Source organism: Schistocerca americana, chromosome 2 (assembly GCF_021461395.2).
Source record: "Schistocerca americana isolate TAMUIC-IGC-003095 chromosome 2, iqSchAmer2.1, whole genome shotgun sequence".
NCBI classification, from domain to species: domain Eukaryota; kingdom Metazoa; phylum Arthropoda; class Insecta; order Orthoptera; family Acrididae; genus Schistocerca; species Schistocerca americana.
The window spans coordinates 9,287,798-9,359,886 of record NC_060120.1 but is presented as its reverse complement, the minus strand read 5'-3'; positions in this window follow the sequence as shown (position 1 = coordinate 9,359,886).

The following is a 72,089-nucleotide window of genomic DNA, read 5'->3' as shown; positions in this document are numbered from 1 at the left end:
ACAAAATAACATGCTGGGCAAGAGGTAAGTCGCTTTTACTTCAGGGCAGATCTCACGCATTCTTGACCAAACAGTGTGTAATCTCCGTAGATCCACATTTGAAATGGAGAACAGTGGGACGTCAGCCGGTATAAATTTATATTAAAAATGAAGAAAATCCTCCAGCTGTATTTAAGGTGTCGAGTTTATTTTGGCAACTAGTTTCAACGTTATTACAACGTCATCTGCGTGCGGCTGATACTAGATGTCAGTGGTGAGAAGGGACGTCTTCCGTGTGGAAGGTGGTTAGTAACTAGTTACTAGTTGTCAACAAGTGTATAGGCCTGAAGATGACGCTGTTACAACGTTGAAACTAGTTGCCAAAATAAAATCGACACGTTAAATACAGCTGGAGGAATTTCTTCATTTTTAATATAAATAGTGAGTAGTTCGGATTGTCAGGTATCGAAACAGAATAATATTCAGTGAACAGAATCAGTAATTTCATACATTTCCTTTCTTCCAGTGGAACAATAATTTATTTTTATGGATATTTTAAGTCAAACGTTGCAGCTTATATCACGCAATGGTCAGAATGCACTTCGGTAATGAACTTTAGTTATGTAGTTTTCACTGAACGCACGATTAGTTACTTTTGGCATTTAATTGGGTTCATTTCATTTTACTTCAAATTTTGCCTTTCATGAACGTTAAAGTTTCATTTGACGACACTGTTCACGTGTGAAACACAGGGCCAACCAACAATCTATTTTGCTCAGGAATTAAACACGATATCTAAAGTACACGTTGTTGTTGTTGTGGTCTTCAGTTCTGAGATTAGTTTGATGCAGTTCTCCATGCTATTCTATCCTGTGGAAGCTTCTTCATCTCCCAGTACCTACTGCAACCTACATCCTTCTGAATCTGCTTAGTGTATTCATCCCTTGGTCTCGCTCTACGATTTTTACTCTCCACGCTGCCCTCCAATACTAAATTGGCCATCCGTTGATGCCACAGAACATGTCCTACCAACCGATCCCTTCTTCCAGTCAAGTTGGGCCACAAACGCCTCATGAAAGGTTCAAATGGCTGTGAGCACTATGGGACTTAACAGCTGAGGTCATCAGTCCCGTAGAACGTAGAACTACTTAAACCTAACTAACCTAAGGACATCACACACATCCATACCCGAGGCAGGAATCGAACCTGCTACCGTAGCGGTCGCGTGGTTCCAGACTGAAGTGCCTATAACCGCTCGGCCACTGCGACCGGCACACAATCGCCTCCCCAATTCTATTCAGTACCTCCTCATTAGTTATGTGATCTACCCATCTGATCTTCGGCATTATTGTGTAGCACCACATTTTGAAACCTTCTGTTCTCTTCTTGTCTAAACTATTTATCGTCCACGTGTCACTTCCATACATGGCTACACTCTATACAAATACTTTCAGAAACGACTTCCTGACGCTTATATATCTATACTCGATGCTAACAAATTTATCTTCTTCAGAAATGCTTTCGTCGCCATTGCCAGTCTACATTTTATGTCTTTTCTACTTCGACTATCATCAGTTATTTTGCCGCCCCCAAATAGCGAACCTTCTTTGCTACTTTAAGTGTCTCATTTCCTGATCTAATTCCCTCAGCATCACCCGACTTAAATCGACGACATTTCATTATCCTCGTTTTGCTTTTGTTGATGTTCAAAGTACACTTTATATGAGGAGAAAATTTTCTTTGATATCAGTATATTCAGTTTCTCACACACAGGCAATTTTTTATAGAAAGATTACAAAACGAATGCCGAAATGTACCGGTTATTCGGAAGTAAAATACCGGTATCGGTTTTAACCGGTCTGTTTTTCCCACCCCTACTCCAGCAGGTGCCGCAGGAGTGCAGCAGGGTGCGCGAGAGGCCGTCGCCGCGAGCGCGCCACGGCACGCCGTCGCGAACGTGAAGTGCCCACCAGGTCAGTCCGCCGCCCGCTCTCACGACGCACATAAATCACGGCCGGGTAATTACACTTCCGTTCACCTGCTCGCATTCAGTCGGCTATCGCGCGCGGCCATTAGTCCCCAGCGCATTAACGCCCCTATGTCGCAGGCCGTCCATTGTTTTTCGCGCGCGCTGACGCATGAAATATGGACCTCTCAGCGGCATTAAAATGTGGCTGGCTGTGTAAAGCCAATCCGTTTCGCGGTCGTCCCGGGCTCTTGCGAGAAGACTGTAGCCACCGCTGTCATGTCGGCCTGCCACTCGTCGCGGAGTTCCCTTAAAGGGAAAGTTGCCGGTCCGCAACATCCCCGTCCGTCGCCGTCTCCCACGTTATTCGCGGGGGTTCATTAAGACGGCAAACGTCGAATGCGTCCGGCGGGCACGTTCTGGGCTCCGGCGTGGTTCGTTACCAGTCGGAATAAAGAGCAGTCCGCGTCGGGCACGCGCGACCATAAAGCCTGCTTAAAGACTCTGCGGGCTTCCTGGTGTCCCGCTGCCCGCTCACACGGGCACGAATCCACGGCGGCGAAGACGGTAGCGCAACCTGTTACCTCAGCCCGGCGCATTCCCACAGTGGCCGGCGCAGCAGACGGGGAAATTCAAATGGTCTGTAACATCGCTTCTCCTTTTATAGTACTTCGAATGGCTGGCTGACGGCGTCCGTAACCGAATGCTTCAATGCGGAACGACCTGGTTTCCAATCTCGGTAGCTCTTCACACTTTTCTGATCTAGGGATGTCGCGAAGGGAGCCGATTCTGTCTGGTAGGGCCAAATGAGGATCTACGTGAATGGATAAGGAGCGTCGTAATCAGAATTCGCTTACTGGCAGTAACTGCTGGAAGGACTGACGACAGGCCACTTACATATCGCACGATCACATATCGCTTCTCGTACAGCCTTGAAGGCTGCAGTCGGAACAGGCCTAAGGCCGTCGGCACGCGGGATGATTTAGCCAACGTTGACGATGTGGTCTGCGAGTTTTGTGACAACACTTCCTGCTTTAATCTTCGTTAATCCATTATGGATCGTGGGACGACTGCTGGCACGAACTTCTCGATGCAATAATTTACCAACAGTCGTATGCATTGTAGAAATTTATTTTATTTTATGAACTTCTATGTGCTACCAGCTCCGGCATTACATTGATGCCATCTTCAGGCCCCATTCGTCATACTTGGCCACCAAGAGCTGTTGCAGGACGATTTGATTCACGGATCCAGTTATATGGCTCCTTCCGTGCATAGCGATTTTACGACTATGACGAGTGGGGCCTGAAGATACCATCAATGTAATGCCGAAACTGGCAGCACATAGAAGTTCATAAAGTAAAATAAATTTCTACAATACATACGGCTGTTGGTAAACTATTGCATCAAGAAACACTTCCTGCTGTTTCACAAAAAAAAAAAAAAAGGATCAATTTGCTCTAAGCGCTGTGGGACTCAACATCTGAGGTCATCAGTCCCCTAGAACTTGGAACTACTCAAACCTAACTAACCTAAGGACATCACACACAGCCATGCTCGAGGCTGGATTCGAACCTGCGACCGTAGCAGCAGCGTGGTTCCGGACTGAAAAGCCTAAAATGACTCGGCCATAGCGGCCGGCCATTTCTGTCACGTTGAACGATTCTCTCCAGTCATCGTTGGTCCCGTTCTTCCAGGATCCTTTTCCGGCCGCATCGATGTCGGAGATTCGATGTTTTATCGAATTATGGTCGTACGGGAAAATACCCCCTTCATCGCTCCCTCGGAGCTGCTGTGTCCCATCGCTCGTGCGCCGGCTGTAAGACCACGTTCAAACTCACTTAAACCTTGATAACCAGCCATTGTAGCAGCAGTAACCGATCAATAAACTGCGCCACTCACATATTGTCTTATATAGGCGTAGCCGACCGCAGCACCCTATTCTGCCTGTTTCCATATCTCTGTATTTGAATACGCATGCCTTTACTAGTTTCTTTGGCGCTCCAGTGTAAAACGCTATACAGAATATCTCGTGTTCAGTAGACGCCCATATTCTACGGGGCTTATATTATACTTTGCACCCTATGAATATAACCTGTTTCTAAGCTCCAGCACATAGAATGCTCCGAGAAAGAATCGTTATTGGTGCTATTTGATGTAATAAAATGACGGGAAACATCATTTGGTCGTTGTTGTTTTCGTTCTTAGTCGTTCTCGCAATATAGAAACATGAAAAAAGGTTTTGCATCACCTCGCTTCCGAGAGTTCCGAAACCTATACAGAAAATTGGAATAGAGATCAACATAAACACCATTTCCGCCCTTTTTGTTGCTCATGAAAACCACACATTGCATGTTATACCATCATACAGGGAGACCTTCAGAGGTGGTGGTCCAGATTTCTGTACACACCGGCACCTCTCATACTCAGCAGCACGTCCTCTTGCATTGATGCATGCCTGTATTCGCCGTGGCATATTATACACAAGTTCATCAAGGCACTGTTGGTCTAGATTGTCCCACTCCTCAACGGCGATTCGGCGTAGGTCCATCAAAGTGGTTGTTGTGCCACCTCCTCCATAAACAGCCCTTCTCAATCTATCCCATGCATGTTCGGTAGGGTTTATGCCTGGAAAACATGCTGGCCACTCTAATCGAGCGATATCGTTATCCTGAAGGAAGTCATTCACAAGATGTGCACGATGTGGGCGCGAATTGTCGTCCATGAAGATGAATGCCTCGCCAACATGCTGGCGATATGGTTGCACTATCGGTCGGAGGATGCCATTCACGTATCGTACAGCCGTTACGGCGCCTTCCATGACCACCAGCGGCGTACTTCAGCCCCACATAAAGCCACCCCAAAACAGCAGGGTAACCCCACGTGGCTGCACTCGATGGACAGCCTTAAAGGGTTGCCTCCAAATACGTCTCCAACGATTGTGTGATTGCTACACTCATCGGTGAAGAGAACGGGATGCCAATCCTGAGAGGTGCATTTGGCATGTTGCTGGGCCCATCTGTACCGCGCTGCAAGGGGTCGTGCATGCAAAGATGGACCTCGCCATGGACGTCGGGAGTGAAGTTGCGCATCATGCAGCCTATTGCGCACAGTTTGAGTTGTAACACGACGTCCTGTGGCTGCACAAAATGCATTGTTCAACGTGGTGGCGTTGCTGTCAGGGTTCCTCCGACCCATAATCCATAGGTACCGCTTATCCACTGCAGTTGAAGCCCTTGAGTGGTCTGAGCGATGCATGTTATCGACAGTTCCTATCTCTCTATATCTCTTCCATGTCCGAACAGCATCACTTTGGTTCAAACCGAGACGCCTGGACACCTCCCTTGTTCAGAGCAACAAAGCGGACGCGATCGAACCGCGGTATTGACCGTCTAGGCAGTTGAAGAACAGACAATACGAGCCGTGTACCTCCTTCCTGTGGAATGACTGGAAATGATCGGCTCTCGGACCCCATGCGTGTAATAGGCGATTCTCATGCATGGTTGTTTACATGTTTTGGGCGAGTTTAGTGGCATCTCTGAACAGTCAAAGGGACTGTGTCTGTGATACAATATCCACAGTCAATCTTCAGGAGTTCTGGGAACCGGGGTGAAGCAAGACTTTTTTTGATGTGTGTACGTCGCGTGATATGATAGTATGCTGTTTTGAGGCAATGATCCACTGAAGATTCATGAAAACGTGTTGTTCTCAATTAAATGTCAATTAATGACATTTCGGCTGTTACTGTATTTTGAAGAGTGTAATATAAAATACGAGACCCGTAGTGCCGAAATTTCAGCTTAGCGTAGTTGGTTGAGGCGCCATGTCAATAAGTTTACGAATGATCGGTAGATACTTCGCATCCTGCAGTTTTTTTTTTTTTATTTTGGTCACCTTTGCGTTTTCAAAAACGTTGTCGGAATTTCCTATGACATTAATGGATATAATTTCTGTAATATTTGATGTTATGGAAATATGGATGTTGACGTCCTTATTGAGCGAACGTGTATCTTTGATTTTTGTCTTATTCCACGTTCACAGATACTGAAGTTTTTGTTTGTGTACACTACAGAGAGAACATGACTAGCATATGATCAAGAAAGGAATTTTTTCTATAATAGAGCTAATTTAGAAATTCTAGTGGCGCCCTTTTCCGTGAACATGCTGTATTGTTTGCGAGCCAAATAAAGCCGACAAATGCCTCTGGAGAGAGGTGGGAAAGCGCAGTATCACGTTAACAAGCCCGTGCCGTGGGACGCCGTGAGGCGCTGTGTGTTGTGGTGTTGGATATCCCGACTGCGTTCACGTCCGTGTTAGTTGCCTCGTCCCGTGTGAGGACGGCTTAAGGCCCAACCCGTGAGTCGCGATGAGCAGCTGGTTCTCTTCAAATGAGTACACCGTAGGACTACGACGCTCAAGTATCCTCTTCCTTTATATAACGGGATTTGCTACGCAATAAAACGAATTTTAATATAAGACTTAGGACTAAATTCCTGGAAATCTGTTCGTTGATGACTAACTCCTAGAACTGAACGGAACTTGGCTTGAACTGAAGGAGTAGGTGAATCTACTCGATTCCAACTTTCACTCTCCGTCAAAAAGGAGTGCCCTCGTCTGTAAAAGTATTACCGTACTGCGCACAAAGAAAAAGTGCCACAACGTATAGAAAAGCTACCCTCCTGTTTGTTATCCATACAACGCAATAATAGTTCTCAAAAGTTGGGCCACCAAAAAGGCAAATATCATAATTTGAAATATTAATAATGGCAGCCCATTATCTTAAAACACTATCGGACGTGTTTTCACTGCGACAATTTAGGTATTTGCAGTGAGTAATTTCTGCTTAAATTTGCAAGCTTAATTTAATGCTCTAAACTACGAGGGCTATTCGGAATGTAAGGTCCAATTGGTTGCGAAATGGAAACCACAGTGAAAATCAAAAATTTTTATTTGCAACAATTAGCTACACCTTCCAGGTACTTCTACACTCAGTCGCCTCTCCGATAACAACATTCGTCTTAACGCTGTAGCAACTTTTCAATATCTCGTCATAGAAGACAGGCACTTGTGCTTTCTGCCAATTCAGTAGGCTGATCTTCACCATGTTTTTGTGACAAAATGTTGCCTTCGTAGCCAGCGGTTCATGTGAGCGCATGTAAACATCAGAGGGAGCCACGTCCGGGCTGTATTGCTGGTGATCAAGCACTTCCCATCGAAAACGCTGTATTAACTTCCTCATTGCCCCTGCAGTGTACATCTGACAATAGTTGTCAAGAAGAAGGAAATGTATGGCAGCTACGTTGCGTGTTCTCCATGAAAGCCGGCGAAATCTCGCACTTGGCAGAAGACACTGTTTTCTAGGTATCTTTACGTGCTCACTGTGACCTCATAAAAGAGTGACGTGACGCGATCGACGGGCATCCAGGAAAGACTGCCCAACGCATCTACGCAAGGCTTCGTCTGGTTTTCGCTGTGGTTTCCATTTCGCAATCGATCGGACCTTTCTTTCAGAATAGTTCTCCTACTTTGTGTTTCGACGTTCATTTACGAACAGCGGACATTAATTCCACCCTACTTAAAGCTAATAAGACCTTTGATGTTTGCTCTTATTTTTGTAGATACTCCATTCTTCATGTTTCTGCAACTACGAAATTCAAGTCAGAATACCTAATATACACAGAAAATATGAATAATTAGGGAAAACATAACGTTTCCTATTTGCTTTGAGCTGTGAAACTATATGTGAACTTCCGGTATATATGGCAACAATTGAGACTATTGAAGAGTTCAAAAAAGTAAGATTGTTTTAGCGCCCCATTAACAGCCAAGATATTAGTTGGATGAATATCGCAAGACCACTTTGGACAAAGCTAGGGAACGAAATGGTTTGTATGTTTTTTAAACACCAGCGTCCCGGCAATCGCCTTAACAGACTAAAGGAATTATAATTACACTGCCTATTCATTCCACCTAAGAATGTTAATTTCATATGGTTACCAGTGTCAGCTAAATGTTCACTCTACGACTGTTCTATTCATTAATGTCAATCGACTTCGTCCATAGATTCATCGGTGATGAATATAGGTGTCTGAAGGTGAATATATATCTGCAAGCGGTAACAGCATAAAATATAGGTTGTGTGGTGCACTGGATGAATGAATGAAGATTGTATTACAGTAATTTTTATGAATCTTTTCTGATTCAAGGACGCTGATCCAATGCCTTTCCCACTCTATCAACCCATTCGTCCAAACTGTAAGATATAAATAGTTGAGTCTGTTCGGTGCCAACCCTTCCTAAGAAATAGGTGTCACAGTTATGATGTCTATCAATAGCTTACAAAAAATTCTGTTGTTTAGTTATAAATACATGTACTACAATAATGGCAGAGTCACATATATTTCAATTAAGAGTATCGCATTGTTCAATTGATTCACTGCCTTACAAGTTGGCGATCAATTCAAAAATTAGAAGATAGACGAAAACAAAGGTTGAGGGTGAGATTTTCACTCTGCAGCGGAGTGTGCGCTGTTATGAAACTTCCTGGCAGATTAAAACTGTGTGCCGGACCGAGACTCGAACTCGGGACCTTTGCCTTTCGCGGGAAAGTGCTCTACCAACTTTTTTTTTTAATCTCATTTCGTTCGTTTTTGCTGCTCTGGGCGGACGTCGAAAGACACCCGTTTCAGTTTGTTGTTGATCCATTATCTCAGTTTTTTTATTACAGAGGGCAGCTAGTCCTCTGACCGAACACGTTTTTTTTCCATTTTGTTCGGTATTGTTCATTGCGTATGTTCTGGGCGGACGTCACAAGACATCCATTCAAGTTGATCGTTCATTCCTTAACTCAGTTTTTTATTACAGAGAACACACAGCTCTATGACCGAACACACTAAGCTACCGTGCCGGCTTACCAACTGAGCTACCCAAGCACAACTCACGCCCCGTCCTCACAGCTTTACTTCTGCCTTCCAAACTGGCAGAAAATCCTAATAAATTTTGGTCGTATGTCAAAGCGGTAGGTGGATCAAAACAAAATGTCCAGACACTCTGTGACCAAAATAGTACTGAAACAGAGGATGACAGACTAAAGGCCGAAATACTAAATGTCTTTTTCCAAAGCTGTTTCACAGAGGAAGACTGCGCTGTAGTTCGTTCTCTAGATTGTCGCACAGATGACAAAATGGTAGATATCGAAATAGACGACAGAGGGATAGAGAAACAATTAAAATCACTCAACAAACGAAAGGCCGCTGGACCTGATGGGATACCAGTTCGATTTTACACAGAGTACGTGAAGGAAGTTTCCCCCTTCTTGCAGCGGTGTACCGTAGGTCTCTAGAAGAGCGTAGCGTTCCAAAGGATTGGAAAATGTCACAGGTCATCCCCGTTTTCAAGAAGGGACGTCGAACAGATGTGCAGAACTATAGACCTATATCTCTAACGTCGATCAGTTGTAGAATTTTGGAACACGTACTATGTTCGAGTATAATGACTTTTCAGGAAACTAGAAATCTACTCTGTAGGAATCAGCATGGGTTTCGGAAAAGACGATCGTGTGAAACCCAGCTTGCGCTATTCGTCCACGAGACTCAGAGGGCCATAGACACGGGCTCACAGGTAGATGCCGTGTTTCTTGACTTCCGCAAGGCATTTTATACAGTTCCCCACAGCCGTTTAATGAACAAAGAAAGAGCACATGGATTATCAGACCAGTTATGTGATTGGATTGAAGAGTTCCTAGATAACAGAACGCAGCATGTCATTCTCAATGGAGAGTAGTCTTCCGAAGTAAGAGTGATTTCAGGTGTGCCACAGGGGAGTGTCGTAGGACCGTTGCTATTCACAGTATACATAAATGACCTTGTGGATGACATCGGAAGTTCACTAAGGGTTTTTGCGGATGATGCTGTGGTACATCGAGAGGTAGTAACAATGGAAAATTGTACTGAAATGCAGGAGGATCTGCAGCGAATTGACGCATGGTGCAGGGAATGGCAATTGAATCTCAATGTAGGCAAGTGTAATGTGCTGCGAATACATAGAAAGATAGATCCCATATCATTTAGCTACAATATAGCAGGTCAGCAACTGGAAGCAGTTAATTCCATACCTGGGAGTACGCATTAGGAGTGATTTAAAATGGAATGATCATATTAAGTTGATCGTCGGTGAAGTAGATACCAGACTGAGATTCATTGGAAGGATACTAAGGAAATGCAATCCGAAGACAAAGGAAGTAGATTACAGTACGCTTGTTCGCCCACTGCTTGAGTACTGCTCAGCAGTGTGGGATCCGTACCAGACAGGGTTGATAGAAAAGAGAGAGAAGATCCAACGGAGAGCAGAGCGCTTCGTTACAGGATGATTTAGTAATCGCGAAAGCGTTACGGAGATGATAGATAAACTCCAGTGGAAGACTCTGCAGGAGAGACGCTCAGTAGCTCGGTACGGGCTTTTGTTGAAGTTTCGAGAACATACCTTCACCGAGAAGTCAAGCAGTATATTGTTCCCTCCTACGTATATCTCGCGAAGAGACCATGGGGATAGAATCAGAGAGATTAGAGCCCATACAGAGGCATACAGACAATCCTTCTTTCCACGAAGAATACGAGACTGGAATAGAAGGGGGAACCGACAGAGGTACTCAAGGTACCCTCCACCACACACCGTCAGGTGGCTTGCGGAGTATGGATGTAGATGTAGATGTAGATGTACTGTTTATGTGGTACCTCAATATGCACACACGTCAGTCTGTTGGTCGTTTCTTCTCTGCGTCGAACAGTCTTCCCACAAACACGTCACATAATTAACTACTTAATTTCTTCTGCACTGTCGTAACTGCACCACTAAGTGGAATATACGTGTCAGTGTTATAGGCTAGCCGTTTTGCGTCTACATGTCCATACTTTAACACGTGACCTACTACCCAGAGGAAGATAAGCATTAATGACTTTGCTCTTGCCACATATACTTCGAGGTACAAATCAACCCACAAACATACTACTCCTAACAGCTCTAATTATTTGTCTGCAAATGATGTAGATAATTATACAATGTTGTTCAGTACACTGTTCTCTGTCATCACTAATAACATCTGCATCTATACCAGTTATAAAATGTATTTGTTCTCAAATAAATCTGACATGACTGCATTTGGAAAGAACGTTTGTGGAGTCACATCGAGCTTTACAATCGACTAGGATATGTTTGGTGTCCTTCCCTTCACTATATGCTAGAAGTGGAGGTGTTTGAAGCTGTGGCGTGGAATTATTCTTTACCTCGATCCTTCAATGTCAGTCATTGTCGACCAGTGACGCAAGCGTAGGGAAGGAAGTATTTGTAATTAAAATTCTTACCTCTGGCTCTAGACGACTCCTCGCATCTTTCGTTCCACAGTTCCCAAATGAAGTTGTAGCTATTTGTAGGATATCGGTAGCTGCGATTAATTCACGATTACTTTGACCACGTCGTTTCTGTTGGTATCGTAATTTATTAGGTGTTGTGAAACTACATGCGTCTACGTCACAGTGAGAAATGAGAATGAACCACAAAGGTTCAATAACAATATTATGAAGGTACTAAATAACGAGAGTGCACTGCATAGCCAATCTAAATGAAGTCTAAATGAGGTCAACAAAGAAAGATTGAATTGAAAACAAGAGTAAAGACTGTTATGGGATAAGCGTTCAGTGAAAGCAAGATCTTGAAAGTAAGATCTTAACTGCTGTGTTGTCAAATCACCAAAAAAGTTTTGGTCTTACGTAAAATCAATCAATGTGTAGCCAAATACTGATTGACCGTTATGGTATAGAAATAGAAATGCCAAATTCCCTCTTCCTGAACTTTTTCACTGAAAGAGATTAAATCGTCTTTCCAATGTTCGACCATCACACGGATGCGAAACTGACGAATACAGCAAAAAATAGAGAGATGAATTCAAAAACTTGAAACCGCTCAATAGCAGAAAGGCCACAGAAGCTGCCGAAGTGCTTGTTAGATTCTGTAGTGACTATGTCTCTCTCCTGTCATGAGTTTACAGAAGGTCGACTAGACAACGGTGGGTGCCACATAACTGCCAGTCCGTTTTGCGATTTCAACAAAACCGAATTGCAAAACTATAGACGCGTCTCCCAGACTTGGATTTCTTACGGAATTGTGGGTCGTGTTAGTTAATAACATATTTACTTGCATGTTTGAATGATTCTTTTGTTTAGATGATGTGGAACTAGTCAGTTTATGGTACAGGTATAAATGACACAGAACTAGTGTTAACATCAATCAAAACACAGTTTTTTTAGTCTTACACGCACCACTATACTTAAAAACGGACATTTTTTTGCAGGTTACCGATTTTTGAATAAAAATGGAATAGATGGAGTTGTCCAGGAGATATGAACTTAGGTGCGATTATAACTTTTTGGATATCTGTCTGACATTATATTGCATTGGATAAATAATAAAGAAAAGTTATTGCTGCATATTGAATTCCTTTCTGAGCCACTGATAGGTTTAATGTTGTGTAATAAACGTCGTTTCCATCCTCTAGTGTTTTACTTATTGACATTATAATTCTTCTCAAACTGTGATATATTATTTACGACTAATTTCAGAAGACTTAGACAAAGCTTTTGTCAACGGTGACTGGAACACTCTCTTTCAAATTATAAAGGTGGCAAGGGTAAAATATAGGGAACGAAAGGCTATTTACAATTTGTACAGAAATCAGATGGCAGTTATAAGAGTCGCGGGACATGAAAGGTAAGCAGTGGTTGGGAAGGGAGTGAGACAGGGTTGTAGCCTCTACCTGATGTTATTCAATGTGTATATTGAACAAGCAGTAAACGAAACAAAAGAAATATTCAGAGTAGGTATTAAAATCCATGGAGAAGAAATAAACACTTTGATGTTCGCCAATGGCATTGTAATTCTGTCAGAGGCAGCAAAGGAATTGGAAGAGCAATTGAGCGGAATGGACAGTGACTTGAAAGGAGGATATAAGATGAACATCAACAAAAGCAAAACGAGGATAATGGAATGTAGTCGAATTAAGTCGGGTGATGCTGAGGGAATTAGATTAGGAAATGAGACACTTAAAGTAGTGAAGGAGTTTTGCTATTTGGGGAGCAAAATAACTGATGATGGTCGAAGTAGAGAGGATATAAAATATAGACTGGCAATGGCAAGGAAAGCGTTTCTGAAGAAGAGAAATTTGTTAACATCGAGTCTAGATTTAAGTGTCAGGAAGTCGTTTCTGAAAGTATTTGTATGGAGTGTAGCCATGTATGGAAGTGAAACATGGACGATAAATAGTTTGGACAAGAAGAGAATAGAAGCTTTAGAAATGTGGTGCTACAGAAGAACGCTGAAGATTAGGTGGGTAGATCTCATAACTATTGAGGAGGTACTGAATAGAATTGGGCAGAAGAGGTGTTTGTGGCACAAGTTGACTAGAAGAAGGGATCGGTTGGTAGGACATGTTGTGAGGCATCAAGGGATCACCAGTTTAGTATTGGAGGGCAGCGTGGAGGGTAAAAATCGTGGAGGGAGACCAAGAGATGAATACACTAAGCAAATTCAGAAGGATGTAGGTTGCAATAGGTACTGGGAGATGAAGAAGCTTGCACAGGATAGGGTAGCATGGAGAGCTGCATCAAACCAGTCTCAAGACTGAAGACCACAACAATAACAACAATTTCGTAAGTGAATATATGCACTGTGATGTGCAGTTATAATACTCAACTTCTTGGAGAGGTACGTGCATGACAACCACGGGTGAACAACACATATTATTCTACTGGATCATTTATGTGCAATCACTACTTTCTTTCAGATATGTTACCCCATAAAATTATTCCTTAAGACATTATGAGTCAAAATATGCCAAATTTCTCAGGTGGTTGACACGTTTGTATTCAAGGATAGCAATTGTACTAAGAGCAAAGGTAGTTGAACCTAATTTAGAGAGATCCACTTCATTTGTACAACTGAAGCAGAACTCTCTAAATTATCATACTTCTCAGTTGCACCTGTCTTAGCACCAAATCTTGTAGCTGAATTTAATTGTTTGATAAATTCAGTAATTTTCTTCTTCCAGTTCAACATTTCTTCAGTATGTACACCCAAAAGTTTGGAACATTGTACCTCATTTGCTGCAAGCTCTTCTTGAGTTACTTCAATCGTTGGTACGAGTGTACTTTTTGTACTGAGCGTTATATAGTGTATTTTCTCGAAATATGTGGATAGTTCATTTTCAAAGATTAACTTGGTAATTCTTTATGAAACATAATTAACAATCTCTTCCACTGCTTTCTCTCTGACGGAATTTATTATGACACTAACGTCGTCTGCATAAAGTACCAGTTCTGTCTGTTGATTCGCACATACAGTGCGTCCCTCCTAAGAATCGTCACGCGAATTCTTCTGATGTTTGGTAGATATTTGCAATTTAGTTTTTGCAATGTGTACCTGGAGCCAGCACAAACAAATACCGCTCACTACGTCCTTCATACGATTCCCAGTGTCGATGGAAAGCACCGGTTTGTTGCCTCATACAAACAAAATGAATTTTAAAGAGACATCTTACGAGTCCATTCGATGAAGGTACTCCACATTAGTGTATTACCATACTCGTTTTATTGTTATATACCAAAAAGGACAGCAAAACAGAAAGAATAGGCAGTACTCAAGTAGCGACTGACCAGTGCTGCTGCATGGTGGTACCAGTAATCGAGTGCAACAATGCTGCTTTCACTAACGGAGAACAGGTTACTGCTCATGTTACACTGTCCCTGTTAATACATATCGACGTAAAGAATATCACTCCAGTCTAATTTTGGTCCTCTTTATCGGACGGGTACGTAAAATTCAGCTTTAAAAATAATTTTTCTGTAATGGTAGACAGACTAATGCTTTCCGTGGACTCTCGGCGTCGCATGAAACACATGACAAGCAATATTGTTTAGGTTCATTCCTGTTACACATTGCAAAAACGAAATTACAAATATGTGACGAAACATCAGAGAAAATGCGCCTGGCGCCTCGCAGTGGAGACAACCGGTGTAAGGAAGACGAGTGGACCCAAAATTGAACCCTATGGCACTCTGTTTGTGATTTATCCCCAGTCACTAAAATTTTGTACCTAATTCTAACATTGTCCGAATTACTTCGAAATTAATTCGCTGACTGCAAATTCCTTGACATCAACTGTATTAGGTATAGATTTACTACCCAGTAGCGGAATACGAAAATTTGTGCTCTACCGGGAGTCGAAGCAGGATTTCCTGGTTGTCGCGAGCGGTCACCTTATCCACTTCGACTATCTGAGCACGCTTCTCAGATCTATCCAAGCTTTCATATATTACACTGTCTACATCCTCATATCGTAATTCACTAAATTTTAACACCTAATGTTCGCAACGTTTGTTGCATTCCCGCCACAGGCAGAATGAGACCTCGGAATCGAGACCAAAAATATTATCGCCGTGTGCCTGCCTTGGTTTGTAATATTTATATCTATGTCTGAAAGTACAAACATTGTTGACGATCCACAGCCGTACGAAATTCTTCGAACTTTATTCGCTTCTTGCGAATTCCTTGGCTTGGTTCAACAGGGAAGCAGATCTGTACCTAATACAGCTGATTTCAAGGAATTAAGAGTCAAGGAATAAATTTCGAAGTATTTCGTTCAGCTGCGGATCGGCAACAATGTCTGTTCATTCAGATGTGCGTATTAAGTATTGGTTGAATTACTCAGCATAACTTTGAAATCATGACTGTTACGATCACTCATGAAATCCAGACGACAATACATACAATTCTGCACCGCCATATCCAAGATAAAATACACTACTGGCCATTAAAATTGAGACACCAAGAAGAAATGCAGATGGTGAACGGGTATTCATTGGACAAATATATTATACTAGAACTTACATGTCATTACATTTTCGCGCAATTTGGGTGCATAGATCCTGATAAATCAGTACCCAGAACAACCACCTCTGGCCGTAATAACGACCTTGATACGCCTGGGCATTGATTCAAACAGAGCTTGGATGGGGTGTACAGGTTCAGCTGCCCATGCAGCTTCAACACGATACCACAGTTCATCAAGAGTAGTGACGGCGTATTGTGACGAGTCATTTGCTCGGCCAACATTGACCAGACGTTTGCAATTGCAGATATGCTGACTAGGGCAGCAGTAGAACATTTTCTGCATCGAGAAAGGCCCGTACAGGACCTGCAACATGCAGTCGAGCATTATCCTGCTGAAATGTAGGGTTTCGCAGGGATCGAATGAAGGATAGAGCCACGGGTCGTAACACATCTGAAATGTAACGTCCACTGTTCAAAGTGCCGTCAATGCGAACGAGAGGTGACCGAGACGTTCTCACGCCGGGTGATACGCCAGTATGGCGATGACGAATAGAAACTTCCAATTTGCGTTCACCGCGATGTCGCCAAACACGGATGCGACCATCATGATGCTGTAAACAGAACCTGGATTCATCCGAAAAAATGATGTTTTCCCATTCGTGCACCCAGGTTCGTCGTTGAGTACACCATCGCAGGCGATGCTGTCTGTGATGCAGCGTCAAGGGTAACCGCAGCCATGGTCTCCTAGCTGATAGTCCGTGCTGCTGCAATCGTCGTCGAACTGTTTGTGCAGATGGTTGTTGCCTCGTAAACGTCCCCATCTGCTGACTCAGAGATCGAGACGTGACTGCACGATGCGTTACAGCCATGCGGATAAGATGCCTGTAATCTCGACTGCTAGTGATCCGAGGCCGTTGAGATCCAGCACGGTATTCCTTATTACACCCCTGAAACCACCGATTGCATATTCTGCTAACAGTCATTGTATCTCGACCAACGCGAGCAACAATGTCGCGATACGATAAACCGCAATCACGATAGGCTAGGATCCGACCTTTATCAAAGTCGGAAACGTGATGGTACGCATTTCTCCTCCTTACACGAGGCATCACAACAACGGTTCACAAGGCAACGCTGGTCAGCTGCTGTTTGTGTGTGAGAAATCGGTTGGAAACTTTCCTCATGTCAGCACGTTGTAGGTGTCACCACCGGCGCCAACCTTGTGTGAATGCTCTGAAAAGCTAATCATTTGCATATCACAGCGTCTTCTTCCTGTCGGTTAAATTTCGAGTCTGTAGCACGTCATCTTCGAGGAGTAGCAGTTTTAATGGGCAGTAGTGTAGATATGGCGTCTCAGATTATACGTGAAACAAACATTCGCAGACTAACAGGCAAAACTGATCGAGATTCTCGATGGCCTTAATTGATGACTGTTTGTATACATAATTAAATTTGTATAGAATGCTCAGTGAGCGAGTCCTACCCACACCTGGCCAATTTTAAGTGTGACATCTGCAACAATATTCTTCATACGATCTTCATCATCCGTTTCAGTGCTAGACTACAGATATTCAGAAGCGTGTTATCTCGAATAGAAGAGTTTGGCGCCAGATGCTTACACAGTTGTCCAGGAACGCATTCCCGAAACTTACACGTTCTGAGACCGTACCTACGGGTTCCTGCGTGCCTCCCGTCAACGTGAAGCCAGGTATTTGAGATCAGGTCTTTGGCCTCGCGGACGCCTGACATTCACATAAACATTTGAGCCAGGGCGAATGCTCGCCGCGCGACCACGGCCGAGCCACGTCTACATGCCGGGAGTCGGGAGCGCAATTAACTGTGGCAGTCTGTCGGCCGTTTTTGCAGCGTCTGCATTCCGGCGCGGTTTTCTCGCTTAGAAATCGGAGCCATAGAACAGGACGGTAGCTGCTCACAAGCGCTTCACGTTTCACCGAGGACGCGAAAATGCCAGGCCTCTTAAGCGAAGAGTTACGTCTTCTTGTGATCCACTGCGAGCTTCTGGCGTCTGCAGATGACTTTGTTAACGGGTCTGCCTTAACGCCGAGAGCTCCGGACCTGCTTGCTTTAGAACGAACATTGTTACGTTCTCCCGATATGCTTCAGTTTACGAATTCCCAACATATACATTTTTGAGATGTCATTCTTTGAAACTGTGTCTATAAAAATAACAATACACTTCTGCTGAAAATCAGTAAGTTCTGTGATACATAGCAGACACATGAGAACACACGAAAGCATCACAAAATTCTCGCTATCTCACCCTGTGTATGTATGTGTGTGTGTTCCAGAGTTGACTTCCTCCCTCCCTCCTTTCTCTCTCTCTCTCTCTCTCTCTCTCTCTCTCTCTCTCTCTCTCTCTCTCACACACACACACACACACACACACACACACACACACACACACACACACAGAGAGAAAGAGAGAGAGAGAGAGAGAGAGAGAGAGAGAGGCAGAATTTCATGATGCTTTCGTGTTTTTTAAAATGGTTCAAATGGCTCTGAGCACTATGGGACTTAACATCTGAGGTCGTCAGTCCCCTAGAACTTAGAACTACTTAAACCTAACTACCCTAAAGATATCACACACATCCATGCCCGAGGCAGGATTCGAACTTGCCACCGTAGCAGTCGCGCGGTTCCGGACTGAAGCGCCTAGAAACGCTCGGCCACCGCGGCTGGCACATGTTTTTTTAGACGTATGTTAACAGTCTAGGTTAATATGAACCGTTTCAAGATCTTAAATATTATTTTACAACACTTATAGCTGTTCAAGATAATTCTCACTTATTGTTCTGACTCAAGTGCACTTTGTAATTAGGTTACATGTTGCGAACATTCGGGATCGTCTGGAAACCTAAGGGGCGGCCTCAGCGACCCGTCTTGTCTACGCAGAACCACGTATCAGAGTACTGCAATCTGATTTGTGGCTCTGAGTAGACAAGACGGGTAGTTGACGCAACTACTTAAATCTCAAGACGATCTTGAGTGATCGCAACATGTAATCTCATTATAATGTGGAACTGAGACGGAACAGTAAATGAGAATTATCTCAAATATCAACGTCTTTCTCGAATCTCTCAAGACGTATATTTCGGCTATAGTTACTTATCTGTTCCCTGATTTGGTCCGGTTACTGCCTGCTAGATACTGACGCGATATTTTGTAAACAAACAGGAAAATCCGGAAATGTAAGGGACACAGGTCGAGAATATAATGACATCAGCTTTACTTAAAATTTGCTTTAACAACTGGTTTTCATCGCCAGTAGGACAAACATATAGAGTAACTTTTTGCAGAGTTTTACTTCATAACATTGTTGAACAGAAGTAAGTTTTCGTTGATAAGAGGCAATTTTGAGCTAAGCGTAGTACGACAGATATATATAGCTAGTGAAATGTATTGTGAGCTCAAAAACTGTAATTGTATCTTACGAAGGTATTTCTATACATAATTTTGTTCTCAAACGTATCCGTCCATCATTATTGTGTTCCGTAGACCCATTTTCCTACGTTTTCCTTCCCTTAGTTGTTCTTACCTTCCGTACCTCCTCATTGATGGCTGATTTTTCTTTCATCTCTTTTTCTTTTTAGGGAGAACACCGGCATCCATTCTTCACCTCTCGTGAAGACTATGGTAATAGTCGAGATCTAGAGAGATCAATGGGCTGAATACCGTAAGAACTGGAAGTTTGTACGGTGAGGTGAGGAGAGAATCTATGTTTCTGAAATCCCTGAAGACGAGACAGAGAGAGAACTGCACGTTCATGACCTCACTGTGCCAATTGTAAGGTAACTGCATGAAAATGAAAGCGTCTTACAGTAGGGGAACTCCATTGGCATTTCCACAGTGCACCGCCTCGTGCACACATCATCTCCACTAGGGAATGAAGACAGTCAGATTTGATAAGTAGTTACATTTGGAACACGGAAAAAGTGAGTACATTTGTTTAATACACTCCATTTTTGAATTTTGTTACTTTGTTTGCTTCAGATTACATAAAAGTTTTTACTTACTCCACTTAAAAACTGAAAACGGGTAGAAAATAGGACCCAGGAATCATCGAAACAGTGATGTAAGCAAACCTGATTGTTCTGCTGACAAAAATTTTTTAAACTATTTCAGTAGTATGTATTATTTTCTATTTATTTTTTAGGACAGATTGAATTAAAATCAGGAGAAATGTCTGTTACACGGTAAGAATTGGTTAAAAAGTCCGACTGAAGTCAACAAGAAAATTAAATACAATATTGCAGACACTAAAGGAATCTCAGACTTATTAGTAAGGCTTGAACGATGAACGGCAGTCTGATAAAGGGGCAGAAGAACTTCCAAGCAATATGCAGATATCGATAGATGACTATGTATGTCACTACAAAGTGATAATACTGGACTTCAATTTAAAAAAAAAGTCTACATTAAATAAAAAACGTTATGCTGGAGACTTTATGTTTGATACCAGAAGTGATGGAGTTCATATAGTATTAAAATCCCTTTTGTGATGGACAGATCAAGTAGTCTTCTTGGGGTTTTTCTGCTTGGTCACTTGTCCAGTTGTGAATTTTCTGCCTGTCTGGTACATCAGACTGTGTTATTTCTAGTACCTTCAGGCCTTCTTTTACTGTCCTCATATATGTTGGCATACTTTTTCGTTCCTGTTTTTGGCCTTAGCCTGTACATTCTTTCTGCAGTACAATTTTAACATAAAATTTTGTTTGTTAGTTTTCATTCTCTCTTTTGAATTTCTCAGGTGTACGTCTTTCTGTTTAAAATGAGCGTTTCAGCCCAGCAAAGACACTCTGGTATAATGACCAAACTGCGTGCCTACGGAGTATCGCCTCAGTTGTGCGACTGGATTCGTGATTTCCTGTCATAAAGGTCACAGTTCGTAGTAATGGACGCAAAGTCATCGAGTAAAACAGAAGTAATATCCGGCGTTCCCCAGGGAAGTATTATAGGCCCTCTATTGTTCCTGATCTATATTAACGACATAGGAGACAATCTGAGTAGCCGTCTTAGATTGTTTGCAGGTGATGCTGTCATTTGCCGTCTTGTAAAGTCATCAGATGGTTAAAACGACTTGCAAAATAATTTAGATAGGCTATCTATATGGTGCGATAAGTGGCAATTGACCCCGAATAAAGAAATGTGCGAAGTTATTCACATGAGTGCTAAAAGAAATCAGCTAAATTTCGATTACGCGATAAGTGACACAGATCTGAGAGCTGTAAATTCGACTAAATACTTAGGCATTACAATTACAAATAACCTTAATTGGAACAACCGCATAGATAATATTGTGGGTAGTGCAAACCAAAGACTGCAATTCATTGGCAGAACACTTAGAAGGTGCAACAGGTCTACCAAAGAGACTGCTTACACTACGCTTGTCCGCCCTATTCTGGAGTATTGCTGTGCCGTGTGGGATCCGCATCAGATGGGACTGACGGATGACATCGAAAAAGTACAAAGACGGGCAGCTCGTTTTGTATTATCGCGAAATAGGGGAGATAGTGTCACAGACATGATACGTGAATTGGAGTGGCAATCACTAAAACAAAGGCGTTTTTCGTTGCGACGGGATCTTCTCATGAAATTTCAATCAACAGTTTTTTTCTCCGATTGCGAAAACATTCCGTTGGCACCCACCTACTTATTGAGAAATGATCATCACGATAAAATAAGAGAAATCAGGGCTCGCACAGAAAAATTTAAGATCTCGTTTTTCCCGCATGCCGTTCAAGAGTGGAACGGTAGAGAGACAGCATGAAGATGGTTCATTGAACCCTCTGCCAGGCACTTAATTGTGAATAGCAGCGTAATCACGCAGATATAGATGTAGATGTAAATGTAGATGTTGTACTGCCTCATGTCTGTGTATTCTGATAGGCAATTTTCATTATAGTATTCTTTTCTAAGCATGACAGCTGTTCTCATTTCGTGACAACAAATTTCGTAACCACCTTTTCAGAACAGTTCCCTCTGTCGCATCCCCTAAACATTTGAACAGAAAAATTCCTGAGTTTGCCGTATTTTGTTTTCTAAATTTTGGATGACGGGCTGTTGGTAGACATGTACTGTACGTTCTTTCGAATGATACATAGAGACGTTCTGTGTCAGCTGTTCCTTTGTGAATTTACCTTTGTTTTTGAACTCTTTTTGTGCCCTCTACCAGGTACTTAAGTGTGACAGCAGAGTAAACATGTAGGTGTAGAAATAGAATCAGCAGGTCGTCAGCATAAGTTAAGCAGTTTATCCTAGTACTGATTTTTGCTTCTCTGATTGATTCGTCAGTTTCAGCCTCCGATATTAGCTCTGGACAGTTTTGGATTACTTTTTCTAAGACACTGATGAAAAGCAATGGAGAGTTCCGTCACCTTGTCCCATTTAAAAATCTTCCGAAAACTGTCCTATAAATTTTACGTCAGTTTTTGCATCATCAAATGTGTTACCAATAACTGTGGTAGCTTTGGCATCAGACCTTGTACTTCAGAGAGACTTACGATCCACTGAGTAGTACTGTTTTTTTTTTTTTTTTAAATTACATAGTTTGGTTTGTGGCCCTATACGGATGTGAAACTTGGACATTTGGAAGAGAAGAGAGAAGACGTCTAGAGGCCCTGGATATGTGGTGCTATAGAAGGATGATGAAGATCAGCTGGAGAGACAAAGTAACAAATGAAGAGGTGCTTAGAACAGTACAGGAAACCAGATCTCTGTGGAGGGACATCCAAACAAGAAGAGACAAACTTGTAGGGCACATCCTACGACACAACAACATCACTGGAACAATAGCAGAAGGAGCTACTGAGGGAAGGAATCGGCGGGGGCGACCAAGGATATCATACATGCAACAAATCATGAATGACATTGGATGTAAGACATACGTGGAAATGAAGAGGAAGGCAGACAGAAGAGAGGAATAGCGCTCTGCTGCAAACCAACCTCTGGGTTGAATACTAAAAGAAGATATAGGTACAAAGTACTTTCCTATTACAAACTTTTTCATTTGAGAATTAGTTACAGAATTAAAATTTGTTCTGTGAAAGTTCTAATTGTCTGAAACCTTGATATTCGCCGTTTTTGAATTCAACTTGTAGTCCATGATCCGGAGGACACTGGCATAGAGTTTAATTTATTTTAATTGATTATATGTTATTGAAACATTAGGGAAATTGTAAAAAGATGTGTCGGTTGTGTAACCTCCCCACCGTAATTTAAAAGGAAATGACTGACAATACTTAATACAAATGGGAGCCGAGTATAACCTTGCCACCGAAATTTTAAAGTAATGACAATATTATTTAATAGAAATGGGACCCAAACGTAACCTCTCTAGCAATTAAATTTAATGACAATAAAACTGATAATCGCAATCTGACTCAAATATAAATTCTTCACAAAAAATTAAAGTCCATTCAGTGATAAGAAAATTCAATTAAACCGAAATATCGGTCTTTGGCCCTGTGCAAAAATCAAAATTAAATTCTTACCTCATTGCAACACCTAGTCAAATTTCTGCTCTTGTTGTTGCGCACCGCTTGGAGGAACTGCATTGCAAATAATAATATTCTTTTTTTTTTGTGATTTTAGTGAAATTTTTCTTCAAAAGAAGTGGAATGAAATGGGAAGTGCAACGAAATCTTTAGTTCAATAAAATTAAATTTTTGAGAAAATGCTTTTGAAATAAAAATTATTATTGGGGCACTTGTTGGAGAATAATTACAATAAATAAAATTTTTCATTATCTAATGATTATATTAATTAACAGTATACCTCATTCAGCATCTTGACCAGTGTTGCCGACCGCCTACATCACACAACCGCACTGGGCTGCTACTACTGACCGACCGCTCTGCATGACGACCACTGACTGAGTACTGCTCTGCAACTAAACAGAGCTACAGACTCGCAACGACTACTGACAGAGTACTGCTCTGCATAGCGACAACTAGCGAACTGCACGCGACGACTACTGACAGAGTACTGCTGTCAACTAGACAGAGCTACAGACTCGCAACGACTAACTGACAGACTGAGAACCGCTCGCAACACTCGCGCGGTCAAGCGCATACTCTCTGGTCACAGATGCTACAATGCCTCGCCATCGCTGCTATGTTACATACGTGTTTCATAACCCTCCACTGGGGGGGCAAAAATTTGGCAGCGATGGTGAGTCATTTGGACTTGCCAAGCGCGGCAAAATTTTTCTTTAACTAACAAAATTCTACAACTTACAGAATATTTAAATGTTGTGCACACGCACTAAGTACAAAATATATCAGGCAAAGACAAAATGTGAGTACAAAATATAGTAGCAAATCAGAAAAATGTATATACAAATTATCTGAGAGATAACAAAGTGCACAGGCACTGAAAATTTTTTTTTAGCATATTCAGAACAAATAAACAGACTGGCAAAATATTATGTTGACAAGTGACATGAGTGCACATGCACTGCAGTTGAGAACATATCAGTAATTGATGAAATGTATGTACAATTAGTAACAAATGACATAAGTGCATACGCATTAAAGTATTGAATATACAGAATAGTAGAAATCATATTGAAAAATGAGAAAAGTGCACAGGCACTGAAGTTCAATAGAAAACATATTAACACCTAACATAAGTGCACATGTACTGTAGTTCAGAACATATCATAAAAATAAAAATGTATATACAATATAAAAGACAAGAGTGCATATATACTGTACTTCAGAACAAATCAAAAAAATGTCTTTAGCATTTTGGCAATAAATAAACATAATAGCAAAAAAAATCATGTCGACCAGTGACATAAGTGTACTCGCACTGGAGTTTAGCGAATTGAAAAAATGTATAGCCATGAACATAAATAAAAATAATAAATCCCGAGTTCGAGTCTCGGTCGGGCACACAGTTTTAATCTGCCAGGAAGTTTCATATCAGCGCACACTCCACTGCAGAGTGAAAATCTCATTCTGGAAACATAAATAATGTTGGCAAAAATGATTTTCACTATGTGACAAGAATTAGGATAGGAAAGGGAAGGATTGCATCATGGTTGTAGCACTTTAGATTGCACACAGCTGTTTTGAAAGTCCATATCTTTCCACAGAAGTACAACACCAAGTGACACAACTTGAAGTTCTTTTCCCCTCAGAATTTATCAATGTAGCCAAGACACTGAACTGTCGTATTAATGTTTCATGTTTTCATTTTGGCAGTACATTAGGTACACCAAACAGTGGGACCATAATAACGTCTTCATTGCTCACGGTGGTGGACAGCATGTCATGTCAACACCACGCTCTTACAAGGCACACCAACGTAGAATTAGTGCAAAACTAAAGATAGTGCTCCATGATCACTGGGATAAACAGGACAAAATGGACATTGCAGTAATTCAGGGTAGTCAGCTTATGAGGTGAAGGACATCAAGTCACATAATATTGACAATTACAGACTTAATTAGCAGTTTGTGGCATTCATAGCCCAGTTATTGAACATTTCTGTACCAAGTATGTAGTATTACAGAAAAATGTTCATTAATTGTTTTACATAGAATCAGTAGTCTTCTTTTCCTAGTTACAAAATGTAGCATGGTTAATTAATCATTTGTCATTCCAATATAGTAAGAATCATTAGCCTTCTCCTGATTACAAAGCATTATGAAACAATCACATTCTTTTCCAGTTACAGAGTATAATTAAGAATCATTAACCTTCTCCTAATTACAGTTAATTAATCATTTGTCATTCCAATAATAATCATTAGCCTTTTCCTAATTACAGTTAATTAATCATTTGTCATTCCAATAATAATCATTAGCCTTTTCCTAATTACAGTTAATTAATCATTTGTCATTCCAATAATAATCATTAGCCTTTTCCTAATTACAGTTAATTAATCATTTGTCGTTAATTAATCATTTGTCATTCCAATAGTAAGAATCATTAGTCTTCTCCTAATTACAAAGCATTATTAAACAGTCACATTCTTTTCTGGTTACAAAGTATGAACATTGAAAACAAGAGCTAATTAATGGCATAATTAATAACAATTCATCGAGTGACACTAATTATTGGCACTCAGTGGCCACCAAGTATTGAATAGAATAAAACATAGTTCATCATTCAGTATTATTCAGATCATTACGAAGTCATTGTTAAAAATCAGTTAATTACAGTCATAGCATTAATAATCATGCGCATTATAAATAGTCTCATTACAATAAACAGTGGTAGTTATTAGCTAGTGATAAAGCATTATTTTATATATAGACTTTTTTTTTGTCTCATTAAGAAGTCATTACTGAAGTGACATACTATTCAGAGTTGATCAGTATTATTCAGAATTTTCTCAAACTGGTATCACTACTTGGGACTGGTAATACATTCTTTTTTTTTTTTTTTGTTAGCAATGCATTGCGTTGGGATCGATAATTAATTGCTGAGGCATAACACTACTTGCTTTTGACCTATTGCTGCAAATGAGGATAGGTAATGCCATTCGTCATGAGTCAGCTGTAGCAAGGTTATGTAACAAGGCAGTATATGTGATCACATTTATAAATGATAAACACAAATGGGTAAAAAATGAAAATGCAAGTACTAGAACAGGTATAATAAGTAACAGGTTTAGTATGTATCATGAAAAATTTATCCTGAAAAAAATACAAAATGGATTATTGGCCTGAAAGAAGAAACGCACACTATGCTGAAAAGTAGTGAACTTCGAATTAACAGGTAGTGAAATGTGTATAAAAATGTGTTCCATAGCTGTCCTTTCCAAAACTTTCCGTCATCCTACTATGCAATGTAACACCTGCTGTCAAAGCAAACTGCAACAAATACTTAAATAACTACGTAGCATAAATACATAACTTCAACACTATCCTCATCTGTAAAGAAAACTTCATTATCCATATCATCATAACTTCATTATCATCATCACCTGTAAAGAAAAACTTCATTATTCATAATACCATTTCCCTCATCATTATTCATCTGTATTCATTATCATCTGCAAAAAATCACTTCATTACTCATTATACAACTATTCCTTATCTCTAGCATATTTCATCACTAAAACTAAGGTGTGTAGTTCAGTCTGACAGCCTGCATCAATCACCTTGTATTCTGAAAGAAAAAATTAGTTAAGACTGCTATTCTGTGATGAGTATTGTATATTCTTGTTAATGCCTGCCAATCCTGATCCATTTACTCTTCCTCATAAAGTTATTGCATCTTCTTTCGTTTATTCCGTAGGTGAAATTCCCATTTCTGTTGAATTTATCTCTTACACGCATCATTTCTTTCTGAAATTGATGAACAAAGATTAATGTCTTGCATTTAAATCATATACCCACTAAATAATGACTGGTTAATGGTGACGCAATTAAGCATACAGCATAACATGACAGAAAACGTAATGTGTCAAAGACATTGACAGTGTTCAGATGCAAAAATGTACACAGAATAATACAATGCAGCAGCAAAAAAATGTAAAACAGTCACGATGTTGAGATGTCATAAGGCAAAAAAATGTCAAAGTCAACTGGTGTGTGTTATATCTTAACTATTTCACAGTGCATACAAACAAAACTGGAATACAATCATACATAAAAAGACAAAATGTGACGTTCGTTGTGTTCAGCTTGTATGTAGTGTAGTTAATCGAGGCGAGAATTAAAGACTTTAATGAAAAAATGTAATGAAATTAACACGTCATTAGCTAACATTGCATAATTAGTCATAAAGTACGTAAGTTCATCTGGAAAAATATGCACGGTCTGATGTGCAACGACAAGAAAAGCGACCTGCTAACCTTACCTTGCCGGGCACTTGCCAAGAAAAAATACGATAATCATCAGTAATTAGTCAGGTGAAATAATTGCGTTAGTAAATGGCATCATAGTGTGTTGAATCATAAAGTGTCTTCACTCAATAAACGGTTTAATGTTTGAGATATGGTGATTGCCTTTCGATTTTTTGGTTCTCAAAGTTTCGACGTGTACAACATTGGGGTGAGGGATGCTGCGAATCCGATATGGACCTGCGTATAGAAGTTCAAATTTACTGCACTTACCTTTTAATTTGCTGGATAAATAGTGTGTACGTATTAATATCTTCTGTCCAACGTGAAAGTCGCGGCGTGTACAAACCTGTTTTTGCTGTCTTCTCCTGCGCTCTGCGGCACGTTTGATGTTGTTCAGCGCAATGTCAATTATTTCGTGGTGTCGTAGGCGACGACTTTTGGGAAATTTTACTAATTCTTTAATTTTGTTTGGTGGTTCAACGTTTTTCAGTATAACAGACGGAGATAGCATAGTGGATTCATTGGGAATGGAATTAATTACGTCTTGGAATGAGAGTATGTGTGTGTCCCAATCAATATGCCTTTTGTGGCAGTATATTCGGCACAGCTTACCAATTTCTTTCATTAATCTTTCACAGGGGTTCGAAGAAGCATGGTACTTGGATATATAAATCGGAGAAATGTTTCTAGCTCGTAACATGCGGGTCCATGTACTAGAACGAAATTGAGATCCATTGTCAGAAATTACTTTCATTACATGCCCTACATGAGATAGAAAATGTTTTACAAATGCTTTCGAAACAGTTTTAGCAGTAGCTTTGCGTAATGGAGTGAAAGTAACAAATTTTGAAGTGAGCTCAACAGCGACAAAGATGTAGCAAAAACCTCTGTTAGTTCTCGGAATCGGACCAAAAATATCTACTGCGGCCATGTGTCTTAATTTAACAGGTACAATGGGATATAATGGAGGAATATGTGAAGTGGTGTCTGATTTAGCTTTCTGGCAAATTTTACAAGACGCTATAACTCGTCGTATACGTTTCTCCATGTTGGTGAAATAACAGTTCTGTCTCAGTATAAGAAAACATTTTCGTGCTCCGTAATGTGCGTAACTTAAATGAGTGTACCAGATTAATTTGTTAACCACTTCGTCAGGAATGCATAATAACCAATTGTTGCTGTCAGGATGAGAGCGGCGAAACAGAATGTCATTGCGTACAGTGTAGTGGTTCCCAATCGTTACATTATTCATATCTAGCCAAAGGTGTTTAATTTCTTTCCACACGTTGTCTTTATTTTGTTCTTGTGCTATGTCCTGTAATGACGATGAAATAAAATTTTCAAATGCAACTTGCTGAATGTACATGACACTGAAATTTGTTTTGCAGAAGTTGGTTGCTACGTCTTGCTGATTGTTGCCGAGAGAACGCGATAGTGCGTCTGCTATAACATTTTGTGTGCCGGGAATGTGAACTATTGTAAAATTAAATTCCTGTAAATAAAGTTTCCATCTGCTTAATCTATCGTGCGTGAATTTGGCCGAAAGTAAAAATTGTATCGCTCTATGGTCTGTGTAAACTGTGGTATGTCTGCCATAAAGAAAGTGCCGAAATCTCGTAAAAGCCCATACAACACATAATATTTCCAGTTCTGTAACGGAGTAATTTCGTTCAGCAGGTGACAAAATGCGACTTGCAAATGCGATGTTTTTAATTACTGTTGAGCCTTCTTCTTCAATTTCCTGGAAAATGTGTACGCCTAAAGCGGTATTGGAACTGTCGGTGGCAATGGAAAAATTTCTGGTAAGATCTGGGTGCGATAAAAGTGGAGCATTCAACAAAGCATGTTTCAGGTTCACAAATTCAGAATGTGCTTGCTTATCCCAAGACCAAATAGTGTTTTTACCTGTTAATTGGCATAGTCTAGGCGTGTCTAAAGCGGAGTGATGAATAAATTTACGAAAAAAGTTAATTAAGCCCAAAAATTGCGTAATTGCTTCTTCGTCGTAGGAACAGTAATGTCACGTAGAGCTTGAAGTTTTTCCGGATCAGGTGCAATGCCTTCTGCTGAAATTACATGTCCAAGAAATTTTATGGAAGTTTTGCCAAAGTGCGATTTACTAAGATTAACTGTAAGTCCTTGTGCATGAAAAGTTTGTAACAGTTGTTCAAGAATCAGATTGTGTTCAGACCAGTTAGCTTCTGCGATAAGAATATCGTCTACGTACGTCGTAACTCTGTCTTTAAGTTCTGTCGGAAGTATAGTGTTCAAACCGCGAATAAAAGCTGCAGAAGAAATAGTTAAGCTGAACGGTAGTTTGCAAAATTGATAACAGTCGCCGAAACAGAGAAAAGCTGTATATTTTCTACAATTCGGATGAAGTTGAATTTGCCAAAATCCCGATTTCAAATCTAGTGTAGAATAAATAGCTGTACCATGAAATTTCTGTAAAAGTTCCTCTAGTGTCTGTGGTCGATCTGTTTCATTAATAATAATGTCATTAATGTGACGTGAATCAAGTACAAGGCGAAGTGAGCCATCTTTTTTCTTAACAATATGTAGCGGGTTTATGTACGGACTAACTGCTGGTTCAATAATTCCTTGATCAAGCATATCCTGCAATTCTTTTTTAACTTGTTCTCTATGAATATACGGAATAGGATAATGCTTAGCTTTAAATGTGTCGTGCTGTTTCACTTGAAATTCATACATAAAGCCGGACATAGTACCAGGAATGTTGTCAAAAACTGGAGCTTGCTGTAAAAGAATTTTGTGTAATTGCGTTCGTTCGTCGTCTGTAGTTGCACTGCTTTGTCTAACTTTATCGGAAATCATTTGCATTACGTCGTAGTCAACTTCGTCTGGAGTATTATAGTTGTGTACGTACGTATCCGTGAACAATGTGGGATTACAGTCTATGTTACGTGTTGCGGAAATGACCTCTGTGCGGTTAATTGTTTGTTCTTCCACACATAAAGAGTGCAGAAATTCTAAAGCCAATTGTACATTTTCATCCTTTAACATTAAATAAGAATTCTGAAAATCAATAACTGCGTCGTGTTGTACCAGAAAATTCGTACCTAAAATAATGTCTGTTGTCAATAAAGGAACAATCCAAAAATTTGAGTGGAAAGTATGACCTCCAATACAAAATGATAAATGCGTCTGTAATTTAACGTCTACACCTTTACTCGACACTGCTCCTTTCACTTTTGTTTTGCCTAAAGGTAATGTCGGATAGGTATTCTCTTTGTTGCACTCATTAAAAGTCTCCTCATTTATTACTGATATAGGTGATCCAGAATCAATTACTGCTAAAAATTTCGAAGAACCAATTTTAATTTCGATGACAGGATGTGAAATAGTTTTCTGAACAAATGGTCTTTCCTGCAACAGAGTGTCTCTGATATCGTCAAAAGTAATTACATTTTCGTGAACAACATTTTGCGTGTCAAAGGTAGTGCTTGTGTTATTAGAAGATGCGTCCTGTGCAGTATCTAGTCAGATTCTATCTGACGTGTTATTATTACTAGGAGGGTTCTGTGGCATTTCTACTATTTGAACTGTCCTATTACTTCTTCCAGACGAATTACGCTCTGGATGATACCTACTGTCGGGTTAATTCATGAGAATATGTTCTTGTTGATTACTTTGTCGCTGGTAAGACCGACTGTTATTAAACGTATGTTGGTAATTATGCTCATTATTTTTACGTCTGTCGTGAAAGTCATTCCTATACGGTGCATTGCGATAGGAATTGAAATACTGTCTTCTCTGTACGTAGTTGTTTCCTTGCTGCCGTGCATTACTATTTGTTGGATCTGGGACTATACGTGCACGCGGCGGAACATTAAAGCCTGGTTGACCTTGTGCATTACATTGTTGGTTATGTATTCCAACCGGCTGACTTTCATGCTGTTGTGGTGGAAAACGTCTATTGTTACTAAAATGTGTTTCCTGTTGCTGAAAATTTTGACGATATTGATAATCTGAATTTTGTCTGTGATTTAAGTTCTGGTAGTTATCGTTCCTAAAGCGTCTGTTACTTTTCCTATTGAAATTACGTGTCTGATCATAATTGCTGTACTGTTGTTGACCTTGGTTATTATAAGAAAAGTTTTTGTTTACAAAAGAATAATCAGATTGCTGTACTTCCAAGAGCTGTAAAAGATCTCTGAACGCTGAAATATTTTCTTTTTGCTGACCTGTTAGAAGTGACAATCGTAATGACCGTGGTAATTTGGAAATGCATAATTGTATCAGTGCGGATTCACTGTACGGTTCACTCAGGTATTGGTTTTGTTGTACCATGTGCTCAAAAAATTGCGTCACACTGGGAAAATTTGAGTTCTCGTAATTCGGCAAACTAATTAACTGATCTTTAATTCCGCGCTGTGTCGTCTTCGACCAGTACGCTGACAGAAAAGCATTCTGAAACTCTTCTACTGAATAGCATTGCCTCGCGATCGGTCTCATACGAGTTGCCGGTTCGCCCTCCAAAAAACTGCAAATAAATTCAAGTTTATGCGTTACAGGCCAAGTCGGTGGAAGAGCAAAGCTAAATTGTTGAATCCAATCCAGTGGGTGAATCTGCGTTCTATCGTTTTTGAAAACCTTAAACTTTCTCACTGACAGAAAAAGTTTGTAATCGAAATTATCATCTCTCTGTAATGGAACATGTTCAGGATCGTAAGAGAATCTATTGAACTGTGGTTGATCGGAATCTAAGTCCCGCACTCTCTGCAGATTACCCAAATTATACGCGCCGCGTGAGTCTGACAAATGTTCATAAAGTGGCGTCTGTTGTATGTTATTATTAACTGAAATGCTTTTCATCTCTGTTACTTCTTGTTGCAAATTTGACAACTTCCTACGTAACGTGTTGTTAGATGAATCGATCTCATTAATTGTCTGCTGTAAATGTTGAAATTCAGGTGTTTGGTTAAATGAAACCGGTGCAGTATCGTCTGATTTATTGTCATTAGTATTTTCGATAACATCAATACGACTGGCCAATTCATCACATTTTTCAGTCAGTAATTTAACCTGATCATCGGTTTTAGAATCGGACGCATTAATCTGTTTTTGCAACTTACGCGTAGTTTCGCTCAGTTTTTTAACATCAGCTTTGATCACATCACAATCCTGTGTTAATTCTAATTGTTCGAATTTGTCTGTCACTGTTTGAATATTTACTGTGTGTGTATCTGTTTTTGATTTAAGATCAGAAATTTCATCCCGTAATTCCACGTTCAACTGTTCTATGGTATTAATTTTGTCGGACACTGTAGTAATATTATTGTCTACATACGTCTTCGCTTTCGCGAACATATTACGTTTGTCCTCTTGTCTTTGTGCAGTGATTGTTTCCATAACCTGACGTTTGACTTTATTTTGATCCTGAATAAATTTGCGGAAACGCGTATCACTGTTTTGTATGTGGTGATTAAAGCGCTCGTTAATCTGAATGTTCTGCTGTTCGAATTTCGCGTCGATCTTTTCATCCATTGTGCGCGAAAGTTCTACCGTCATTGCTTTAAACTCGTCCCGTAATTGTGTAGCTTTTTCAGAGCATTGTTTAGCGACTCCGCTAATTTCGTCTCTGAGTGTTTCTGTTGCGGCTGTTTGCATTTCTCTTAATTCCTGCGCAACAGACTTAATTTCTTGGCTATTTTTTCGTGAACAAGCCTCAATTTCCACGCGCAACTGTTCCTTAGTGTCATGGCACTGCGCGGCAACGGCTCTAATTTGTTCGCCAAGCTGTCTGGAATTGTCGTCTAATTTTTCATTTAAGTATTGTTTGAGTTTTTCGTTATCTTGTTTGTTATCTACACTCTGTTGTTTGACCTGTTCACTAAGTTTGTCTTGTTTTTTGTCATTATTGTCAAGTTTTTCATTTAAGTGTTTGTTATCTTCCCTAAGTTGTTTGAAATCTTCACTCTGTTTTTCATTCATTTGTCGTAAAAATGCCATAACTTGATTCCACCCAAAAGTAGCTGTTGCATTCTCAGTACTATGTGGTGGTATATGTGCAATTGTCATGTTTTGTGCGACCATTTGGTCATTCTGTATTATAGAGAAAGGTTTGCCAGTCAAATGTACACTGTCAGACACTATTTCGGAATTAAATAAATCCGTCGTACTTTCAGTACACTGACCATTTTCATTCGAAAAATTTGTCTGTACATTACTTAGATTTTCTAAATCGGGTGTGTTAAGCTCGGCAGCGCTCATTACTATAGACCGCTCCGCGTCATCAATTGTCGTCAAATTAACAGACGAGACAATTGAGTTCGTTTGTTCATCATTAAGATAAAAGTCATCATTAGTGGTTGTAATGCACTGATTGTTAGTGAACGCAGGATTGTCATCATTACACTGCGTGTCACAATTACTATCGGTCACGCTGTTTAAGTCGGTAATTTCATTCAAAATACCTCGCGATACACTATTCATAGTCTTTCGCGGCATTTTCACAATAGTCACAATTATTCACAAAAGAAATAAGCACAAATACAGAAAGGCAACAAACAAATACAACAGAGCAACGAATTGCCGTTGACCTGTAGAAAGAAAGTCACAAGATTAGTAAAAGCGTTGCGCCAAATCCTAATTATGTCTAAGCAAATAAGAGCAGATATCTGACTGTTGTTCAAAAGATTCTCAACGAAATTCGATCCTGGACTGGGTGTCGCCAAGTGTAACCTCCCCACCGTAATTTAAAAGGAAATGACAGACAATACTTAATACAAATGGGAGCCGAGTATAACCTTGCCACCGAAATTTTAAAGTAATGACAATATTATTTAATAGAAATGGGACCCAAACGTAACCTCTCTAGCAATTAAATTTAATGACAATAAAACTGATAATCGCAATCTGACTCAAATATAAATTCTTCACAAAAAATTAAAGTCCATTCAGTGATAAGAAAATTCAATTAAACCGAAATATCGGTCTTTGGCCCTGTGCAAAAATCAAAATTAAATTCTTACCTCATTGCAACACCTAGTCAAATTTCTGCTCTTGTTGTTGCGCACCGCTTGGAGGAACTGCATTGCAAATAATAATATTCTTTTTTTTTGTGATTTTAGTGAAATTTTTCTTCAAAAGAAGTGGATTGAAATGGGAAGTGCAACGAAATCTTTAGTTCAATAAAATTAAATTTTTGAGAAAATGCTTTTGAAATAAAAATTATTATTGGGGCACTTGTTGGAGAATAATTACAATAAATAAAATTTTTCATTATCTAATGATTATATTAATTAACAGTATACCTCATTCAGCATCTTGACCAGTGTTGCCGACCGCCTACATCACACAACCGTACTGGGCTGCTACTACTGACCGACCGCTCTGCATGACGACTACTGACTGAGTACTGCTCTGCAACTAAACAGAGCTACAGACTCGCAACGACTACTGACAGAGTACTGCTCTGCATAGCGACAACTAGCGAACTGCACGCGACGACTACTGACAGAGTACTGCTGTCAACTAGACAGAGCTACAGACTCGCAACGACTAACTGACAGACTGAGAACCGCTCGCAACACTCGCGCGGTCAAGCGCATACTCTCTGGTCACAGATGCTACAATGCCTCGCCATCGCTGCTATGTTACATACGTGTTTCAGTTGTAATATTATGTTATATTATCAAGGCATCATAGCATCGTAGACGGATAATATGCAAAGTAAATATACAAACACAGTAGGAAAAGGAACCGATCGGTTAAGATACTCCAGATATCAAAAGCACGAAGGCAGTTGTTATGGGAAGGATGAGAGTTTCATGCAGACGATACTAGGAAAGATTGATTAAACTGTTTACAGTCGTCTTCGAGAGTATGTGAAAAGATACAATAACAGTTTAACAAGTGGAAGATTCGAAAACAGTATGTGCAAGGCTGTAATAACCGCAGAAATTACCCGTAAGAAAGGAAAACACACTAAGAGCGGTTTTGTTTAGGGCTTTAATGACAACAGAACGGGTGTGAGTGGGGTATGTATCCTTGCGAATGGATGGTAGATGGAAGACCGAAATCATCTGTTCTATTGTAAATATTTAAAAAAAGCATGACGCTGATGTAGTCGAAGGTGGATAGCGGATACTCAGTTGCGTACTGGGGATATTTGGGTACTCATGGCTGAAACTCATTATCCACGGGATTTCTGGAGTATGACCCTGTCCAGCCTTGGATGTCGATTTGCTAATGATGACTGCGAGAAAGTATGTGTTTGAACAGAGGAACAGTGACCTGCCCTAGTTACGATCCAAGCAACCGCATTAGAGACACGCCCTTAAGAGAATGCAGGAACTCATTGCCCTGAAGACGTCTTAGGTATCTGATATGGACTCCAGACTCGTTACCGAACGTTGACCGCTAACGGTCACATTATTCAAGTCGTTGTATGTACTTGAAAACGAAAATACGGTCGTGCAGTTTATTAAATTTATTGGCAAAGAGGATGCAGCTTTTGATCTCGGATAGTGTCATCGACAGATGTAGAGAAAACTTCGAGCATGACCCCGACTAGTGTTTTAGTACACTTAATTTCTGTACCGTATACTAATGACCTTCAGACGATATTAAAAGTGGCCACACACTTTTTGCAGGTGGCGCAGTTGTCCATATGCGGTTGCACAATTATCCATTTATACATTGGGTTGGTACATAAGTTCGTAGTGTTTTTCCATATGTTTAATAAGCACAATAGATACACTAGTCATTAATAATATATTCTCCTTCACTATTTACATCAGTCTGACAACGCTGCGACAACCTCTCGATTCCGCGACTGTAGAAACCACATGGGTTTTAAGGTGAGGAACTCATCGAGCAGTGTTCGGGACGCATATTCGTCCAGAAAGGAAATTACTTGAAGATCGTTCGATAGAGAGCGAAGAAGGTGAAAATCTGAAGGCGTAAGATCAGGTGACTAAGGTGGACGGGGAATGAATTTGTGACTCAACCTTGTGTATTGTTTTTCTGACTGTCTAGCAGAATGCGGGCTACCGTTATCATGGAGTAACATCACTTCACGCAGTCTTGGACTGCATCTGCAAGTCGTCTCAGCTGCTGACAATAAATGTCAGCAGTGATAGTTACACCTCAGGTAAACAATTCGTAGTACGCCACAACGTCGCTGTTCCACCACGTGCATAACATTATGGTTTGTCGATGTGCGCAGGTCTATGTAGGGAGAGTTGTTGCTTTGTTCGGGCTCAACTGTTCCTTTCTTTTCCTTATGTTATCATAAAGACACTGTTCATCGTTATCAGTAACGTTACAGGATAGAAATGGTCGGTGTTGTTGACGAGCCAGTTGATGATGAGTAAGGAGAGATGGACATACGGCCATCTGCTAGTTTATGTAATTTTGTCTTTGAGCATGCAGTACCCATACGTGTGATTTTTTAACCTTCCCCCTCACATGCAAATGTCACACGATGCTGGAGCGATCACAGTTCATCATATCTGCCATTTACCGAGAACACTGAAGTGGATCATTGTAGATTAATACGTCTAAACGATCTTCATCAAACCCCGATGATCTGCCTAAACGTGGAGGGTCTTTAATGTCAAAACGAACCTCCTTAAAACGAGAAAACCATTTTCTTGGCGTGTTCTGTCCAATGGCATTATCTTCACACATTACGAAAATGTTACTCGTTAGCTGCGATACTGTCACCCCTCTACTGAACTCAAACCGATGCGTATGTCGGAAATGTTTCGACCTCTCCACTTGGCACTCCGTTGAAGCCTCCGCAGCTCCACTCACTTCTCCAAATGACAAACCGACGATATGTTGTAACCTCCCCAACGTAATTTAAAAGGAAAATGAAATATGACAATATTTAATTATGAATGCTAATGGACACTGCTCTAAGCGTAACCTGCCCACAATGAAATGTACTGACAATGGCAACAAAAATGTGAAATTCGCAATCTGACTCAAATGTAAATTCTTCACAAAAATTAAAGTCCATTCAGTGATAAGAAAATTCAATTAAACCGAAATATCGGTCTTTGGCCCTGTGCAAAACAATCAGAATTAAAGTCTTACCTCAGAATAAATGGATGTCACATTTCTGCTCTTATCTTTCCGCACGGCTTGGAGGAACTGCATTGCAAATAATAATATTCCTTTTTTTTTTATTTTACTGAAATTTTTCTTTAACGGAAGTGGAATGAAAGGGGAAGTGCAATTAAATCTTTAGTTCAATAAACAATAAAATTTTTTAAAAAAATGCTTTTGAAATCAAAATTATTATTGGGGCACTTGTTGGAGAATAAGTACAATAAATAAAATTTTTCATTATCTAATGATTATATTAATTAACAGTATACCTCATTCAGCATCTTGACCAGTGTTGCCGACCGCCTACATCACACAACCGCACTGGGCTGCTACTACTGACCGACCGCTCTGCATGACGACTATTAGCGTACTGCACTGCACGACTACTACTAACAGAGTACTGCTCTCAACTAGACAGAGCTACAGACTCGCAACGACTACAGACAGAGTACTGCTCTGCATAGCGACAACCAGCGAACTGCTCGCAACACTCGCGCGGTCAAGCGCATACTCTCTGGTCACAGATGCTACAATGCCTCGCCATCGCTGCTATGTTACGTACGTGTTTCATAACCCTCCACTGGGGGGGGCAAAAATTTGGCAGCGATGGTGAGTCATTTGGACTTGCCAAGCGCGGCAAAATTTTTCTTTAATTAACAAAATTCTACAACATACAGAATATTTAAATGTTGTGCACACGCACTAAGTACAAAATATATCAGACAAAGACAAAATGTGAGTACAAAACATAGTAGCAAATCAGAAAAATGTATATACAAATTATTTGACAGAAAACAAAGAGCACAGGCACTGAAAAAAAATTCTTTAGCATATTCAGAACAAATAAACAGACTGGCAAAATATTACATTGACAAGTGACATAAGTGCACATGCACTACAGTTGAGAACATATCAACAAATGATGAAATGTATATACAATTAGTAACAAATGACATAAGTGCATACGCATTGAACATACAGAATGAGTACAAATCATATTGAAAAATGAGAAAAGTGTACAGGCACTGAAGTTCAGTAGAAAACATATTAACACCTAACATAAGTGCACATGCACTGTAGTTCAGAACATATCATTAAAATAAAAATGTATGTACAATATAAAAGACAAGAGTGTACATATACTGTACTTCAGAACAAATCGAAAAATGTCTTTAGCATTTTCACAATAAATAAACATAATGGCAAAACATCATGTCTAAAGTGCACACGCACTGAAAAATGTCTTTAGCATTTTCACAACAAATAAACATAATGGCAAAACATCATGTCGACCAGTGCCATAAGTGTACTCGCACTGGAGTTGAGCAAATCAAAAAAAAAAAAAAAAAATGTATAGCCATGAACATAAATAATGTTAGCAAAAAAATTTTTTTCCTTATGTGACAAGAATCAGGATAGGAAAGGGAAGGATTGCATCATGGTTGTAGCACTTTAGATTGCACATAGCTGTTCTGAAAGTCCATATCTTTCCACAGTAGTACAACACCAAGTGACACAACTTGAAGTTCTTTTCCCATCAGAATTTATCAGTGTAGCCAAGACACTGAACTGTCGTAGTAATGTTCCATGTTTTCATTTTGGCAGTACATTACGTACACCAAACAGTGGGACCATAATAATATCTTCATCGCTCACGGTGGTGGACAGCATGTCGTGTCAACACCACGCTCTTACAAGGCACACCCACGTAGAATTAGTGCAAAACCAAAGACAGTGCTCCATGATCACTAGGATAAACAGGACAAAATGGACATTGCAGTAATTCAGGGTAGTCAGCTTATGAGGTGAAGGACATCAAGTCACATAATATTGACAATTACAGTCTTCATGAGTAGTTTGTGGCATTCATAGCCTAGTTATTGAACATTTCTGTACCAAGTATGTAGTATTACAGAAAAATGTTCATTAATTGTTTTACATAAAATCAGTAGCCTTCTTTTCCTGGTTACAAAGCATTATGAAATAATCGCATTCTTTTCAGTTACAGAGTGTAATTAAGAATCATTAACCTTCTCCTAATTACAGTTAATTAATCATTTGTCGTTAATTAATCATTTGTCTAATTACAGTTAATTAATCATTTGTCGTTAATTAATCATTTGTCATTTCAATATAGTAAGAATCATTAGCCTTCTCCTAATTACAAAGCATTACGAAACAATCACATTCTTTTCCAGTTACAAAGTATGGCATAGTTAATTAATTATATGTCATTTCAATATATAGTAAGAATCATTAGCCTTCTCCTGATTACAAAGCATTATTAAACAGTACCATAGTTAATTAATTATGTGTCATTCCAATCTATTAAGAATCACTAGCTGGCATCATGGGTAATCGTATTACAATAAACAGTGGTAGTCCTTGGCCAGTTACAAAGTATATTTAGTAAGACAGAATAATGTTCATCAGAAGTCTTAGTTGAAAAGGAGAGTCAATTATTGGCCTCGCATTAACATAATACATTGAGTGATACAAATTATTGGCACTCATTGGCCATTAACCAAAACATGAAAACTCAACATGAAAAAAAGAGCTAATTAATGGCATAATTAATAACAATTCTTCAAGTGACATTAATTATTGGCACTCAGTGGCCAGCAAGTATTGAACAGAATAAAACATAGTTCATCATTCAGTATTATTCAGATCATTACGAAGTCATTATTAAAAATCAGCTAATTACAGTCATAGCATTAATAATCACAGGCATTATAAGTAGTCTCATTACAATAAATAGTGGCAGTTATTAGCTAGTGACAAAGCATTATCTTAAATATATACTTTTTTTTTTGTCTCATTAAGACGTCATTACTCAACTGACATACTATTCAGAGCTAATCAGTATTATTCAGAATTTTCTCAAACTGGTATCACTACTTGGGACAGGTAATACATTTTATTATTTTTTTTTTGTTAGCAATGCATTGCGTTGGGATCGATAATTAATTGCTGAGGCATAACACTTTTTGCTTTTGACCTGTTGCTGCAAATGAGGATAAGTAACGTCATTCGTCATGAGTCAGCTGTAGCAAGGTCATGCAACAAGGCAGTATATGTGATCACATTTATAAATGATAAACACAAATGAGTAAAAAAATAAAATGCAAGTACTAGAACAGGTATAATAAGTAACAGGTTTAGTAAGTATCATGAAAAGCTTCTCCTGAAAAAAAAAATACAAAATGGATTATTGACCTGAAAGAAGAAACGCACACTATGCTGAAAAGTAGTGAACTTCGAATTAACAGGTAGTGAAATGTGTATAAAATGTGTTCCATAGCTGTCCTTTCCAAAACTTTCCGTCATCCTACTATGCAATATAACACCTGCTGTCAAAGCAAACTGCAACCAATACTTAAATAACTACGTAGCACAAATACATAATTTCAACATTATCCTCATCTGTCAAGAAAAAACGTCATTATTCATTATCCATCTTATCATAACTTCATTATTATCATCACCTGTAAAGAAAAACTTCATTATTCATAATACCATATCCTTCATCATTATTCATCAGTATTCATTATCATCTGCAAAAAAAAAAAATCACTTCATTACTCATTATACAACTATTCCTTATCTCTAGCATATTTCATCACTAAAACTAAGATGTGTAGTTCTGTCTGACAGCCTGCATCAATTACCTTGTATTCTGAAAGAAAAAATTAGTTAAGACTGCTATTCTACGGTGAGTATAATATATTCTTGTTAATGCTTGTTAATCCTGATCCATTTACTCTTCCCCATAAAGTTATTGCATCTTCTTTCGTTTATTCCGTAGGTGAAATTCCCATTTCTGTTGAATTTATTTCTTACACGCATCATTTCTTTCTGAAATTCATGAACAAAGATTAATGTCTTGCATTTAAATCATATACCCACTAAATAATGACTGGTTTATGGTAACATACTTAAGCATACAGCATAACATGACAGAAAACGTAATATGTCAAAGACATTGACAGTGTTCGGATGCGAAAAAATGTACACAGAATAATACAATGCAGCAGTAAAAATGTAAAACAGTCACGATGTTGAGATGTCATAAGGCAAAAAAATGTCAAAGTCAACTGGTGTGTGTTATATCCTATTTCACAGTGCATACTAACAAGACTGGAATACAATCGTACATAAAAAGACAAATGTGACGTTCATTGTGTTCAGCTTGTATGTAGTGTAGTTAATCGAGGCGAGAATTAAAGACTTTAATAAAAAAATGTAATGAAATTAACATGTCATTAGCTAACATTGCATAATTAGTCATAAAATACGTAAGTTCGTCTGGAAAAGTATGCATGGTCTGATGTGTAACGACAAGAAAAGCGAACTGCTAACCTTACCTTGTCGGGCAATTGCCAAGAAAAAATACGATAATCATCAGTAATTAGTCAGGTGAAATAATTGCATTAATAAATGGCATCATAGTGTGTTGAATCATACAGTGGTTTCACTCAATAAACGGTTTAATGTTTGATATATGGTGATTGCCTTTCGATTTTCTAGTTCTCAAAGTTTCGACATGTACAACATTGGGGTGAGGGATGCTGCGAATCCGATATGGACCTGCGTATAGAAGTTCAAATTTACTGCACTTACCTTTTAATTTGCTGGATAAATAGTGTGTACGTACTAGTATCTTCTGTCCAACGTGAAAGACACGGCGTGTACAAACCTGTTTTTGCTGTCTTCTCCGGCGCTCTGCGGCACGTTTGATGTTGTTCAGCGCAATGTCAATTATTTCGTGGTGTCGTAATCGACGAGATGTAGGAAATGTTATTAATTCTTTAATTTTGTTAGGTGGTTCAGCATTTTTCAGTATAACAGACGGAGATAGCATAGTGGATTCATTTGGAATGGAATTAATTACATCTTGGAATGAGAATATGTGTGTGTCCCAATCAATATGTCTTTTGTGGCAGTATATTCGGCACAGTTTACCAATTTCTTTCATTAATCTTTCACAAGGGTTCGAAGAAGCGTGGTACTTGGATATATAGATCGGAGAAATGTTTCTGGCTCGTAACATGCGTGTCCATACGCTACTACGAAATTGAGATCCATTGTCAGAAATTACTTTCATTACATGCCCTACATGAGATAGAAAATGTTTTACAAATGCTTTCGAAACAGTTTTAGCAGTAGCTTTGCGTAATGGAGTGAAAGTAACAAATTTTGAAGTAAGCTCAACAGCGACAAATATGTAGCAAAAACCTCTGTTAGTTCTGGGAATCGGACCAAAAATATCTACTGCGGCCATGTGTCTTAATTTAACAGGTATAATGGGATATAACGGAGGAATATGTGAAGTGGTGTCTGATTTAGCTTTCTGGCAAATTTTACAAGGCGCTAAAACTCGTCGTATACGTTTCTCCATGTTGGTAAAATAACAGTTCTGTCTCAGTATAAGAAAACATTTTCGTGCTCCGTAATGTGCGTAGCTTAAATGAGTGTACCAAATTAATTTGTTAACCAGTTCGTCAGGAATGCATAATAACCAGCTGTTGCTGTCAGGATGAGAGCGGCGAAACAAAATGTCATTGCGTACAGTGTAGTGGTTCCTAATCGTAACATTATTCTTATCTTGCCAAAGGTGTTTAATTTCTTTCCACACATTGTCTTTATTTTGTTCTTGTGCTATGTCCTGTAATGACGATGAAATAAAGTTTTCAAATGCAACTTGTTGAATGTACATGACACTGAAATTTGTTTTGCAGAAGTTGGTTGCTACGTCTTGCTGATTGTTGCTGAGAGAACGCGATAGTGCGTCTGCTATAACATTTTGTGTACCGGGAATGTGAACTATTGTAAAATTAAATTCTTGTAAATATAGTTTCCATCTACTTAATCTATCGTGAGTGAATTTGGCCGAAAGTAAAAATTGTATCGCTCTGTGGTCTGTGTAAACGGTGGTATGTCTGCCATAAAGAAAGTGCCGAAATCTCGTAAAAGCCCATACAACACATAATGTTTCCAGTTCTGTAACGGAATAATTTCGTTCAGCGGATGACAAAATGCAACTCGCAAATGCGATGTTTTTAATTACTGTAGAACCGTCTTCTTCGATTTCCTGGAAAATGTGTACGCCTAAAGCGGTGTTGGAACTGTCAGTGGCAATGGAAAAATTTCTACTAAGATCCGGGTGCGATAAAAGTGGAGCATTCAACAAAGCATGTTTCAGGTTCATGAATTCAGAGTGTGCTTGCTTATCCCATGACCAAATAGTGTTTTTACCTGTTAATTGGCATAGTCTAGGCGTGTCTAAAGCAGAGTGATGAATAAATTTGCGAAAAAAGTTAATTAAGCCAAAAAAACTGCATAGTTGCTTTTTTGTCGTAGGAACAGTAATGTCACGTAGAGCTTGAAGTTTTTCCGGATCAGGTGCAATGCCTTCTGCTGAAATTACATGTCCAAGAAATTTTATGGAAGTTTTGCCAAAGTGCGATTTACTAAGATTAACTGTAAGTCCTTGTGCATGAAAAGTTTGTAACAGTTGTTCAAGAATCAGATTGTGTTCAAACCAATTAGCTTCTGCGATAAGAATGTCGTCTACATACGTCGTGATCCTGTCCTTAAGTTCTGTCGGAAGTATTGTGTTCAAACCGCGAATAAAAGCTGCAGAAGAAATAGTTAAGCCGAACGGTAATTTGCAACATTGATAACAGTCGCCAAAACAGAGAAAAGCGGTGTATTTTCTGCAGTTCGGATGAAGTTGAATTTGCCAAAATCCCGATTTCAAATCTAATGTAGAATAAATAGCTGTACCATGAAATTTCTGTAAAAGTTCCTCTAGTGTCTGTGGTCGATCAGTTTCATTAATAATAATGTCATTAACGTGACGTGAATCAAGTACAAGGCGAAGTGAGCCATCTTTTTTCTTAACAATATGTAGCGGGTTTATGTACGGACTAACTGCTGGTTCAATAATTCCTTGGTCAAGCATATCCTGCAATTCCTTTTTAACTTGTTCTCTGTGAATATATGGGATGGGATAATGCTTTGCTTTAAATGTGTCGTGCTGTTTCACTTGAAATTCATACATAAAGCCGGACATAGTACCAGGAATGTTGTCAAAAACTGGAGCTTGCTGTAAAAGAATTTTGTGTAATTGCGTTCGTTCGTCGTCTGTAGTTGCACTGCTCTCTTTAACCTTATCAGAAATTAACTGCATAACGTCGTAGTCAGCTTCGTCTGGAGTATTATAGTTATGTACGTACGTATCCGTGAACAATGTGGGATTACAGTCTATGCTACGTGTTGCGGAAATGACCTCTGTGCGGTTAATTGTTTGTTCTTCCGCAGATAAAGAGTGCTGAAATTCTATAGCAAATTGTATATTTTCATCCTTCAACATTAAATAAGAATTGTGAAAATCAATGACTGCGTCGTGTTGTACCAGAAAATTCGTACCTAAAATAACGTCTGTTGTCAATAAAGGAACAATCCAAAAATTAGAGTGAAAAGTATGACCTCCAATACAAAATGATAAATGCGTCTGTAATTTAACGTCTACACCTTTACTCGATACTGCTCCTTTCACTTTTGTTTTGCCTAAAGGTAATGTCGGATAAGTATTCTCTTTGTTGCACTCGTTGAAAGTTTCTTCATTTATTACTGATATCGGTGAGCCGGAATCAATTACTGCTGATAATTTCGATGAACCAATTTTGATTTCGATAACAGGATGTGAAATAGTTTTCTGAACAACTGGTCTTTCTTGTAAAAGAGTGTCTCGTATGTCGTCAAAAGTAATTACATTTTCGTGAACAACATTTTGCGTGTCTGAAGTAGTGCTTGTATTATTGGAAGATGCAATATGTGCAGTATTTAGTCAGATTCTATCTGACGTGTTATTATTATTGGGAGGATTCTGTGGCATTTCTACTATTTGAACTGTCCTATTACTTCTTCCAGACGTGTTACGCTCTGGATGGTACCTACTGTCGGGTTCATTCATGAGAATATGTACTTGCGGATAATTTTGTTGTTGGTGAGACCGACTGTTATTATATGTACGCTGGTAATTGTGCTCATCGTTTTTACGTCTGTCGTAATAGTCATTGCTATACGGTGTATTGCAATGGGAATTGAAATACTGTCTTCTTTGTACATAGTTGTTTCCTTGCTGCCGTGCATTACTATTTGTTGGACCAGGGACTATACGTCCACGCGGCGAAACATTAAAGCCTGGTTGACCTTGTGCATTCCATTGTTGGTTAGGTATGCTAACCGGCTGGTTTTGATGTTGTTGTTGTGAAATACCTCTATTGTTACTAAAGTGCGGTTCCTGTTGCTGAAAAGTTTGACGATATTGATAATTAGAATTTTGGCTGTTATTAGAATTTTGGTAGTTGTCGTTCCTAAAGCGTCTGTTATCTTTCCTATTCAAATTACGTGTCTGATCATAATTGCTGTACTTTTGTTGACCTTGGTTATTATAAGAAAAGTTTTTGTTTACAAAAGAATAATCAGATTGCTGTACTTCCAAGAGCTGTAAAAGATCTCTAAACGCTGAAATATTTTCTTTTTGCTGACCTGTTAGAAGTGACACTCGTAATGACCGTGGTAATTTGGAAATGCATAATTGTATAAGTGCGGATTCACTGTACGGCTCACTTAGGTACTGGTTTTGTTGGACCATATGCTCAAAAAATTGCGTGACACTGGGAAAATTTGAGTTCTCGTAATTCGGCAAACTAATTAACTGATCTTTAATTCCGCGCTGTGTCGTCTTCGACCAATACGCAGACAGAAAAGCATTCTGAAACTCTTCTACTGAATAGCATTGCCTCGCGATCGGTCTCATACGAGTTGCCGGTTCGCCTTCCAAAAAACTGCAAATAAATTCAAGTTTATGCGTTACAGGCCAAGTCGGTAGAAGAGCAAAGCTAAACTGTTGAATCCAATCCAGTGGGTGAATCTGCGTTCTATCGTTTTTAAATATTTTGAACTTTCTTACTGACAGAAAATGTTTGTAATCGAAATTATCATCTCTGTGTGATGCAACAGGTTCAGGATCGTAAGAGTATCTATTGAACTGTGGTTGTTCGGAATCTAAGTCCCGTACTCTCTGCAGATTACCCAAATTATACGCGCTGCGTGAGTCTGACACATTTTCATAAAGTGGCGTCTGTTGTGGTATGTTATTAACTGAAATGTTTTTCATCTCTGTTACTTCTTGTTGTAAATTTGATAACTTCCTACGTAACGTGTTGTTAGATGAATCGATCTCATTAATTGTCTGCTGTAAATTTTGAAATTCAGGTGTTTGGATAAATGAAACCGGTGCAGTATCGTCTGATTTATTGTAATTAGTATTTTCGATAACATCAATACGACTGGCCAATTCATCACATTTTTCAGTCAGTATTTTAACCTGATCATCGGTTTTAGAATCAGACGCATTAATCTGTTTTTGCAACTTGCGCGTAGTTTCGCTCAGTTTTTTAACATCAGCTTTGATAACATCACAATCCTGTGTTAGATCTAATTGTTCGAATCTATCTGTCACTGTTTGAATATTTACTGTGTGTGTATCTGTTTTTGATTTAAGGTCAGAAATTTCATCCCGTAATTCCGCGTTCAATTGTTCTATGGTATTAATTTTGTCGGACACTGTAGTAATATTATTGTCTACATACGTCTTCGCTTTCGCGAATATTTTACGTTTGTCCTCTTGTCTTTGTGCAGTGATTGTTTCCATGACTTGTCGTTTTACTTTGTTTTGATCCTGAATAAATCTGCGGAAACGCGTATCACTGTTCTGTATGTGCTGATTAAAGCGCTCGTTAATCTGAGTGTTCTGCTCTTCGAATTTCGCGTCTATCTATGCGTCCATAGTGCGCGAAAGTTCTACCGTCATTGCTTTAAACTCGTCCCGTAATTGTGCAGCTTTTTCAGAGCATTGTTTAGCGACTCCGCTAATTTCGTCTCTGAGTGTATCTGTTGCGGCTGTTTGCATTTCTCTTAATTTCTGCGCAACAGACTTAATTTCTTCGCTATTTTTTTTTTGAACAAGCCTCAATTTCCACGCGCAACTGTTCCTTAGTGTCATGGCACTGCGCAGCAACGGCTCTAATTTGTTCACTAAGCTGTCTCGAATTGTCGTCTAATTTTTCATTTAAGTATTGTTTGAGTTTTTCGTTATCTTGTTTGTTATCTTCCCTAAGTTGTCTGAAATCTTCACTCTGTTGTTTGACCTGCTCATTAATTTGTTTGAGATTTTCGTCATTATTGTCAAGTTTCTCATTTAAGTGTTTGTTATCTTCCCTAAGTTGTTTGAAATGTTCATCATTATTTTCTAGTCTTTTACTATTTTGTAGCAATATTGCCATAATTTGACCCAATGTAACATTATCTACTCCATTCTCTGTACTATTTGACGATGTATTTGCAATTGTCGCGTTTTGTGTGACCATTTGGTCATTCTTTGGTTCACAAAAGGCTTTCCCTGTCAAATGTACACTCTCATTCACTATTTCGGAATTAAAGAACTCCGGCGTACTTTGTGTACCTTGTTCATTTTCATTAAAAAAATTTGTCTGTACGTTACTTGAATTTTCCAAATCGGGTGTGTTAAGCTCGGCAGCGCTCATTACAATAGAGCGTCCCGCGTCATCAATTGTCGTCAAATTAACAGACGAGACAATTGAGTTCGTTTGTTCATCATTAATGTAAAAGTCATCATTAGTGGTTGGAATGCACTGATTGTTAGTGAACGCAGGATTGTCGTCATTACACTGCGTGTCACATGTCCTATCGGTAAAGTTGTTTGAATCGGTAGTTTCGTTCGTAATACCTCGCGATACACTATTCACAGTCTTTCGCGGCATTTTTACAGTAGTCACAATATTCACAAAACAATAAGCACAATGCAAAAACAACACACAAATACAACAGAGCAAAGAATTGCCGTTGACCTGTAGAAAGAAAGTCACAAAATTAGTAAAAGCGTAGCGCCAAATCCTAATTATATCTAAGCAAATAAGAGCAGATATCTGACTGTTGTTCAAAAGACTCTCAACGAAATTCGATCCTGGCAGGGTCGCCAAGTGTAACCTCCCCACCGTAATTTAAAAGGAAAATGAAATATGACAATATTTAATTATGAATGCTAATGGACACTGCTCTAAGCGTAACCTGCCCACAATGAAATGTACTGACAATGGCAACAAAAATGTGAAATTCGCAATCTGACTCAAATGTAAATTCTTCACAAAAATTAAAGTCCATTCAGTGATAAGAAAATTCAATTAAACCGAAATATCGGTCTTTGGCCCTGTGCAAAACAATCAGAATTAAAGTCTTACCTCAGAATAAATGGATGTCACATTTCTGCTCTTATCTTTCTGCACGGCTTGGAGGAACTGCATTGCAAATCATAATATTCCTTTTTTTTTGATTTTACTGAAATTTTTCTTTAACGGAAGTGGAATGAAAGGGGAAGTGCAATTAAATCTTTAGTTCAATAAACAATAAAATTTTTTAAAAAAATGCTTTTGAAATCAAAATTATTATTGGTGCACTTGTTGGAGAATAATTACAATAAATAAAATTTTTCATTATCTAATGATTATATTAATTAACAGTATACCTCATTCAGCATCTTGACCAGTGTTGCCGACCGCCTACATCACACAACCGCACTGGACTGCTACTACTGACCGACCGCTCTGCATGACGACTATTAGCGTACTGCACTGCACGACTACTACTAACAGAATACTGCTCTCAACTAGACAGAGCTACAGACTCGCAACGACTACAGACAGAGTACTGCTCTGCATAGCGACAACTAGCGAACTGCTCGCAACACTCGCGCGGTCAAGCGCATACTCTCTGGTCACAGATGCTACAATGCCTCGCCATCGCTGCTATGTTACGTACGTGTTTCAATGTAAACTCAAATAACAACAGTGGAGTGACTACAAATAAAAGATGACAATCGATAAACAAACACATAGCAACCGGAATATCAACATGCAAAACAAAAACGCTAGTAACTTAGGTACAAATCTAATATATTGACAAGATTCCAAAGTGGTGGTGTAAAGTTAGATGAGTAAAACTGTGCCAGTCACAAAAATCAGAACTGTAATATCTTTTGAGTACAGTATCAGGTAGTCACAAATGGAGCCAGTCAACTAATACACACCGAAGCGCAAGGGAAACCGGTGTAGGAATGCGTATTCAAATACAGATATGCAACAGGCAGAATACGGCGCTGCGGTCGGAAACGCCTATATAAGACAAAAAGTGTCTGGCACAGTTGATAGATCTGTTACTGCTGCTACAATGACAGGTTATCAAGGTTTAAGTGAGTCTGAACGTGGTGTTGCAGCAGGAGCCCATCGATGGGACACGGCATCTCCGAGGTAGCGATGAAGTGGGGATTTTCCCGTACGACCATTTCACGAGTGTACCGTGAATATCAGGAATCCGGTAAAATATCGAATCTCCGACATCGATGTGGCCGGAGGAACGGCACCAAGGACGACTGAAGTGAAACGTTCAACGTGACAGAAATGGTCGGCCGCTGTGACCGATCGGTTCTAGGCGTTTCAGTCCGGAACCCCGCTGCTGCTACGGTCGCAGGTTCGAATCCTGCCTCGGGCATGGCTGTGTGTGAAGTCCTTAGGTTAGTCACGTTTAAGTAGTTCTAAGTCCAGGGTACAGAAATGCAAACCTTCCACAAATTACTACAGATTTCAATGCTGGACCTTCAGCAAGTGTCAGCGTGCGAAACATTCAACAAAACATCATCGATATGCGTTTTCGGAGCTGAAGGCCCACTCCTGTACCTTTGACGACTGCACGACACAAAGCACTACGCCTTGCCAGGGCCCGTCAGTACCGACATTAGAATTTTGATGAATAGAAACATGTTGCCTGTTCGGACGAGACTCATTTCAGATTGTGTCGAGCGGATGAACGTGTACGGGTATGGGGACAACCTCATGAACCCACGAGCCTTGCATGTCAGCAGGGGACTGTTCAAGCTGGTGGCAGCTCTGTAATGGTGTGTGGCGTGTACATTTGGAGTGATATGGGGCCCCTGATACGTCTCGATACGATTCTGACAAGTGATACGTACATAAGCATCCTGTCTGATCACCTGCATCCATTCGTGTCCATTGCGCATTCCGACAGACTTGTGTGGTAATTCCAGCAGGACGATGCAACACACCACACGTCCAGAATTGCTACAGATTGGCTCCAGGAACACTCTTATGAGTTTAAACACTTCGCACTTCCGCTGGCAACCAAATTCCCCAGACATGAACATTATTGAGCATATTAGGATGACTTGCAACGTGCTGTTCAGAAGAGATCTACACCCCCCTCGCAATCAAACGGATTTATGGACAACCCTGCAGGATTCATGGTGTCAGTTCCCTCCAGCACTGCTTCAGACATTAGTCGAGTCCATGCCACGTCGTGTTGCTACAGTTCGGCGTGCTCGCCGGTGTCCTACTCGATATTAGGAGGGTGTTCCAGTTTCCTTGACTCTTCATTGTAAATATGTGAGGGAATGAAATGGTATGATCCCATCGTAGGTGAAGTGGGCCAGAGAATTCGGTCCACTGCTAGGATACTACACTACTGGGCATTAAAATTGCTACACCAAGAAGAAATGCAGATGATAAACGGGTATTCATTGGACAAATATATTATACTACAACTGACATGTGATTACATTTTCACGCAATTTGGGTGCATAGATCCTGAGATATCTGTACCCAGAACAACCACCTCTGGCCGTAATAACGGCCTTAATACGCCTGGGCATTGAGTCAAACAGAGCTTGGATGGCGTGTACAGGTACAGCTGACTATGCAGCTTCAACACGGTACCACAGTTCATCATGAGTAGTGACTGGCGTATTGTGACGAGCCAGTTGCTCGGCCACCATTGACCAGACGTTTTCAATTGGTCAGAGATCTGGAGAATGTGCTGGCCTGGGCAACAGTCAAACATTTTCTGTATTCAGAAAGGCCCGTACATGACCTGCAAACATGCGGTCGTGCATTACCCTGCTGAAATGTAGCGTTTCGCAGGGAACGAATGAAGGGTAGAGCCTCGGGTCGTAACACATCTGAAATGTAACGTCCACTGTCCAAAGTGCCGTCAATGCGAACAAGAGGTGATCGAGACGTATAACCAGTGGCACCCCATACCACCATGCAGGGTGATACGCCAGTATGGCGATGACGAACACACGCTTCCAATGTGGGTTCACCGCTATGTCGCCAAACACGGATGCGACCATCATGATGCTGTAAGACGAACTGTTCGTGCAGATGGTTGTTGTGTTGCAAACGTCCCCATTTGTTGACTCAGGAATCGAGACGTGACTGCATGATCCGTTACAGCCATGCGGATAAGATTCCTGTCATCTCGACTGCTAGTGATACGAGGCCGTTGGGATCCAGCACGGCGTTCCGTATTACCCTCGTGAACCCACCGATTCCATATTTTGCTAACAGTCGTTGGATCTCGACCAACGCGAGCAGCAATGTCGCGATACGGTAAACCGCAACCGCGACAGGCTACAATCAGATCTTTTATCAAAGTCGGGAACGTGATGGTACGCATTTCTCCTCCTTACAGGAGGCATCACAACAACGTTTGACCAGGCAACGCCGGTCAACTGCTGTTTGTGTATGAGAAATCGGTTGGAAACTTTCCTCATGTCAACCCGGTGTACGTGTCGCCACAGGTGCCAAGCTTGTGTGAATGCTCTGAAAAGCTAATCATTTACATGTCACAGCGTCTTGTTGCTGTCAGTTAAATTTCGCGTCTGTAGCACGTCATCCTCGTGGTGTAGGAATTGTAATGGCCAGTAGTGTAGTAATGTTCAGTCCGTTTCAAAGGAAACTGCCTACGAGACACACTACTATTGCTAGAGACTCCTCAAGTGTGTGTGTGTGTGTGTGTGTGTGTGTGTGTGTGTGTGTGTGTGTGTGTGTGTGTGTGCGCGATACTTGCCAGGTGGAAGTAATAGGTTTATTTAACTATAAAATCAAGAGCAGCACGAATTATCAGAGATTTGTTTGGCTTATGCAAGAGCGTCACGAAATGAAGAAAACCCTGGAAGGGTAAACGCTTGAAGGTAGATGATAATATTCTTGCCAAAGCATATTCAAAAAGATTCATAATTTTGAATGGGGAATCTAGCGATGTATTGTAGCCCCAAGGTATCGCTCCCATAGCACCCGTTAAGAGAAGATTAGACTAACTACGTTGCTCAAGGAGGCGTCTAGGCAATCGTTCTTTCCTTGTTCCATACGCGAATGTAACGGGAAGAAACACTGATATGTGATACTGTGGGAAGTACCCTCTACCATTCACTTCACAGTAGTTTGGAGGGTATGGATGTAAATGTAGATATGGAAGGTGGGCGATACGACGCACAGGATCACTGTATGCGTTTTTTGGTTACTACCTCTAATTCAGATGACTTATGCAGTTTCAGTGTGTTTTTGTTTCTTAAGAGAAAACTCTCATCCTAGCAAACTACTACAAATATTACTCCGCTCAGAATCTACCCGCACCGATTAGGGATAGACGAAACGTTTTACTCTTGACGTACGTTACGCTTACTGCTAAATGAAAGGACTATCGCCAACTCCACTTCTTTAGACGTAATACCCCAGAACTTGGCCACAGGCCTGGACCAGTTGTTACTACAACTATATATCAGAACAGAAAAGCAAAATGCTCCAGCCCCCTTACAGCAAAGTACTTCATTGTAACATTTTTGATCTTGTACTGGATATCCTGAGTTTTTACGAGCGTTAGAACTTAAATAGTGGAAACTATTTATTCACAACCGATACAAAAGAGTTACATGTTTGCACCTGTTACTGCCCTTCAAAATAGGCACCAGCGTTGTGTAGAACCCGCTGCCAGCGGTGTGGAAGGCGTAGTGTGTCGTTAGCAGAGCCTGTTCTGGCAGATTAAAACAGTGTGCCGGGCCGAGACTCGAACTCGGGACCTTTGCCTTTCGCGCGCGAGTGCTCTACCAACTGACCTACCCAAGCACGACTCACGCCCCTTCCTCATAGCTTTAATTCCGCCAGTACCTCGTCTCCTACCTTCTACAGCCTGTTCTGTTGATGGTGCGAGTGGAGCGGTCTACTACCTGTAGAATCTCTGGAATAGTTCTGAAGCGAATGCCACGAAGTGGTTCCTTCACCTTTGGAATCAAATCAAAGTCAGAAGGACTTAAGTCCGGGTAGTATGATGGATGGTCAGTACTTACCAGTTCCATCGACCGAACAGAGGAGCCACAGCTTGCGCTGCATGCGCCCGTGCATTGCCGTGCAAAATGATCGGTGGCTTGCGCAGAAAGTGTCGCCCTTTCTTTCGAAAAGCTGGTCGCAGGTGATGCTCCAGAAACGGACAGTAATACTGTGCACTGACGGTCTGCCGAGGAGGAATGTAATGCGGCAGCCGCTGAGCCGACAACACGCGCAGCAGAGCAGCAGCAGCACTTGTGTGATAAACTGTAAATTATTTAAATCTTTGTTTCTTGTTGAGGCAACGGCCATGCCGCAGCGGATACACCGGTTCCACTGAGATCACCAAAGTTAAGCGCTTTCGGGCGTGGTCGGCACTTGGATGGGTGACCATCCAGCCGCCATGCGCTGTTGCCATTTTTCGGGGTGCACTCGGCCTCGTGGTGCCAATTGAGGAGCTACTCGACCGAACAGTAGCGGCTCTGGTCAAAGAAAACCATCGTAACTACCAGGAGAGTGGTGTGCTGACCACACGCCCCTCCTATCTGCATCCTCAACCGAGGATGACATGGCGGTCGGATGGTCCCGATGGGCCACTTGTGGCCTGAAGATGGAGTGCTTTTTGTTTCTTCTTCACGTGCTTCTGCAAAGAAGTAAATTGTACGTGTGTATTTTACTGTGTACACTAGTGGTTAGAAAATTAATCGTGGTTTTGGTTTTTGATTAAGTTTTGTGTATATCTTTTTGTAGGGGGGCTTTCTAGTGTAAATTTTCCGTGTAGAGAAATTTATTTCTGTTTAATCGTTTGTTGCCGCGCGGGATTAGCCGAGCGGTCTAGGGCGCTGCAGTCATGGACTGTGCGGCTGGTTTCGGCGGAGGTTCGAGTCCTCCCTCGGGCATGGGTGTGTGTGTTTGTCCTCGGGATAATTTAGGTTAAGTAGTGTCTAGGCTTAGGGACTGATGACCGTAGCAGTTAAGTCCCAAAAGATTTCACACACATTTGAACATTTTTTAATCGTTTGTGGTGTCAGAGTTCAGTGACAAATCTGCACACCAACTTCTAGTGTTACTTTATTCTCCTCTGGTATATTTTCAATCTCAGTAGTACCATTTGAGACCTTGTATCTATCTTATACACAGTACGATATGGCTAGGGACTGTGCTTGTTGTAAGCGGACACAAGGAGAGGTGGCTGATGTCCGTTAACAGCTGGAAGCTGCGTTGGCCATCGTCGACAAGCTTCTAGCTAATGCCTGAAGTTGCAGTCACGTGCTGGCCAGTGTCGCCGAGCGGTTCTAGGAGCTTCAGTCTGGAACCGCGTGACCACTACGGTCGCAGGTTCGAATCCTGCATCGGGCATGGGTGTGTGTGATGTCCTTAGGTAAACTTCTAAGTTCTAGGGGACTGATGACCTCAGAAGTTAAGTCCCATAGTCCCCACAGCCATCTGAACCATTTTTCGGTGACGTCGGGACGCCAGAGACGAGACCTGCGACATGTTTGGTGTCACTAGAATCCCCTAGTGGCCCAGACTTCATTGCGGCTTCCGATACGCAACATCTGACAGGTCCGTCCTCACTCCAGACTGGGTGGCAGGCAGTGCTGGATTCGCGTATCACTGGCCCGAAGGCGAAAGAGGGAGCAGGCCGTGCGGCTGGCTCCCTGCGTCTTAGCAACAGGTGCGAGGTGCTTCCCAGTGTTGATGATAACTCTGAGCCAGCGCGGGATGCCGCTCCTGTTGGGCCAGCGGTCGATTTTCCTGGCCAGTCTGGACAAGTGCTGAGGGTGGGTATACTAGCCATTGGCAGCACCAATGTTAGGCGGGCGTTGGAGCCCCTCAGGGAGACAGCAGGCAAGGCGAGAAATAATTCCAGTGTGCATTCGGTATGTTTGCCGGGAGGTTTCATCCGTGATGTCGAAGACCCCCTGCCGGCGGCTATCGAGCGCACTGGGTGCAACCGGCTGCATGTAGTGGCACTGGCACCTGTCGAATAACGCCGGCCGCTCGGGTTCTGAGGCCATCCTCGGCTCCTTTCGGCGGCTGGCTCATTTGGTGAAGGCAACTAGCAACGCACGCGGGGTGCAGGCTAAGCTATTTGTAGCATCGTTCTGAGGGTTGATCGCGGTCCTCCTGTTTGAAGCAGAGTGGGAGGTCTAAACCAGAGGCTCAAACGGCTCTGCGACGTTATCGGATGCGAATTTCTCGACGTCCGCTATCGGAAGCAGAGTTGTAGGGTTCCCCTTGATAGGTCTTGCGTGTACTACACGCGGGAAGCGGCTACTAGGGTAGCTGAGTAAGTATGGGTTGCACATGGGGCTTTTTAAGGTTAGAGGACCCCTCCCTTGGGAGCAAAGACGATTTGCCTATTAAACCAGCCACAGCGACCTTAGAGAATCTAGGTCCTCGCAGATCAGAGACAGAAAAGATTAATATGATTTTAGTAAACAGCAGAAGCATCCAAGGAATGGTCCCAGAATTAGTATCGCTTACTGAATGTTATAATGCACAGATAGTATTGGGAACAGAAAGCTGGTTGAAGCCAGACGTCAATGATAACGAAATCCCAAGGTCAGTCTGGAATATTTATCGTATGGATAGGTGAGTCGCCAGTGGTGGCGGCGTGTTCATTGCAATAAAAAATTCGATAAAATCTAGCGAGTTTATCACGGTTTCCGAATGTGAATTAATCTGGGTGAAAATGAGTATCAAAGAGCGGTAAAAAATGGTGACCGGGTGCTTTTACAGATCACCTGGGTCAGGATCTGTACTTGTAGAACGCTTCAGACAGAGCTTACAAAATATCGTTAGTAAGTTTCCTGATCATGTCGCTGTAATAGGGGGTGTCTTCAACTTGCCAAGTATAGAATGGGAGTATAATGCCATCAAAACTGGTGCCAAAGACAGGGAACCGTGTGTAATTGTTCTGGATGTTTTGTCCGAAAATTATCTTGAGCAGATAGCTAGAGAAACAACTTGTGAGAGTAGCGTCTTAGACCTCCTGGCAACACACAGACCTGAACTTATCGAATCAGTTAACGCAAGGAAGGTATCAGAGATCATAAAGCTGTGACAGAATCTATGACGTCGGGTCCTACAAGAAATATCAAGAAAGGTAAGAAGATTTATTTGCTCAGCAAGGGTGACAGGATATAAATTTCAGAATATCTCAGCAGTTAGCAGCAAATATCCTGTGATGAGGACGAAGATGTGGAGAACAAATGGAAAAAAAATTCAAAGGCATCGTTCAATGTGCCCTAGACAAGTACGTTCCGAGTAATGTTGTAAGGGATGGGAAAGATCCACCATGGCTTAACAGCCGTGTTAGAAAAGCGCTACATAAACAAAGAGCATTTCATCTCAGATTCAAGACAAGTAAAAACCTGGCTGACAAACAAAACCTGAACGAAGCGAAAATGAGCGTAAGGAGAGCAACGAGAGAAGCGTTCAATGATTTCAAGAGTGAGACATTGTCAACCGACCTGAGTAAAAACCCTAAGAGATTTTGGTCGTATGTAAAATCAGTAAGTGGGTCAAAATCATCTATTTATTCTCTCAGCGATCACACCGCCACAGAAACGGAAGACAACAGAGAGAAGGCCAAAATACTGAATTCGGTCTTCCGAAGTTGTTTCTCCGCGGAAGATCGTAACACGGTACCTCCTTTCAATCGTCGTGCGAACGTCGAAATGGCAGATATTAAGATAACCCATCGTGGAACTGAAAAGCAGCTACAATCGCTTAGTAGTGAAAAGAAATCAGGACCACTTGAGATACCTATAAGATTCTATAAAGATTATGCGAAAGAACTTGGCCCCCTTCTAGCAGCAATTTATCATACATCGCGTGAACAATACAAGGTACCTAACGACTGGAAAAAAGCGCAGGTCATTCCCGTTTTTAAGGAAGGCCGTAGGACAAATCCACAGAATTATAGACCTATGTCGTTGACGTCAGTCTGTTGTATAAATATGGAACATGTTTTATGCTCAAGACTTATGACGTTCTTGAAAAATGAACAGCTGCTCTATAAAAATCAACATGGATTCCGCAAACACAGATCCTGCAAAACTCAGCTCTCTCTGTTCCTCCATGAGACCCACAGCGCAGTGGACAACGGCGCTCAGGCTGATGCTGTCTTCCTTGATTTCAGTAACGCATTTGACACCGTCCCGCATTGCCGTTTAATGAAAAAAATACGAGCTTACGGAGTATCGGAGCAGACCTGCGATTGGATTCAAGACTTTCTTGCAGATAAAACTCAACACGCCGCTCTTAATGGAACTAAATCGACAGATGTAAAGGTAATATTCGGAGTACCACAGGAAAGTGTGATAGGACCGTTACAGCTCACAACGTATATAAATGATCCAGTAGAAAGCGTCGGATGCTCTTTAAGGCTATTCGCAGATGATGCAACTGTTTATACCAAAGTAGCAATGCCAGAAGATAGTAAGATTTGCAGAACGACCTCCAGAGAATTGATGAATGGTGCAGACTCTGGCGGTTGACCATGAAAGTAAATAAATGTAACATATCCCGCATATATAGGGAAAGAAATCCACTACTGTACAGCTACACTACTGATGACAAACAGCTGGAGACAGCGTCTGCCGTAAAACATCTAGGCGTAGCCATCCAGAGCGACCTTAAGTGGAATGGCCATGTAAAACAGATAGTGGCAAAAGCAGACACAAGACTCAGATTCATCGGAAGAATCTTAAGGAAATGTAACTCATCCACGAAAGAAGTGCCTTATAAGGCGCTTGTTCGCCCTATTCTTGAGTATTGTTCATCTATCTGGGATCCCTATCAGGTAGAGATTGGTCACACCAATATTCACTAAATTACAGACCCATATCGTTAACGTCGATATGCAGCAGGATTTTAGAACATATTGTGTTCGAACATTATGAATTACCTCGAAGGAAACGGTCTATTACCACACAGTCAACATGGGTTTAGAAAACATCGTTCCTGTGAAACACAACTAGCTCTTTATTCACATGAAGTGCTGAGTGCTATTGACAAGGGATTTCAGATCGATTCCGTGTTCCTGAATTTCCGGAAGGCTTTTGACACGGTACCACAAAAACGGCTCATAGTGAAATTGCGTACTTATGGAATATCGTCTCAGTTATGTGACTAGATTTGCGATTTACTGTCAGAGAGGTCACAGTTCATAGTAATTGACGGAAAGTCATCGAGTGAAACAGAAGTAGTTTCAGGCGTTCCCCAAGGTAGTGTTATAGGCCCTTTGCTGTTCCTTATGCATATAAACGATTTGGGAGACAATCTGAGCAGCCTTCTTCGGTTGTTTGCAGATGACGCTGTCGTTTATCGACTAATAACATCAGAAGATCAAAACAAACTGCAAATCGATTTAGAAAAAATATCTGAATGGTGCGAAAAATGGCAGTTGACCCTAAATAACAAAAAGTGTGAGGTCATCCACATGAGTACTAAAAGGAATTCGTTAAACTTCGGTTACACGATAAATCAGTCTAATTTAAAAGCCGTAAAAACTAAATAGATAGGTATTACAATTACGAAAAACTTAAATTGGAAAGGTTCAAATGGCTTTGAGCACTATGGGACTCAACAGCTGAGGTCATCAGTCCCCTAGAACTTAGAACTACTTAAACCTAACCAACCTAAGGACATCACACACATCCATGCCCGAGGCAGGATTCGAACCTGCGACCGTAGCGGTCGCGCGGTTCCAGACTGAAGCTCCTAGAACTGCTCGGCCACCCCGGCCGGCTAAATTGGAAAGAACAAATAGAAAATGTTGTGGGGAAGACTAACCGAAGGCTGCGTTTTATTGGCAGGACACTTAGAATACTGCTGCGCGGTGTGGGATCCTTAGCAGGTAGGACTGACGGAGTACATCGAAAAAGTTCAAAGAAAGGCAGCACGTTTTGTATTATCGCGAAATATGGGAGAGACTGCCACAGAAATGATACAGGATTTGAGCTGGAAATCACTAAAAGGGAGGCGTTTTTCGTTGCGACGGAATCTTCTCACAAAATTCCTATCACCAACTTTCTTCTCCGAATGCGAAGACATTTTTTTGACACCGTCCTACATAGGGCGGAAGGTTCACCACGATAAAATAAGGGAAATCAGAGCTCGTACGGAAAGATATAGGTGTTCATTCTTTCCGCGTGCTGTACGAGATTGGAATAATAGAGAATTCGGAAGGTGGTTCGATGAACCCCGTGCCAGGCACTTAAATGTGATTTGCAGAGTATCCATGTAGATGTAGATGTAGATGGAGAGCTGATACAGGCGATAGAGAAGCTCCAACGAAGAGCGGCGCGTTGCGTCACGGAATCGTTTAGCTGGCGAGAGAGCGTTACGGAGATGCTAAACAAACTCCACTATTAGACGTTACAAGAGAAACGTTATTACTTCCCTCCACATACATCTCGTGTATTGACCACGAGGAGAATATTCGAGAAATTAGAGCCAATACAGAGACTTACCGACAATCATTCTTCCCAAGCACTATTCCCGAATGGAACAGCGTTGGAGGGATCAGATAGTGGTACCAAAGTACCCTACGCCATACACCATTAGGTGGCTTGCGGAGTATGACGTTGATATAGATGTTAGGATAACATCATCACAGTCATACACGAGAATCACCATAACTTTCACCATACTGGGGCTCTGACGCACTTTCGACTTTCGCGGCGACCCATAATGACGCCATTCGTTGGATTGGTGTTTCAGCTCTGGCTCGTTCGATGTGGCCCATGTCTCATCCAGTGTTACGGTACGGCGTAAGAAAGCCTCTCCTTCGCACACATAGCGTTCCAAGTGCGTCTGAGCAGCTTCGTAACGCATCCATTTCTGCATTTCCCTCAAGTCATGAGGAACCCATAGTGATGCAATTTTTCGCATGCCCAGGGGTTCCTTCGGGATGCGAAGCACAGTCGCATGCGCTAATCCGGTTTCGTGGGCGAGCTCACGAATCGTATGGCGTCCATCACTTTCCACTAACGCGGCAACAGCATGCACTTCTTCAGAGATGGCAGGACGGTCTGCCCGATGCATGTCTTCCACAGTTTACCGACCTTCGTTGAAGGCTTTTACGCAACTTGCCACTGTTCTCTGCGGCAATACCGATTCCCCGCACGCCTCTTGAAGACCTTGATGACACTGTCGTGCCGTACGACCTCTGGCACATTCAGTCTTGAGCTCCGTTGTTCCTGTTTCGAAAACATAGTGACACCGTTACGTTAGACCGCTCCCTCACATGTGACTGTGTTTCCTTCATTTGTGCACACTCCGGTGTTGTGGGACGGGCGAGTGTATTTGCTCGGAGGTAAAGTGCGCGTCATTTATGTTGGCGTCCGAGTTTAGGTTCGTTCTGCGCATCTGAAGTCACAAAACACAGTCAGCCAATGAATAGAGAACAACGTTGCCAGATCTCTGACTGCAGTGCATAGCAGGACGAGTGTCTTCAGTTTTAGAAACGTTCAGTTATAAATAAAGTAACTGAACAGAAGCAATGTCTTGATAGCAGACTTTCTTTTATAGAAAGTTTGGAAAAAGCATTCTTTATACCAGTTGCTTCATATTCTATTAATTAATTAAACCAAACAAGCAATAAGACTCCCAATTCAGGTGATAACAAGGAAAGGTGTTTGTATCAATCTCACGAACCGCTTTTTCGCAATAAAGAACAGCGGTAATTGTTTATTTCCTATTGTACTTCGATGAAGCGTGAGTAATTCATAGTCATACCAACAGTGTTTGCCAGTATTTTGCGTGAAGTGTTATAATCCTCATGGTATTAAGTAGACAGACGAGGTGCGTTAGCGTAACGGATAAGGTGTTGGACTACTAGGTGAAAGGTTATGAGTTCAAACCTTGTGTGCTGCTTAATATTTTCATTATTTAAAAACAATATCGAAGTGCCTTACTTCACGAATTATATTCGTTTGAATGCAATTTTTTGAAATTTCTAGTGCTTTGTCTCCTCATTAACCCTTTCGCTGCTGCAGACACGTGCTCCTCGCATTCCGCGCTGTGTGCGATTTTGTCATCACTGTACTGCTCGCCTGTGCAGACACATGGTGTTTCCACTGCTTTGACACACTTATCATTCGATTTCACAAAACCTATTTGGCACAAAAATTTGATTTTTACACGTCTTCCCCCCATAAATGACTTTTTTTTTTTTCGATGTTCAACGCAGTTATTATGCAGCATTACATGTAGTAATTTTATATGAAAGTTAGGTATCTTGTCCACATTTCATTCTCAACATTGTGGCAACTAAAATCGACCATACGGAAAGTATACTCAATGGACTTTTACCTCTGCAAACTCTTCAAAATTTCGTGCAATGGTTTACTATATTTAATGCTGCATAATAACTGCGTTGAACATCGAAACAAAATTAAGTCATTTATGGGGGGAAGGTATCAGTCAAGAAGACATGTAAAAATCTAATTTTTGGCCAAATAGTTTTTGTGGAATCGAATGATAAGAGTGTCAAAGCAGTCGGAACACGATGTGTCTGCACAGGCGAGCAGTGCAGTGACAAAATCGCGCACAGCGCGGAATGCAGGTAGCACGTCTTAGTAGCAGCGAAAGGGTTAAAGATGCGGCCGTGGTGGCTTTACTTCATGAACTGCGCGCTCCCCCCTAAACGTAAGCTTGCGAACTATGCTATACTATGGCGCTGCTTCTATTGGCGCGTGCGTCGTGTGCAACTGGCAACGCAGCAATCTCCCGCGTCTGGGCGGGCATGCGCGAGCCGCCAAGATAAATGAATTGAACTATAATGTAGGTATGTTAACAACATGTGCTATCAGCGACAATAGTAGATTCCATTGCATAGTGTCTCCAGAGCAGTGTTGCCACTGCTTAAGTTCTAACTTACGTATATACAGAGGGGTTAAAGAAGTCTTGGGATACGTCCGTCCTAACATCGTTTCGGATGTGCTTTTGCCCGGCGTGGCATGGACTCAGCAAGTCGTTGGAAGTCCCCTACAGCAAGACTGAGCCATGCTGGCTCTGTAGCCTTCCATACTTGGCGAAGTGTTGCCGGTACAGGACTTTTCCATGAAGTGACCTCTCGATTATGCCTCATAAATGTCGGATAGGATTCACGTCGGCCGATCTCTGTGGTCAGATCATTTGCTCCAGTTGTTCCGAATGTTCTGCACATCCGTCACCTGCAGTTGTTACTGGATCACACGGTGCATTGTCATCCATAAACGTTCCATCGTTGTTTGGGAACATGAAGTCCAGGAATGGCTGCAAATGGTCTGTAAGTAGCCGAACATAACCATTTCCAGCAAATGATAGGTTGAGTTGGATCACAGGACCCCATCCATCCCATATAAGCACGATTGTGGAGCCACCATCAGCTTGACAATGCCTCACTGACAACTTTCGTCCGTGGCTTCGTAGGATCTACGCCACACTCTGACTAGATCACAGTTTGCCCGACTTCTAGGGTCCAACCAGTACGGTCACGATATCAGGAAAGACGCTGCAGGCGATGTCGTGCTGTTAGCAAAGGTACTCAGGTCGGTCGGCTGCTGCCATAGCCCACTAACGCCAAATTCCGCCGCACTGTCCTAATGGATACGTCTCACGTTGATTTCCGCAGTCATTCCGCGCAGTAGTGCTTGTCTGTTAGTACTGACAACTCTACCCAAACGCCGCTGCTCTCGGTCATTAAGTGGAGGCCGTCGGCCACTACGTTGACCAAGGCGAGAGGTAACGACTGAAATATGGTATTCTCGACACACTCATGACTCTGTGTATTTCGGACTGTTAAATTCCCTAACGATTTATGAAATGAAATGTGCCATGAAACTTCATGGCAGATTAAAACTGTGTGCCAGACCGAGACTCGAACTCGGGACCTTTGCCTTTCGCGGGTAAGTGCTCTACCATCTCAGCTACCCAAGTGGTGCGAAAGGCAAAGGTCCCGAGTTCTAGCCTCTGTCCGGCACACAGTTTTAATCTGCCAGGAAGATTCACATCAGCGCACACTCCGCTGCAGAGTGAAAATCTCGTTCTGGAAATGTGCCATGTTTCTAGCTCCAAGTACCATTGAGCGCTGAAAGTCTGTCACTTCCCGTTGTGTGGTCATAATCACGTCGAAAACGTTCACTGCCCTTTCCCACTTTGTGTAGGCGATACTGTGGCCATCTGTACGTATATGTGCATATCTCTATCCCATGACTTTTGTCGCATGAGTGTACATCGTCTTGACTCGGGTGTGTTTCTCTTAGGCGTCAGGACACTGTGTATTTTAGTGTCCGCCAGTTACCTCCAAGTCAGCAGACAACCATATTGTGATTTTTGTAAGGGCCAGCCGGCCGGAGTGGCCGTGCGGTTCTGGGCGCTACAGCCTGGAGCCGAAGCGACTGCTACGGTCGCCGGTTCGAATTCTGCGTCGGGCATGGATGTGTGTGATGTCCTCAGGTTAGGTAGGTTTAATTAGTTGTAAGTTCTAGGCGACTGATGACCTCAGAAGTTAAGTCGCATAGTGCTCAGAGCCATTTGAACCATTTGTAAGGGCCACGAAACTTCTCTGCATACGCTCATATTGACAACATTTATGTTACACATTTATTATTTCATAACTACATGCACTCTCACCAACTCCTGACACGAACAACTTACAACATAGCATTTTCTCCCAATAAAACGTTCCGTTCACAAATAAAGTGTTACATATTGATAAAACTGTCTCTGGTCATCATCACCATCATCATCATCATTTAAGACTGATTATGCCTTTCAGCGTCCAGTCTGGAGCATAGTCCCCCTTATAAAATTCCTCCATGATCGCCTTTTCAGTGCTAACATTAGTGCCTCTTCCGATGTTAAGCCTATTACTTCAAAATCATTCTTAACCGAATCCAGGTAACTTCTTCTTGGTCTGCCCCGACTGCTCCTACCCTCTACTGCTGAATCCATGAGTCTCTTGGGTAACTTTGCTTCTCCCATTCGTGTAACATGACCCCACCATCTAAACCTGTTCGCCCTGACTGCTACATCTATAGAGTTCATTCCCAGTTTTTCTTTGATTTCCCCATTGTGGACACCATCCTGCCATTGTTCCCATCTACTAGTACCTGCAATCATCCTAGCTACTTTCATATCCGTAACCTCAACCTTATTGATAAGGTAACCTGAATCCACCCAGCTTTCCCTCCCATACAACAAAGTTGGTCCAAAGATTGAACGGTGCACAGTTAACTTAGTCTTGGTACTGACTTCCTTCTTGCAGAAGAGAGTAGATCGTAGCTGAGCGCTCACTGCATTAGCTTTGCTATACCTCGCTTCCAGTTCTTTCACTATGTTGCCATCCTGTGAGAATAAGCATCCTAAGTACTTGAAACCGTCCACCTGTTCTAACTTTGTTCTTCCTATTTGGCACTCAATCCGTTTATATCTCTTTCTCACTGACATTACTTTCGTTTTGGAGATGCTAATCTTCATACCATAGTCCTTACATTTCTGATCTAGCTCTGAAATATTACTTTGCAAACTTTCAATCGAATCTGCCATCACAACTAAGTCATCCGCATATGCAAGACTGCTTATTTTGTGCTCACATATCTTAATCTCACCCAGCCAGTCTATTGTTTTCAACATATGATCCATAAATAATATGAACAACAGTGGAGACAGGTTGCAGCCTTGTCTTACCCCTGAAACTACTCTGAACCATGAACTCGATTTACCGTCAACTCTAACTGCTGCCTGACTATCCATGTAAAGACCTTTAATTGCGTGCAGAAGTTTGCCTCCTATGCCATAATCTCGTACAACATACAATAACTTCCTCCTAGGAACCCGGTCATATGCCTTTTCTAGATCTATAAAGCATAGATACAATTCCCTGTTCCACTCGTAACACTTCTCCATTATTTGCTGTAAGCTAAAGATCTGGTCCTGACAACCTCTAAGAGGCCTAAACCCACACTGATTTTCATCCAATATGTCCTCAACTAATACTCGCACTTTCCTTTCAACGATACCTGAGAATGTTTTACCCACAACGCTGATTGAAGAGATACCTCTGTAGTAGTTACAATCTTTTCTGTTTCCAAGAATTTAATTCTCTTAGGAAAGGCAACAGTACGACTGTACAGTGTGTTCGCAAACGGAGCGTAGTTAGTTCGATGTGCTCCCCTAAAGCTGAGACACTTTCCCAGGAAGCGCGGTAATCGAAAATCAGATCAGTTTTCATTTGGGTCGTTTGGCAGCCTGGTGAAAACATGTTACTTCAAAGGAGCGACTTTTTCTTTCCTGTAGCTTAAGAGACTGGTTCACTAAGCTCGGGAGATGGTTCGTCGGTAACAAAAGACGGCGCTAATAAGTCAGCCGGCCGTGCTGAGGTAGTTATTCCGCTCCATAGGTCGCCGGTGTGTCAGGAGGGAGCAAAAACGGGACTTCGCAGGCGGCACAACGCAAGTCGCTTAATTTCACGCCATAGCGGCTCCCGAGGCGCCGTTACGCTCTTGTCCACGGCACCGAGTGACCTAGCGGCATTCCGCTTCTTGCAGGCGTGGGGGCCGGCATCAGTCTAGAAGGAAACAAGGTTGCAACTCTTGTACACAATAAATCCTACCGTTAGATAACTGCCGCGTAATTATCCTATAATATTTTTGTTCGTAAGCAGCACTCCACTGCACATACATTTTTAAAAAATAATAACCTTTTGAGCTGTCTAAAAGCTAATACACGAATAATGGTAGTGATTGACGGACTGGATTCATAAATTGGTCGACATAGTGTTAACAGAATAGTTGCTGGAACAGTAATGGCGTTATTACACAAAAGATAATACTTCATTGCACGCAGAGCAGCGAACTGCGTCCTACTTCACAGGTCAGGTATCCCAGAGGAACGTACTTTCTGTTGAGGGTATCGAGGTATTTTTAAATCGAAAGGCCTGTGGAAGTATAGAAAGAAATCAATCAACTTGGCTACCTCTGTCTGAGGCTCTGGAACCATCGTGTGTGAAGAGAACGATTCTGGTTCCGAATAAAATATATTCTCGGAGATGCGGAAAAACGCTCTTCTGACTGCCTTATCCAAAATTCTTGAAAACGTAATGTATTGTGGAGTAGCTTCACACCTTTGTAAAAATAAAGTTTTAACAAAACGTCAGTTTGGTTTCCAGAAAGGTTTTTCAACGAATAATGGTATATATACTTTCACTAATGAAATATTAAACGCTCTGAGCAACCGGGAGTCACCCGTTTGGTTTTTTTTGTGATCTCTCAAAGGCTTTTGATTGTGTAAATCGTGGAATACTTCTAGATAAGCTCAAGTACTGCGGTATGAATTGGACAGTGCTCAAATGGTTTAAATCATATCTAACTGGAAGAGTGCAGTAAGTTGAAATAAGCAGTTCATATAATATGCAAAAAACTGGTGATTTCTCAAACTGGGGAACAATCAAGAGCGGGGTACCGCAAGGTTCGGTCTTGGGTCCTCTACTGTTCTTAATATATATTAAAGACTTGCCATTCTATATTCACGAAGATGAAAAGCTCATACTTTTCGCCGATGATACAAGTATAGCTATGACACCCAACAGAGAAGAATTAACTGGTGAAATTGTAAACGATGTTTTTCAGAAAATCATTAAATGGGTCTCCGCAAATGGGTTCTCATCAAATTTTGACAAAACACAGTACATACAGTTCCACACAGTAAATTGAATGACACCATTAATAGACTTCGATCAGAAATCGGTAGCTAAGATAGAATATTCAAAATTTCTAGGTGTGTGCATTGATGAGGGGTTGAACTGGAAAAAAACACACTGGAGATTTGCCGAAACGTTTGAATTCAGCTACTTATGCTATTAAGGTTATTGCAAATTTTGACGATATACATCTCAGTAAATTAGCTTACCATGCCTATTTTCATTTTCTGCTTTCGTATGGCATCATATTCTGGGGTAACTCATCATTGAGTAAAAGAGTGTTCATTGCACAAAAGCGCGTAATCAGAATAATTGCTGGAGCACATCGAAGATCATCCTGCAGACACTTATTTAAAGAGCTAGGAATCTTCACTGTAGCCTCACAATATATATATTCACTTATGAAATTTGTTGTTAACAATCCGAACGAATTCAAAAGTAATAGCAGTGTACATGGTTACAACACTAGGAGTAAGGTTAAATCTAACTTGGGCTCAGAAGGGGGGAAATTATGCTGCCACAAAAGTCTTTGGTCACTTACCTAGTGGCATTAAAAGTCTGACAGATAGTCATACAGCATTTAAAAGGAAACTAAAAGAGTTTCTTAATGGCAACTCCTTCTACTCATTAGATGAATTTTTGGATATAGTAAGTGGGTAATTTCCCCCACCCCTACAAAAAAAAAATTAAAAATATTAAGTGTCATGCAATATTTTGTGTAATGTAATATCTTGTATAGACACCTTTTATTAACCTGACACGTTCCACATCATTACGAAGTGTCGTATTCATGATCTGTGGAACAAGTACTAATCTAATCTAATTGCAGGTAGGTTATTAAGTTTAATCTCTGAAATTCTGCCCCCAAAACCAAATAGAAGTGAGTACTACACGAGAGCTTGCTGAAAAGTAATGCCCCCGAATTTTTATGTGAATGGTTTAAAGCTTTTTGTATAAAACAAAAATTATTAATATCTTGAAATGGTTCAAATGGCTCTGAGCACTATGGGACTCAACTGCTGAGGTCATTAGTCCCCTAGAACTTAGAACTAGTTAAACCTAACTAACCTAAGGACATTACAAACATCCATGCCCGAGGTAGGATTCGAACCTGCGACCGTAGCGGTCTTGCGGTTCCAGACTGCAGCGCCTTTAACCGCACGGTCACTTCCGCATTCTTCATATCTATATAATTGTAACCCTGTGCCGCTAGAGGGCTCCGAATTGTAGTGCATAACATGACGGCATGTAACGTAACTATTTCGGTGAGTGAGGTGAGAAATAGCGTGCTGTAATCGAATTTCGAATCTGGGGCGATCGTCCATAAGTTGAGTGGAGCATCCTTTCCTTTAGCGTGAAAATGCCAGACCACACACGAGCGCTGACATCTGCAACAATCGGACGCATTGTGATTACTGTCTTCGACCAGTCTTCATACATTCCCAACTTGGCCTATCCAATTTTCATCTGTTTGCAAAACTTAAAGAAAACTTTCAAATACTTGAATGTGGTAGTAATAAAGCGATGTAAGCAGAGGTTAAGTTGTGGCTCGGTCAACAAACATTTTACAGTAGCGGTATCAACAAACTGCGTACAGTGCTTGACTACAACGGTCCCTAGGGCTTATTCAGTTTCAACAATGTAAGCTGCTTTTTAGCGGTACTTATACTGATTTTCATTAGTAAAGCTGAGTTTTAGACAACATAGAGCATGTTATTTTTTCTCAGCAGTTTCCTGTTTTGGATTCTACCTTGTCTACAAATGCCTGGACGATGATTTTTTTTTTTTTTTTTTTTTTTTTTTTTTGCTGTAGACAGTCTTAAACTAGACATGAATGAGATTTTCACTCTGCAGTGGAGGCCTCTGCCCGCGAAAGGCAAAGGTCTCGAGTTCGAATCTCGGTCCGGCACACAGTTTTAATCTGCTAGGAAGTTTCATATCAGCGCACACTCCGTTGCAGAGTGGAAATCTCATTTTGGAAACATCCCCCAGGCTGTGGCTAAACCATGTCTCCGCAATATCCTTTCTTCCAGAAGTGCTAGTTCTGCAACGTTCGCAGGAGAGCTTCTGTGAAGTTTGGAAAGTAGGAGACGAGGTACTGGTGGAAGTAAAGCTGTGAGGAAGGGGCGTGAATCGTGCTTAGAAAGCTCGGTTGGTAGAGCACTTGACTGCGAAAGGCAAAGGTACCGAGTTCGACTCTCAGTGCGGCACACAGTTTTAATCTGCCAGGATGTTTCAGTCTTAACATATTTTAGAATTTATTTTTTAAAATGGGTCCGAAAGAACAGCTATAGTCATTTCTAAGAAAGGCTATTGCTTAAATATTGAAATTAATCAAAGAATTAAAGATATAATTGCAAATTCACAAGTTACCAGCCATCAAATCCAATCGATAACTTCTTCGTCCCATCTGCGACCGAAATATGAGCAAAATTTCTTTGGTTTTTCGGACAAATCAAGCCATTAATTTTTTGCTTCGTGGTTATTAATGGGTCGACACATCGTTCCTATGGAGGCAGTAGGTTTTGTTTTTTAAGAAGCTTCCTGTCTAAGAAAGGAGGTAGACTCAGCCATATCTATTTTACTAAACATGTAGACTCCTCTACTTGTTAGTCCTGTATTTTACGCATTGTCTCTAAAAAGGTATCGTGATCAATGATTCCATTTACAAAGCGGACATTCTCAAAGAAGAAAGGTCGTTTTGTTGTCAAGGATCAACTGCTCTCTAAAAAAATCTGAGAAAGTTTTCGTAATTGTTTTTCTGCAATATTTGCTTCGTTCATCAATTATGAAATTACAGTTAATTCAGTCATTTTTACGCTGAGTAATATCTTCTCCGAAAACTCAGAAACATACCTACCAGGAACAAATGTTTTCTCAGACACTATGTCAGTGTACCAGAGTAGTAGCCTTCGCGGTTAGCCGTGCGGTCTAATGCAAGGCTTTCTGGATTGGGAAGGAGCGCCTGATCCCCGGCACGAATCTCCCCAGTGGCCTTGTGTCGAGGTCCGGTGAGCCGGCCAGGCTGTGGATGGTTTCTGGGCGGTTTTCCATCTGACGCGGCGAATGCAGGCTGGTTCCCCTTATTCCGCCTCAGCTACACTATGTTGGCAGTTGCTGCGCAAACAAGTTCTCCACGTACACGTACGTCACCATTACTCTACCACGCACACATAGGGGTTACACTCGTCTGGTGTGAGACGTTCCCTGGGGGTCCACCGGGGGCCGAACCGCACAATAACCCTGGGTTCGGTGTGGGGCGGTGGAGGGGTGAAGTGGACTGCGGTAGTCGTCGTGGGGTTGCGGACCACTGCGGCTGCGGCGGGGACGGAGCCTCTCCGTCGTTTCTAGGTACCCGGTTAACATACAATACGATACAATACCAATACGACAGTAGACATTAGGACGAGAGAAACATTCACCTAAAACTTTTATCCTGTTTGTAATCGTGATTCTTGCTAATCAGACTCAGTTTGTACCGCAATTTGTAGTGTCACTACCAACGCGCCGAGTGATACCATATGCGTACAAAAGCAAATATTATACAAGAGATGATTTATTCATCCTAGGTCATAGGTTTATTATAAACTGGTAGTCAAAATTACGTTAACTATTTGCATATTCTGACGGAAAAAAATTCCCAACATCAGGAAATAATTATTCTAGAATAATGAACTTTCGGGAACACATTTGTCTAGGTAACGTATTTAAATCATTAATGTCGCAGGATCACAGGTTAATGTTGTTGTTGTTGTGGTCCTCAGTCCTGGGACTGGTTTGATAAAGCTCTCCATGCTACTCTATCCTGTGCAAGCTTTTTCATCTCCCAATACTTACTGCAGCCTACATCTTTCTGAATCTGCTTAGTGTATTCATCTCTTGGTCTCCCTCTACGATTTTTACCCTCCACGCTGCCCTCCAGTGCTAAATTTGTGATCCCTTGATGCCTCAGAACATGTCCTACCAACCGGTCCCTTCTTCTGGTCAAGTTGTGCCACAAACTTCTCTTCTCCCCAATTCTGTCCAATACCTCCTCATTAGTTATGTGATCTACCCATCTAATCTTCAGCATTCTTCTGTAGCACCACATTGCGAAAGCTTCTATTCTCTTCTTGTCCAAACTATTTATCGTCCATGTTTCACTTCCACACATGGCTACACTCCATACAAATATTTTCAAAGACGACTTCCTGACACTAAAATCTACACTCCTTGTTAACAAATTTCTCTTCTTCAGAAACGCTTTCCTTGGCATTGCCGGTCTACATTTTATATCCTCTCTACTTCGACCATCATTAGTTATTTTGCTCCCCAAATAGCAAAACTCCTTTACTACTTTAAGTGTCTCATTTCCTAATCTAATTCCCTCAGCATCACCCGACTTAATTCGACTACATTA